General features: G+C 35.9%; 1 non-coding gene and 1 pseudogene across 1 annotated transcript; one reads left to right on the top strand and one right to left on the bottom strand.

The window, feature by feature from the left end:
• Positions 1-31,236: 31,236 nt before the first annotated feature.
• LOC132668184 (U6 spliceosomal RNA) lies at positions 31,237-31,343 on the bottom strand. The gene has a single exon (XR_009605530.1). It is a non-coding gene; the product is annotated as a U6 spliceosomal RNA (small nuclear RNA).
• Positions 31,344-33,783: 2,440 nt separating this feature from the next.
• On the top strand, positions 33,784-63,314 carry LOC132667988 (ras-related C3 botulinum toxin substrate 1-like; annotated as a pseudogene).
• The last annotated feature ends 8,775 nt before the right edge of the window (positions 63,315-72,089 follow it).

Here is a 72,089-nt window from a genome sequence, read left to right as displayed (position 1 = left end):
TCTTAATCAGTGAAGGTACAAGCTCATTCAGTGTGTTTGTTATAACCAGTAAGTTAGTTACATAACCATTGTAGGAAAAGATATCAGGGGTAATTAAAAGTTAAGCTATTGATAAAATATTTTTAGATTCTCATTATCTATTTTAAAAGTTATCATTGGAGAGAGGGAAGATGGTGGCGTAGGAGGACGCTGGGCTCACCGCACGTCCTGCTGATCACTTAGATTCCACCTACACCTGCCTAAATAACCCAGAAAACTGCCAGAGGATTAGCAGAACGGAGTCTCCGGAGCCAAGTGCAGACAAGAGGCCCACGGAAGAGGGTAGGAAGGGCGGCGAGGCGGTGCGCGCTCCACGGACTGGCATGAGGGAGCCGGGGCGGAGGGGCGGCCCGCTGGCCAAGCAGAGCTCCCGAGTCTGGCTGGCAAAAGCGGAGGGGCCTGACGGACTGTGTTCTGACAGCAAGCGCGACTTAGCGTCTGGGAGGTCATAAGTTAACAGCTCTGCTCAGAAAGCGGGAAAGCTGGAGGACAAAGGGAGGGAGAGCTGCTGAGCCCCCGGACAACAGAGCTCAGTTTGGTGGGGAACAAAGGCGCTCGCCAGAGCCATCTCCCCCGCCCATCCCCCAGCCAAAATCCCAAAGAGAACCGGTTCCTGCCAGGGAACATGCTCGCTCCTCGCAAACACCCAACTCTGTGCTTCTGCAGAGCCAAAGCTCCGGCAGCAGATCTGACTCCCTCCTGCTGCCACAGGGCCCCTCCTGAAGTGGATCACCTAAGGAGAAGCGAGCTAGGCCTGCCCCTCCAGCCCCCGTTCACCTTGCCTACCCACCCCAGCTAATACACCAGATCCCCAGCACCACAAGCCTGGCAGTGTGCAAGTAGCCCAGACAGGCCACACCTCCCCACAGTGAATCCCGCCCCTAGGAGAGGGGAAGAGAAGGCACACACCAGTCTGACTGTGGCCCCAGCGGTGGGCTGGGGACAGACATCAGGTCGGACTGCGGCCCCGCCCACCAACTCCAGTTATACACCACAGCACAGGGGAAGTGCCCTGCAGGTCCTCACCACTCCAGGGACTATCCAAAATGACCAAACGGAAGAATTCCCCTCAGAAGAATCTCCAGGAAATAACAACAGCTAATGAACTGATCAAAAAGGATTTAAATAATATAACAGAAAGTGAATTTAGAATAATAGTCATAAAATTAATCGCTGGGCTTGAAAACAGTATAGAGGACAGCAGAGAATCTCTTGCTACAGAGATCAAGGGACTAAGGAACAGTCACGAGGAGCTGAAAAACGCTTTAAACGAAATGCAAAACAAAATGGAAACGACGACGGCTCGGATTGAAGAGGCAGAGGAGAGAATAGGTGAACTAGAAGATAAAGTTATGGAAAAAGAGGAAGCTGAGAGAAAGAGAGATAAAAAAATCCAGGAGTATGAGGGGAAAATTAAAGAACTAAGTGATACACTAAAAAGAAATAATATACGCATAATTGGTATCCCAGAGGAGGAAGAGAGAGGGAAAGGTGCTGAAGGGGTACTTGAACAAATTATAGCTGAGAACTTCCCTGAACTGGGGAAGGAAAAAGGCATTGAAATCCAAGAGGCACAGAGAACTCCCTTCAGACGTAACTGGAATCGATCTTCTGCACGACATATCATAGTGAAACTGGCAAAATACAAGGATAAAGAGAAAAATCTGAAAGCAGCAAGGGATAAACGTGCCCTCACATATAAAGGGAGACCTATAAGACTGGTGACTGATCTCTCTTTTGAAACTTGGCAGGCCAGAAAGGATTGGCACGATATCTTCAGTGTGCTAAACAGAAAAAATATGCAGCCGAGAATCCTTTATCCAGCAAGTCTGTCATTTAGAATAGAAGGAGAGATAAAGGTCTTCCCAAACAAACAAAAACTGAAGGAATTTGTCACCACTAAGCCAGCCCTACAAGAGATCCTAAGGGGGATCCTGTGAGACAAAGTACCAGAGACATCGCTACAAGCATAAAACATACAGACATTACAATGACTCTAAACCCGTATCTTTCTATAATAACACTGAATGTAAATGGATTAAATGCGCCAACCAAAAGACATAGGGTATCAGAATGGATAAAAAAACAAGACCCATCTATTTGCTGTCTACAAGAGACTCATTTTAGATCTGAGGACAACTTTAGATTGAGAGTGAGGGGATGGAGAACTATTTATCATGCTACTGGAAGCCAAAAGAAAGCTGGAGTAGCCATACTTATATCAGACAAACTAGACTTTAAATTAAAGGCTGTAACAAGAGATGAAGAAGGGCATTATATAATAATTACAGGGTCTATCCATCAGGAAGAGCTAACAATTATAAATGTCTATGCGCCGAATACCGGAGCCCCCAAATATATAAAACAATTACTCATAAACATAAGCAACCTTGTTGATAAGAATGTGGTAATTGCAGGGGACTTTAACACCCCACTTACAGAAATGGATAGATCATCTAGACACATGGTCAATAAAGAAACAAGGGCCCTGAATGATACATTGGATCAGATGGACTTGACAGATCTATTTAGAACTCTGCATCCCAAAGCAACAGAATATACTTTCTTCTCGAGTGCACATGGAACATTCTCCAAGATAGATCACATACTGGGTCACAAAACAGCCCTTCATAAGTATACAAATTGAAATTATACCATGCATACTTTCAGACCACAATGCTATGAAGCTTGAAATCAACCACAGGAAAAAGTCTGGAAAACCTCCAAAAGCATGGAGGTTAAAGAAAACCCTACTAACGAGTGAGTGGGTCAACCAGGCAATTAGAGAAGAAATTAAAACATATATGGAAACAAACGAAAATGAACATACAACAATCCAAACGCTTTGGGACACAGCGAAGGCAGTCCTGAGAGGAAAATACATCACCATCCAGGCCTATCTCAAGAAACAAGAAAAATCCCAAATACAAAATCTAACAGCACACCTAAAGGAAATAGAAACAGAACAGCAAAGGCAGCCTAAACCCAGCAGAAGAAGAGAAATAATAAAGATCAGAGCAGAAATAAACAATATAGAATCTAAAAAAACTGTAGAGCAGATCAACGAAACCAAGAGTTGGTTTTTTGAAAAAATAAACAAAATTGACAAACCTCTAGCCAGGCTTCTCAAAAAGAAAAGGGAGATGACCCAAATAGATAAAATCATGAATGAAAATGGAATTATGACAACCAATCCCTCAGAAATACAAACAATTATCAGGGAATACTATGAAAAATTATATGCCAACAAATTGGACAACCTGGAAGAAATGGACAAATTCCTAAGCACCCACACACTTCCAAAACTCAAACAGGAAGAAATAGAAAATTTGAACAGACCCATAACCAGTGAAGAAATTGAATCGGTTATCAAAAATCTCCCAACAAATAAGAGTCCAGGACCAGATGGCTTCCCAGGGGAGTTCTACCAGACATTTAAAGCAGAGATAATACCTATCTTTCTCAAGCTATTCCAAGAAATAGAAAGGGAAGGAAAACTTCCAGACTCATTCTATGAAGCCAGTATTACTTTGATTCCTAAACCAGACAGAGACCCAGTAAAAAAAGAGAACTACAGGCCAAGATCCCTGATGAATATGGATGCAAAAATTCTCAATAAGATACTAGCAAATCGAATTCAACAGCATATAAAAAGAATTATTCACCATGATCAAGTGGGATTCATTCCTGGGATGCAGGGCTGGTTCAACATTCACAAATCGATCAATGTGATACATCACATTAACAAAAAAAAAAGAGAAGAACCATATGATCCTGTCAATCGATGCAGAAAAGGCCTTTGACAAAATCCAGCACCCTTTCTTAATAAAAACCCTTGAGAAAGTCGGGATAGAAGGAACATACTTAAAGATCATAAAAGCCATTTATGAAAAGCCCACAGCTAACATCATCCTCAATGGGGAAAAACTGAGAGCTTTTTCCCTGAGATCAGGAACACGACAGGGATGCCCACTCTCACCGCTGTTCTTTAACATAGTGCTGGAAGTTCTAGTATCAACAATCAGACAACAAAAGGAAATCAAAGGCATCAAAATTGGCAAAGATGAAGTCAAGCTTTCGCTTTTTGCAGATGACATGATATTATTCATGGAAAATCCGATAGACTCCACCAAAAGTCTGCTAGAACTGATACATGAATTCAGCAAAGTTGCAGGATACAAAATCAATGTACAGAAATCAGTTGCATTCTTATACACTAACAATGAAGCAACAGAAAGACAAATGAAGAAACTGATCCCATTCACAATTGCACCAAGAAGCATAAAATACCTAGGAATAAATCTAACCAAAGATGTAAAAGATCTGTATGCTGAAAACTATAGAAAGCTTATGAAGGTAATTGAAGAAGATTTAAAGAAATGGAAAGACATTCCCTGCTCATGGATTGGAAGAATAAATATTGTGAAAATGTCAATACTACCCAAAGCTATCTACACATTCAATGCAATTCCAATCAAAATTGCACCAGCATTCTTCTCGAAACTAGAACAAGCAATCCTAAAATTCATATGGAACCACAAAAGGCCCCGAATAGCCAAAGTAATTTTGAAGAAGAAGACCAAAGCAGGAGGCATCACAATCCCAGACTTTAGCCTCTACTACAAAGCTGTCATCATCAAGACAGCATGGTATTGGCACAAAAACAGACACATAGACCAATGGAATAGAATAGAAACCCCAGAACTAGACCCACAAATGTATGGCCAACTCATCTTTGACAAAGCAGGAAAGAACATCCAATGGAAAAAAGACAGTCTTTTTAACAAATGGTGCTGGGAGAACTGGACAGCAACATGCAGAAGGTTGAAACTAGACCACTTTCTCACACCATTCACAAAAATAAACTCAAAATGGATAAAGGACCTGAATGTGAGACAGGAAACCATCAAAACCTTAGAGGAGAAAGCAGGAAAAGACCTCTCTGACCTCAGCCGTAGCAATCTCTTACTCGACACATCCCCAAAGACAAGGGAATTAAAAGCAAAAGTGAATTACTGGGACCTTATGAAGATAAAAAGCTTCTGCACAGCAAAGGAAACAACCAACAAAACTAAAAGGCAACCAACGGAATGGGAAAAGATATTTGCAAATGACATATCAGACAAAGGGCTAGTATCCAAAATCTATAAAGAGCTCACCAAACTCCACACCCGAAAAACAAATAACCCAGTGAAGAAATGGGCAGAAAACATGAATAGACACTTCTCTAAAGAAGACATCCGGATGGCCAACAGGCACATGAAAAGATGTTCAATGTCACTCCTTATCAGGGAAATACAAATCAAAACCACACTCAGATATCACCTCACGCCAGTCAGAGTGGCCAAAATGAACAAATCAGGAGACTATAGATGCTGGACAGGATGTGGAGAAACGGGAACCCTTTTGCACTGTTGGTGGGAATGCAAATTGGTGCAGCCGCTCTGGAAAGCAGTGTGGAGGTTCCTCAGAAAATTAAAAATAGACCTACCCTATGACCCAGCAATAGCACTGCTAGGAATTTATCCAAGGGATACAGGAGTACTGATGCATAGGGGCACTTGTACCCCAATGTTTATAGCGGCACTCTCAACAATAGCTAAATTATAGAAAGAGCCTAAATGTCCATCAACTGATGAATGGATAAAGAAATTGTGGTTTATATACACAATGGAATACTACATGGCAATGAGAAAAAATGAAATATGGCCTTTTGTAGCAACGTGGATGGAACTGGAGAGTGTGATGCTAAGTGAAATAAGCCATACAGAGAAAGACAGATACCATATGGTTTCACTCTTATGTGGATCCTGAGAAACTTAACAGAAACCCATGGGGGAGGGGAAGGAAAAAAAAAAAAAGAGGTTAGAGTGGGAGAGAGCCAAAGCATAAGAGACTGTTAAAAATTGAGAACAAACTGAGGGTTGATGTGGGGTGGGAGGGAGGGGAGGGTGGGTGATGGGTATTGAGGAGGGCACCTTTTGGGATGAGCACTGGGTGTTGTATGGAAACCAATTTGACAGTAAATTTCATATATTAAAATAAAAAAAAAAGTTATCATTGAACTCATAAAGAGAACAGATTGGTGGTTGCCAGAGGTGGAGGTGGGGGAGGGGGTGAAATGGGTGCAGGTGGTCAAAAGGTACAAATTTCCAGTTACAAAATAAACAAGTTCTGGAACTGTAATGTATAGTGTGGTGACTATAGTTAATAGTACTGTATCGTATATTTCTAAGTTGCTAAGAGAGATCTTAAAAGTTCTCATCAGAAGGAAAAAAAATGTAATGATGTGTGTTGATGGATGTTAAGTAGACTAATAGTGGTGATTTTTTGCAATATATACACAAATGCCAATTCGTTATATTGTACACCTGAAACCAATATAGTGTTGTATGTCTAATACATCTCAATTCTGAAAAAAAAAGTTATTAAAGTCTGGGATGCATATCAACTATGGGTGGGTATTAAGTGGTCAAGACTAAAAACATTAGTAAGATATGGAGACAATGAAGCAGATGTATCATTATAGTAGTCACTATTTTTATTTTTAGCATTCATCATTTTAAAACACTTTTTTCTATAATAATGTTTTAAACATATAATTAAAACATAATAATGTTTTAAACATATAATTATGTGTTAAACCAAATGATCATATAAACCAAATGATCCATTAATTTTCTTGATTATTATAAATAAAAATAAAACACATAAGGTATTTTTTATAACTGAGGTATAATTGACATAGAATATCCTATTAGTATCAGATGTACATTATGGTGATTTGATAGTTTTATGCATTATAAAATGATCTCCACAATAAGTCTAGCTATCATCTGTCACCATGCAAAGTTATTCCAATATTATTGACTGTATTTTCTATGCAGTACGTTATATACCCACGACTTATTTATTTTATAACTGGAAGTTTGTACCTCTTAATCACCTTTACCTATTGCGTCTGATTCCAAACTTTTCCCCCACCTGGTAAACAACAATTTGTTTTTTTGTATGTATGAGTCTGTTTCTGCTTTGTCTCGTATGTACATTTGTTTTGTTTTTAAAATTTCAAATATGAGCGAAATCATATGGTATTTATCTTTCTTTTTCTGACTTATTTCATTTAGCATAATACTCTCTATGTCCATCCATGTCACAAATGGCAAAATTTCATTCTTTTCATGGCTGATTAATATTGTAAAAATACATTCCACATCTTCTTTATCCATTCAACTATCGATGGACGCTTAGGTTGTGTCTATTATCTTGACTATTGCAAATAATGCTGCAATGAATATAGGGGTGCATATATCTCTTTGAATTGGTATTTTCATTTCCTTTGGATAAATATTCAGAAGTGGAATTGTTGGAACATATGGTACTAGGAAACTCCATATTATTTTCTATAGTGGCTACACCAATTTTTTACATTTTTACCTACAGTGTACAAGGACTTCCTTTTCTCACATCCTCACCAATGCTTATTATTTTTGTCATTTTGAAAATGGCCAAACAAAAAGATGTGGGGTGGTCTCTCATGGTCACATTGATATGCATCTCCCTGATTATTAGTGATGCTGAACATCTTTTCATGTGCTTGTTGGCATGGGTATGCTTTCTTTTGGAAAATGGTATGCAAGTCCTCTGTCCATTTTTTAATCAGGTTTTTTGTTTTTTAATAGTCAGGTGTGTAAATTCTTTATATATTTTGGATACTAACTCCTTATCAGATGCATGATTTGCAAATACATCCTCTCATTCAGTAGTTTGCTTTTCCATTTTGTTGATAGTTTCCTTTTTTGTGCAAATTGTGTAACTTGATGCAGTCCCATTTGTTTATTTTAGCTTTTGTTGCCCTTGGAAACACAAAGCTGGAACATAATAAAACACAAAGAAGGTGAGAAAGGCGGAGCCTAAATATATGCCAGGAACCACTAGATGTTTTATTCATATTATGGCATATAATCTCAAAATATGATTTATTATTATTCTATAACATTTTCCACAAGTATATTCAACCATAAATTAATTAAGTGTTCACACCTCTGGGAAAATTGCTAAGAGTTATGATATGAAATCAAATCACAAATATATACATACATATTGTACCACTTAAGGTCTCTATTGTGAGCTTATAAAATATTTCCAGCTGGTAGGTAATGGTAGTGTGCTGTTATCAAACACTAATATATTAAACAATGACACCTTTAGTACATGTTCCAGTGGCACAATAAGCCACTCTTATATAATAAACCCCTCCAGTTTTATTGTAAAGCCGGGAGCTGTTTCACTCTTGTGAAACACACGAAGTAGAACATTTATTGCTATTATGCCAAATAAATGAAGTGAAACAACAAAGAGGCCTTTAAATGAACTGTGTTTTATGGCTAAAGCACACAGAAGATTAAATGAAAAACCAACTTGGAATTCATTCAGTCATTTTACTTACTCGTTTGTCTGTGTGAGAGCACAGTCCATTCTGAACAGGAAGAGAACCCCTAAATTCTAGTGCTCTCTTTATTATGGCAAAATTATGAAAGAGTGTAAACCAAGAGCGAAGAAAATAGGCATAGTATATAATCTGAATTATATAATTTAAATACAGAGATGGACAGGAATAAAAATTGGTTATCTGCCAGGTTCATACGGATACAATATAGACAAAGAGGTTTAGATTTCACTGGGAAAAATGCTAATATTTCAGTATAGAGCACAACCACAAATAACATATTTTTAAATACCCTATTTAAATCCCAAATTCTTGGGGCACTTGTGTGACTTAGTCCATTGGACGTCTGACTTTGGCTAGGATCATGATCTCACGGTTTATGGGTTCTAGCCCTGTGTCGGGCTCTGTGCTGACAGCTCAGAGCCTGAAGCCTGCTTCACATTCTGTGTCTCCCACTCTCTCTGCCCCTCCCCTGCTTGTGTTCTCTCTCTGTCTCTCTCTCTCTCAAAAATAAACATTAAAAATTTTTTTTCAAAATTAAAAAAAAAACCAAATTCTTAAAACTTTAGTTTCCAAACGTTTAAAAATATAATTTCTTTGGGGGAGGGGGTAAACTGTGATTTTTTTTAATATCTTGATAAATATCTTCCTATTTCCTTAATTCATGTCCCATATTTTTTGCACTATTCTTATTAGCATAAAAGGTGCATGTTCCCATAAAATAAAGTTGCTAATATGGGAATATTAATTTGTGTGGATCTGTGTCAATGTTGACGCTAAAGAAAGCAGTATATACTGTCATAAGCAGTTGGAAAAAAATCAATTGTCAGACATATTTAAAATCTGTATGATGTGAGGATGGGGTTCAATGCTGTTATTGAGCTCTCTTTAAAATATAACAACCATAAACCAGTTTTCTGGGACCATAGCATTATCTATACATGAGGCCAGCAGCAGTGCTCATTAATATCTCTGCTGATTATTCTCTAATCCTTTTCTTTCACAATAACAAAATTAGAGCAGAAATTTGCGGGCCACGAGGCAGCAAAAAACATCCATCCTTCTCAGTGCTGGCTGGGGTTTGTTGTATCTGCAAGTATGTTTAACCCCTCCCTTTCCTGAGCCACTAGCCTTCATAAATGCACAAGAATTTGAAAAAGAAAGAAAGAAAGAAAGAAAGAAAGAAAGAAAGAAAGAAAAAGAGGAAGAAAGAGAAGAAGAGGAGGAAGAGGAAGAGGGGAGGTAGAAAGAGAGAGCAAAGGAGAAAAAGGAGGAAGAGGTAGAGGAGGAATGGGGCAGAGGGAGAAAGTAAGGGAGGAAGTGAGTGAGGGAAGGAAAGGGAGAAAGGAAAAGAATGAATGTATCTAATCCCATTGCTAATTGTATATTTTTCTTTTCTCATTGCTAATAGTCTTGGGGGAAATGTGGTTTATTTTAAATATCTCCATTCTTCTTTCAATTCCTTTCTTTTCCCACTGTATAATTGTCCAGGATATCTATCAACCTCCCTCCCATGGAATTTGTCATTACTTTGGCTTTGGGTACAATATATTTTCCTAGTTCTTTGCCATATTTATAGTAGATGGTTCCATCTCACTCAGTCTTTCATATTCTGATCTAAGGTTGATCAAAATAGTCAATCAACTTTATTCTCACCAGTGTTTGTATACCCCATATGAATAGTAAACAGGTTTTAAATTTTATTTTGATGTTTATTTATTTTGGGGAGAGAGACAGACAGAGTGAAAGAGGGGGAGAGGCAGAGAGAGGGAAACACAGAATCCGAAGCAGGCTCCAGCCTCTGAGCTGTCGGCACAGACCCTGACACCGGGCTTGAACTCACGAACTGCAAGGTCATGAACCTGAGCCAAAGTCGGACGCCTAACCAACTGAGCCAGCCAGGCACCCCAAAACAGGTTTAAATCTTTCCCTTTTGTTCTCTCTCTCTTTTCCATATTTTTTTTCTCCTAAAATAAAGAAGAGCATATATCCTGAAAAGAGTAATCTAGTACTGGCCTCATTGCTGGAATTTTTCAGTAGTAATTTAGGTAAAACAGTGTGAGGATTATGTACTTGTCCTATAGGAGCTAGAATTCAATCAGGGTTGTAGAGATGTACCTTATCCACTAAGTGACTGCAAACATGCCAGTTGAATAATTAAAAAAAATAACTTGGCATTTTGCCCACCAAAAATCCACCTTACTATGGATTCTGGGTTCTCATTACTTCCATGAGAGCTCTATATGAGCCCAAATCTAGCAAAAGGATATATATTATTTGGAATATAGACACTACTGTTTTCTGGGGACTCCCAGGGAAGGAATAAAAAGGGAAAAATAAAGGGAATTGACTTTTCCTTTATCTAGATTGCTTGAAAATAGGCTATTTTAGAGGTCTCCATTCTAAAATGGTATGGGTGGGGTATTTTCAGCTGAGCCTGATGTTTACAGCATACCATAAAGTGTTTGGAAAAAAAAAAAAAAGATACAGCGTGAATGTGTGTGCTGTACATGAGCCGAGGGAGAGAGCAAAAGGGAAAGAGCCATGGAGAGAATAAAAACCATATGCTACAAAATTAAAGCAATGTCTGAATCAGGGAAGGGGTTTTTTGGAACTTCTTGTACTATTCTTGCAACTGTTCCATGAATTTGGAAATAAAATGACAACAAAAATTTATCAACACATAAAAGTTTTAAAATATGGAAGGAAAAAGAAAAGCCACGATGACTTTGGAAAAATGAAGAGGACCGGATCATTTAAGGCTTTGTGTCCCTCCCCCACCCCCCACACCTCCCACACCTCCACCCCCACCACCCCCCCACACCTCCACCCCCCCACCACCCCCCCACACCTCCACCCCCCCCACCCCCCCCCACCCCCCGCATGGGCTGGGCTTAGATTTTGCTCCAGCTTTATGAAAGTCATTAACTGATCTGTAGTGAAACCTAATTTGATGGAGGAGTTTCAGATCATTGAGCTCCAACTTGGATGCAATTTGGGGGGGGGAGGGATGGGGTTTGGCTATTTGGTTTTCTATTGTTTTCATTTTTCCCTAATAATTGCTATCAGCTGTGTAACATGCACTTTTTTCCCAATGAAAGCAAGTATACTTGTTGACATCTAACTAGTTTATAGGTTTTCAATTGCTTTTAGTTTTTACGGCTGTGCACTTAGCAAAGTTTCTTTCTGCCTGCAGGACAGGCTCCAAAAGAGTTGAGTAAGGATTGGAGAAGTCTCACATTTTCCATCCTTCCCCTCTTTGTTTGATTTTCTGCTCTAGTAGCTGAGAGAAAGGATCTGAGAAGGAAGGCAGTGCCTTGTTGGCAGCTTTTGGAGGATACTTGTATTTGTTTTTTAGAATCGGTGTTTCTAAATGATAGCAACAATATATCCATGGGAGTGAACAAGCTGACCCCTTCAGGCTACATCTCCTTGCTTAGTTTAGGTTTTAGTGCATGGCTAAGAATTTGATTTTAGTTCTCATTTAAGTTGTCTCTGTTAAGCCAGCTGGATATTTTCATCATTAGTTATATTTAAATATATTTATCAATTTTAACTGAAAAGTACTGGTTTAGAAAGCAGCATAATTAAAATAGGCATTTGCAGGGCCCCTGAATGTCTCAGTCAGATAAGCATTCTTCTTGATTTTGGCTCCGGTCATGACACCACGGTTTGTGAGTTCAGACCCATGTTGGGCTCTGCACTGGCAGTGTAGAGCCTATTTGAGATTCTCTCTCTCTCTCTCTCTCTCTCTCTCTCTCTCTCTCTCTCTCTCTGCCCCTCTTCCACCTGTGCTCTTTCTGTCTCTTTTTCTCGAAATAAATAAACATTTAAAAAATAAATTAAGTAAAATAGGCATTTGTTCACATAGATCTTTTTTTAAAGTTCAAAAACATTTATTATATATAAAAATAAGACCATGTCTAACATATCATATACACAATTATGGATACAACTGATAGGAAAACATTTAAATAGTAAGAAAAATAACAAAATTGTACTGAATTTATATTATGAGAGAACATATGTAGATGGTTGATTTTTTTTTCTTGCTAATTTTTTCGTAGAATCCTTTGTTTCAAACAAAATGTCACACGGAATGCAATATAAAATAGATGAAATCTACTATGTTCTGGTACTATGTTATTGGTGGTTAGCCTGAAGCCCCACCTCTTCAACCCTTCCCAATATCCATCACCTGCACACATGCCTCAAATCACTTCAAAGCTCTGCAGAATAATCTGCAATACTTGTCTAAATAATACTGTGTTTTCCATAGTTCTCATTTTTCTTTCGTAGAAAACATGTCTAAAAATTAGTGTAATCATTGATTAATGTGATATTATACTTAAAATAACAATTTTATAAAAACAAAATTGCCATTGATATTATATTTAAGAAAAGCATGATATAAAATGTTTGCAATAGGACTTCAATTTTCTAAAAGAATAGAAATATAAAATATATTGAAGTAGATAAAAATATTAGCACTTTTGTTTCTGTGTTGTGCGATTTTGGAGTGCGTTTTACTGTATTTTGAAATGTGTATGTTTTTTCAATTATTTCGTAATATGTCACATAACCAAAACAATATCAGGAAAATAATGTAAACTTAGATCACTCTCAAAATCACTGTGAAACTTGTGTTTAAATTTTATTTAAATTCTTTAACCCACGGGGACCTGGGTGGCTCAGTCGGTTGAGCAACCATCTACGGCTCAAGTCATGATCTCACGGTTTGTGAGTTCAAGCTCCACATCAGGCTCACTGCTATCAGCACAGCACAGAGCCTGCCTCAGATCTTCTGTCCCCATCTCTCTCTGCCCCTTCCCAGCTTGCACTCTCTCTCAAAAATAAATAAACCTAAAAAAATATATAAATAATAAAAGCTTAAGTTAAAAAAAAGAAGACTCTTTAACCCAAACTTTATTCTAATAAAATTGGTTTTGGAATTATAAAATATTATAGTTGAAGGACACAATGTAGATCTTCCACTTAAGGCTGTATAAAATCAGTGCTTTTGAAAACATTGCCATGTCCTTATATAATAAAACACTTCAGGAAATACCACATAGTATCCTTTGACTTTAGATATTTATAATCACATTAGAATTTTAAAGGCTAAAAAATTAGAGATTTTTAACTGTGCTTCATCAATTTTCCAAATTTGTTTTCATTTAACACTCGTACTTTTTGGTAGACAAGATGTGGTATTAGTAATATTGCTATAAACTGTTCATTTTATAGGTGAGAAAACTTAAATAAAAGAATGAGGTTCCCTTTTACCACTGTGGCCTGGGTTAAAAAGAAAAATACATATTTTAGCTTTTTAGCTACATTTTTTTACACTTTTACACTTTTTAGTTACAATTGTGTACCATGAAGGAAAATTGATAGATAACTAGACATCTTTTTTTACTAAAAAAAAGAAAAAAAAATGAGGCTCCCTGCCAGAGATTACATAATATGGGTGGAATAGGAATTAGAACAGAGGCTTTTAAATTAGGATTTATATTCTGTAGATACAGTCTAATGCTTAGTACTCAGCGCCAGCAGTTCTAAAAAATCTAGGGGCACCTGGGTGGCACAGTCAGTTAAGCCTACAACTCTTGATTTTGGCTTCGGTCATGATCTTACAGTTTGTAAGCCCCTCATGGGGCTCTGTGCTGACAGTGCAAAGCCTGCTTGGGATTCTCTCCCTCTCTCTCTGCCTCTCCCCAGCTTGTGTGAGCTCTCTCTGTCTCTCAAATTAGTACATAAACATTTAAAAAGAATCCAGATCCTGAATATTTAGGACTTAATTGAAGGGACACCAAAAAGTTTATTGTATTTAGACAAACAGTTCAATTTTATTTAAAAATTTTATTATATTTGCCATAGGCATCAGGAATTATCACAAGTTCATATACTGTCATCCTATTTTGAGTATTAATCCTAAAGAAATGGCTTTCATGCTACATAAATAAGCAAGAGTTGGTAATCGGGAAAGAGAGAAAGAAAAAAAAGTGAATATAAAAATCAATTTAAAAATAATTATAAAGAAAGCTTATAATGTACCTGCATATGTGCTTAATTCAAATATATTTTTCTTTACCTTATTCACAATATTTCTTTATTCAAATATTTTTAACTCAAATTCCAGAAGGACATTCAAGAGACTGAGATGGTCCCTTTATATTTTTTCTTCTTTTTTAGCAGTGTTTGATTACATAGATACCATGATGTCCTAAGGATTTTGTTCCTGACATCTACCATTTTATGGGAAGAAGATCCCCACATGCTTATGAAGGATTTCATAGCTTATATTTCCCTGTAAAATCATCACTTATATTCACTTTTGTTTAATGTAAATAATGCTATCTTAATGATGTCTTTATCTTCAAAAGAAATGGTTTTGAAAAAATAATTCCTATAAGGAAGAAAATATATGAAAAGAAAAAATGTTGGATGAATAATTTAGATAAAATTTGTCTGTTAAGATTTAAATTGAATATAAATTGACAGAGCCATTGTTAGAGCAATCTTCAGTTTGTGTTATGGTTCAGTTGTATTAGTTAGATAAAGTCACTATGACAAATGTATATTGGCTTAAACGTAATGCATACTGATTTTTTACTGATATTGCCATCCAGTTTTGGTGTTATTGATCAGTGGGTGGCTCTATTCCACATGTTGACTCAAGGATACAGATTTCTTTCTCCATGCAGTTTTTTTTATTTCTCAGTGCCCTATTATCAGCATGCAGCTGTGGGGAAAAGACAACTGTCCCCTAAAAGTCTTAGACTGAAAGAGCACATATGATTTCTACTCATATTACAGTACTAAGAACTACTCACAAGGGCAGTACTAGCCATGGGAAATGGAGGCTTATTCATATAGTCCTTGGCTGGACGGACACTTTTTCGCTACAATTGTAACCATGAAGGGAAGATTGCAAATTGGTAGACAACTAGACACACTTACCACTAAAAATATATACCAAGTTATGCATGATAATTGCAAACAACCCTTAATAAACATTTGCTTTTTACTAATTATGGTTATTTATGTTCTAAAAAGCTTAATTGACACCATGAACCATTTTTTTTTAATTTCAGATTTTCAGATATTAATAACAACATCTACCTAAAATGCATGTATATGTGCATCATAGCATATCTGGACTAAAGTAGAAGTTATTGATTGTTCCTTTAAATGGTGCCTAAATGGACTTATATGTGACCTTCCTAGCCTCATTTTTCTTTACTATGGACAGTCACCCTTCTCTGAACAGGCCATTACTCTCTCACAAATGTACAGGATGATAAAATGAATTCATTTTCTTTGCCTGATAAACTCCACGTTACCCTTAAGTAGACCACTCAACTATTACCTACTCTATAAAACATTCAATGGCATTAGACAGAATGGATGCATTTCCACACTACGCTCCTACAGCACAAAGCATTAAGTAACTAGTGGCAAAACCTAAAAGAAATTAACCTCCTAAAACAACTCTTTCTAAGGAATACTGCTTAATAGCACTCACTGGGGCAGATTACATTTTTCAAAAGTGGCCACAGGAATATTGCGATCTTACATAATCTTACAGAAATGGGGCAGAATCTGTGCAGAATTCTGTGCTTCAAGGACTATATAGAAATGATGTTGTATTACTTCCTAGTTTAGGTCATAAGATGGTATGGCTTCTCTCTCTCTCTCTCTCTCTCTCTCTCTTTCCCAAACTCTCTTTCTCTCTTGAAGAACATTTGTCCCTGGAGATCAGCCACCATTCTGAGAGAAAACCCTAAGTAGTCCTCCCAAAGAGAACATATGAAAAGAGAAACTGGAGGGGGTGCCTGGGTGGTTCACATGGTTAAGTGCCTGACTCTTGATTTCGGCTCAGGTCACGATCTCACAGTTCATGGATTGAGCCCTGCTTTGGGCCGTGGGCTGACAGTAAAGAGCCTGCTTGGGATTCTCTGTCCCTATGTCTTTGCCCCTCCCTGGCCTCTGCGCACATGGGTTCTCTCTCTCAAAACAAATAAATAAGTTAAAAAAAAAAAAAAAAGAAGAAGAAAGAAGAAACTGGGGACTTCTAGCCAATAGCACTAACACTTAGACATGTGAGTGACATTGACTTCAGATGGTTCCAGCCTCCAGGCTTCAAGTCTCCTATCTGTGCCCCAAGATTTTGTGGAATAAAGACAAGCAACCTTGCTATACCTTGTCTGAATTCCTTGCCTTCAAAAATCTGAGCATAATAAAAAGTTGTTTTAGGGGCGCCTGGGTGGCTCAGTTGGTTGAGTGTCCGATTTCGGCTCAGGTCATGATCTTACCGCTTGTGAGTTTGAGCCCCGCATCGGCGTGGAGCGCTATGCTGACAGCTCAGAGCCTGGAGCCTACTTCGGATTCTGTGTCCCACGCTCTCTCTGCCCCTCCCTCGCTCATGCTCTCTCTCTCTCTCTCCCTCTCTCTCTCAACAACAAATAAAACATTATTTTTTTAAGTTGTTTTATGACACTAGGTTTTGGAATAATTTGTTAAATAGCCAGAATTACTGATATACCCATTTTAGACACAAAACCAGATAGATTGACACACTTTGGATACTTATTAAATATCAAGAAGAGGGGCGCCTGGGTGGCGCAGTCGGTTAAGCGTCCGACTTCAGCCAGGTCACGATCTCGCGGTCCGTGAGTTCGAGCCCCACGTCAGGCTCTGGGCTGATGGCTCGGAGCCTGGAGCCTGTTTCCGATTCTGTGTCTCCCTCTCTCTCTGCCCCTCCCCCGTTCATGCTCTGTCTCTCTCTGTCCCAAAAATAAATAAAAAACGTTGAAAAAAAAATTAAAAAAAAAATAAATATCAAGAAGAATTAGAGATATTATGGGATCAGTAAAGAGCTTAGCTAAGAACGACTAACACATACAATGGACTTAAGCCATAAACACATTACAATATTGATAATATAAGCATAAAATATCTAAAATCAACAAATTTAAAATCTTTGTGTTCTAATAATAATTTATCTTCTCAATAAGGAATTAGCAAAAAAATCCCTAATGTGGTTCATCAAATGAATATGTCTTTATTCTGATCACATTCAGGTATTTTCTAAGTTTTGTTCCTTCTCTATATGTCCATTCTTTGATTTTTTGACCACGAGTCAATTTATATTGGGATATCCCTCTCATGTATAAGACCCATATCCTCAGTCTTCATTAATAAACGTCACAAAGTTCACTAAAAGTACCGTTTCAATCAATTAATTGCAAGCAAACTGACTGACTGCCTCTAACAGTTTCTGTGAAATAGCTGGCCACTTACTACCAGTTAGTCTTCGAGTGGTTCTCCTTTGTATCTTTGTGACCTGGCAGCTTTCAGATCTTAGTTCTAAGCCCAGGGTCAGGATACCATGTTCTGCCTATGCTGTGCTGATGGTCAGGATTAACTCTCATTCTGTTCAGCAATGAAAAGTACCTTCCTGTGTTAGAGGCTAATGATTGACTTTCCCGACTGGACAGCACAAAGATGCTGACCCTGTCTGTAAGGCATTGTTAAATACCTGTCCTGGCTGAGGAAGCTTTGGAAGCCATCTCTTTCACTCACTCACCTTCCCTGCAGTAGGGATCATCAAACCCAATTATTTTTTATTTTGTTGTTATCCACTTGGCTAGAATCTCAGCTTCATAAGAGCAGAAAGCCTTTCCCATTATCATGTCCACAATGCTAAGAACAATGTCTCTTATACAGGAGATACTCACTAAATATTTTTAAAGGAATCTTTCATCTGGAAATCATAAAGTTAAAATTAGTATCTGGTAATAGCACTGTTCTTTTAATTCTCCCCAATTATTCAGTCTGTAGTTGTTTTTAATCTTTTCAGACATCCAGTTTTTAACTCCTCTCTTTTCTCTCAAACTGTAAACCCTGCCATATGTTCTTTTTTTTTTTTTTTTAATAGGCTGTTCTCCACATGGGCCGCTTCAACCAAGCCCTGTATCCACCCACAACTACAATATGTAAAACAGAGAAATGTGTCATTGAATACATAAAGCATTGTTAGCTCCCAAATGCCCAGTTTCCAACCTTCATGACCTTTTAGAGTTACCAGACAATTGTTCTGTTTTCCCAATAAGTCCAATCTGCCATTTTCTAGGCTATTTCAAGCCTTCTGCACCTACTCAATTCCCCCCTACATAACACCATTTCTATTCACTCCGGATAGATGAGCCCTAAATGACTGACAAGATAGAATCCATCAGGCTCTTCAGCATTTATCTGTGCTCTTGTGGAAACTTGCTGCTATCCTTCCATCCATCTGTCCGACCATCCTTTTTTCATCCCTAACAGATGAAAATGTGTCTCCCATCACATTTGCTCCAGATCAAACCTACCATCTTACACCAGCCTCTTCTTCACTACAGACATCTCACAAATTAATCCAAATGTTTTACTGTTCAACCTTTCACTTTTTGTTGGCTCTTCACTTCAACATTTACATACAAACTTTCTTGCAAATTTTGCGAAAAAACAGATTCTTTCTTCCTTCTGTACCTCCCTGTAAGTGCCAGCCTTTCTCTCTATCTGCTTTCAGAAATCAGCTTCTTGACTTGAGGTTTCTAATGAACCCCTCAAACACTTCACTCTCCTTCTTCCCTTCATTCCAATATGACCACCTCTTTGTTGAGATAGTCACCTACTTATGGTGAATGTGGTTGGCATTAATTGGTATTTTTATATTTTATCACTGGACCACATGGTAAGTTTTGATAGTTTTAATTTTGCCTTGATGTTTTCACTTCCATTGATTCCAGTTATACCACTCTGTTTTTCCTGTTACCTCTCCAACCACTTCTTAATTTTCTTAATAAGTTTGATTTTTTCTTACTGCACCTTCAATGCTTGCTGTTTCTTTGTGTCTTATACTATTTTCCTCTCTCCATGCTAGATGTTTCTCTGGGTGATATTGTCTGTATCCTGTTTTAATTATTATATCTGAATGCTGTGAAATTCTAAATACAAATGTTCATCCCAGATCTATATAATGGATTCCAGACCTCTATATCCAACTACCTAATGGACATCTACAGTGGGGTTTTCCACAATTCTTACAATTCATCTCAGTTCTTACAAGTTCTAATTATTACGAATTCTAAGATGACCTCATAATTTATATATCTCCTAAATTCTGTTTATGCCTCCATGCCTTAAATAGTTAAAGCATTTAAAAGATCTTTCTGTGGTTATGATATTTCTAAACCAGACTTAAATACAGGAAATTTTGGTAAAATTGTGCAAAATGCATTCTCTACATATGTTGCCAGGAATCAAGGCACAGACTCCCATCTGTCCTAAGGAGCCACTGACCTTGAACCAATGTGCAATCAGTGAGAACCTTTAATTCCTACTCTCAACTCCCAAAAAGAATCACCACTAATTTATTCACTATATCCCTGGGATCTTCAGCATATTTCCAATGCTATTTTACAAAATGCAAAATGTTTCCTAAAAGCATCTTTTTGTTCAGTCCTACCATATATTCCAGGGGAAATAATCTTGATGAGGAAGAATTCGGAAAGGAGAAAATAGAGGGAGATCAAGCAAAATGTAATTGATCATTTTAATTAATTGTTTTGTCATATTTACCCAAACTTAATATTTTAACAAAAATCTTTTTTAAGTTTATTTGTTTATTTTGAGAGAGAGAGAGAGAGAGAGAGAGAAAGTGCACACGTGAGAGCAAGCAGAGGAGAGGAAGAGAGAGAGAGGAGAGAGAGAACTCCAAGCAGACTCTGAGCTGTCAGCACAAAGCTGGATGTGGGGCTCAAACTCACGAACTGTGAGATCATGACCTGAGCTGAAATCAAGAGTTGGATGCTTAACTGACTGAGCCACCCAGGCACCCCAACAGAAATATTTTAAGTTAACATGGAAGCCTATAATAATTTTATTGTTTCTTTAAAAGGATCTTCTAATCACTGATGTGTGAGAAATATAAATACACTTTCTATTTCTTTCACATGAAAGATTTCCGGAAAGGACTGTAAATCACCAAAGACACACTCTAGACCTCACTGATCTCCCATTCCAGGGCACATGAGCCAAACTGCAGCTGTAGATTTGCTTTTCCAAGGCCACAATCTATTACCCAAACCACATACAGACAGGTATTTTGGAATTCGATTTTTTTTTTCAGATTTTACAAAGATAACATGGTTCATACACTAAAAATTATTACTAAACAACTCTGACAATATCTGAGACCGCACTCTATAAACATAAGCATTCATAGGACTTCAAATGAGATAAGTAAAGACTTAAACAACTACCTGTAAATTCAGGTCATGTTTTCTAACTAAATAGAATTATATCATACTGGAACACAGTGCATGTTATATTTTGGGGAACTTTTAGATTTTGAGCTTGAAGAAAAAAACATGTGGATCTATAATGAAAATGAAGATCAGGAACTTCAACATATAATTGGAAATGTAAGTATATAGTCTCTGTACTGCATAAAATGTGTTAAATCAAACTAGAAATAATTACCTCGTCAGAATTTACTTTTAAAGTCACAAGAAAATGGGACAAAGAAAAAGAATTTACTTTTAAAGTCACAAGAAAAATGGGAGGAAAGAAAGCTAGAGTACATTCATATAAGATCAAAGTTGTTAGTTCTTGAGTATAATCCTGGTTTAGATAAAGTATTCAGCTGTTTAGTGTTTCACATGCCTAATTCCTAAAATGGAAAGCTATCCTTATTATCTTTTACCTCTAGGAAAAACCACCTAAGCTCAAAGTATGTATAATTGAAGGTGAAGATCATGGATGAAGGGCAGCAATTTTTACCAGCTCTCTGGGCATCTCTTAGTCAAGCTGACACACAAAATTAAACATCACATTTTGAAAATCAGAAAAATAAGATCTATTTTGCTTTAAAATATTTAAAATATTAAAAGAATTTAGGGGCAGTTGGTTAAGTGTCCTGGCTCTTGGTTTGGGCTCAGGTCACAATCTCATGGTCTGTGAGTTCGAGTCTGCTGTCAGCACAGGGCCTGCTTGGGATTCTATCTCTTCTTCTCTCTCTGCCCTTTCTGCACTCTCTCTCACTCTGAAAATAAATAAATAAACTCTAAAATAAATAAGTAAATAAAACTTAAAATATTAAAAAATTTGATAAATTAAATTTGAATCAAATTAATCTGAAATTGTAAATTCATTCAGGTGATTGTCTTGGACAGATCAAACACAAGAAAATACATGGTTAATATCAAGAGAAAAGTGCATTGTGACAAGAGGACCTATAGATGCTAAAATGTTAGTAAGGCAGTATTAACATATTTATGTAAATAATTTTGACAACCTGGAACAAGGACAGCTCTAGGCCAAATGTACCCACTGCCTATTTTTGTACAGCTTACTGGCTAATGTGAAGTGATTGAAAAATAATAATATTTTGACCTATGAAAATTACATGAAATTTAAATTTTGGTTCCCATAAGTACAATTTCATAGTACACAGCCACATATGTTCATTTATATATTGTTGATGGCTGTTTTTATGCTATAATGGCAGAGTTGAGTAGATGCTGAACAAACATTATACTGTGGTTTCTTATTGTGCTCTTACACAAAACACAGATTTGTGAAACAGTTGTCTCTTTACAGTGTTTCAAGTTGGACTCCAATTAAGTGAAATGTAATCTTCCAGAAAAGAATTTAATGCTTCTCATTAGTCAATTTGTGTTAAAAAGTGTAGTAGAACTGTATTACAAAATAATAATCTATTGTTAATATACTTCGAATTTTTCTCTTGTTATTGAAGTATTTAATTACCTCGATGTTGAATCTTGTCCTACACAGCCTAAAATATTTACTGTCTGACCCCTAAGAGAAAAAAATGCTGACTTCTGGCAAAGATGAAAAAATTACTTGAAATACACATATTAACAAACAAATGTGATAAATAGAAAATTGGAATAGACTTCTATCTCTCAAATAAAATGAATTTATAATTTTAAAATTTTTCACAAAGAAAATTTTAAGCAAAGATGGCTTCACTGTTAAAAATGTCGTGAAACAGGGGCACCTGGGTGGCTCAGTAGGCTGAGAGTCCGACTTTGGCTCAGGTCATGATCTCACAGCTCCTGAGTTGGAGCCCCAGTCGGGCTCTGTGATGATAGCTCGGAGCCTGGAGGCTGCTGCGTATTCTGCGTCTCCCTCTCTCTCTGCCCCTAACCCACTCGCATTCTGTCTCCGTCTCTCTCAAAAACAAAAATGAAACATTAAAAAAAAAAATCCGTGAAATATTTAAGGGAAAATAAATGTATTTAAGAAAAAATATATTTAAGGGACTCCTGGGTGACTCAGTCGTGAAGCATCTGACTTCGGCTCAGGTCATGATCTCACTGTTCTGTTGGTGAGTTTGAGCCCTGCTTAGCACTCTGTGCTGTTATCTCAGAGACTGGAGCCTGCTTGGGATTCTTGGTCTCCCTCTCTCTCTGCCCCTGCCCCACTCATGTTCTGTTTCTATTTCTCTCAAAAATAAATAAACATTAAAGAAATAATTTAAAAAGAAAAATATCTTTGGGGCACCTGGGTGGCTCAGTCCGTTAAGCATCCCACTTCGGCTCAGGTCATGATCTCATGGTTCGTGGGTTCGAGCCCTGTGTTGGGCTCTGTGCTGACAGCTCAGAGCCTGGAGCCTGCTTCATATTCTGTGTCTCCCTTTCTCTGCCCCTCCCTTGCTCATGCTCTGTCTTTCTCTCTCTCAAAAATAAATAAACATCAAAAAAATTTGAAAAAGAAAAATATCTTTAAGAAAAAAAATACATGTTTGTGTGAAATTATCGACACAAACCCTCTCATAGACTAGAGAAAAATGGATCACTTCCCAGCTCATATTATAAGGCAATAACTCTCTGACCAGACAAAAAATTACAAGGAAATAAAACTAAAGAATAATAACCCTTCATAAATCTCAACCAAAAAAATCAAAATTAGCAAATGAAATCCAGCCATATATAAATGGATAAGATATCATATCCAAGTAGGGTTTATTTAAGGAAAGCAAGTTTGGGTTAACTGAAAAAAAATTAATGTAATTTACCATATTAAAAAATAAAAGAGAAAAACTTGATGGCATTTTCGTTAAATGAAAAATTTTTGATTAATTTAATACTCATTCATGATAAAATCTCAACAAACCATAAAGGGGCTTTTTGAGTCTCATTAAAGATGATCATATATGAAACCTATCATCACACTGAGCGGTGAAAGGCTGAATGGTTTCTCCTTAAGATTGAGAACAAGCTAGAAAAGCCTACTCACACTTCTTTATGTTCTAAGTTGTTCCATACACTTATATGATTCTTCTTATGTCAATACAACACTGTCTTGATTGCTGTATTTTTCTATATAGCACACCTGCAAATCAAGTATGAATCCTCAAATTTGTTATTTTGTTAAAAGTATTTTGGGGGTCATTCTAGGATACTTTGTCTTTCTATATAAATTTTAGAGAAAGATGGTCAATTGCTTAAAAAAAGAAGGGAATTTTTTAATGGGAATTTTTACTGGTATTTTGTTAAATCTGTAGATGCATTTGGGGAGAATTAGCATCTTAACATTACTGAGTTCTGATTCATGAATATAGGATCTCTTTCCTTGTATTTATCTAGGCTTTGAAAGCATATAATTCAGAAATGTATAGTGTTCAGTGTACAAATCTTGCACATATTTTGTTAAATTTAATGCTAAATATTTCATGTTTGGGTATTGCTCATAGTATGTTTGTTTACATTTCATGCGCCAAATTTTTCTTTGCTGGTATTTAGAAATAATGACCTTTGTGTAATAGCCTTCTATTTTGCATTCTGGCTAAATGCACTCATTATTTCTAGTGGTATTTTTTGTAGGTTAGTTAAGATTTTCTCAATGTGAAATTTTTATTCTGTTCCAATTCTTACTTCTTTCATTTCTTTTGGTGCCTTATTGTATTGTCTGGGATGATTATACGGCACACAACAATATTACATTCTATCTATATTTCTGTCTTCTTCAGTATTCCATGTAGCATACAAAATATTTTCTCATGTTTGTGGACTGCTGATCTCTACTCTGATCCCACATATTTCCTTATTGTTTACTATTTTTACTTCTTAATTGATTCTATTTTTTCATTTATTTTATTTTTATATTTGAGAGAGAGGGAGAGAATATGAGTGGGGGAATGTGATGGAAAGAGGGAAGGGGGAGAGAGAGAGAGAAAGAGAGAGAGAGAAAGAGAGAGAGAGAGAGAGAGAGAGAGAGAGAGAGAGAGAGAGAATTATAAGCAGGCTCCATGCTCAGTGTGGACCCTGATGCAAGTCTGGATCCCACGATCTTGGGATCATGACCTGAGCCAAAACCAAGAGTTGGATGCTCAATTCACTGAGTCACCCAGGCATCCCTTTACTTCTTATTTTAAAGACAATGTTTAAAATTAAGGGAGATTTGAACTGTCAAATTTTATTGTGGTACTTACTATAAACCCTCTACACTCAGGCCTCATCTCCTACCACTTTCCTCCTTGTTCTACTTCCACAGTGAATTTGTTGGTGGTCTAAACATGCCATGTACTCTCCCAGTCCTGTCTTCACCTTTGCTGTTCTTTCTGCATGGAGCACTCTTACCCTAAATAGCCATACAGCACATTCCCTTGCTTCTTTCTGGTCATGTTTCCTGCTCATGTTTCCTTATCAGTGAAATCTACCCTGACTACTCTATATAAACATAGCAATCACTTTCCAGAGGCTCACTTAGACCCCTGACATTCCTGGTTTTTCTCAATGCCATTTATTAACATTTAGTATATTGTTACATTTATTTTCTCTCCATGTTAGATTTGAGCATCATAATAGGGACAATATATATTTTGTTCATTGTGGCATCCTCATCAAGTATAATAGTGTCTGACAAATTATGGATACTCAATAAATATTTTGTGGAGGAATGAACAAATGAATAATGTATCTATCATTTCAATGAGAACTCAAAATACATTTTGTGTATTTCTTCAATATATTAACAGGTGCTAGTTATGGTCAATGCAATGGCAAGATAATTTTAGGATTTATAGAACCATTTTTGAAAATACAATATTTTGAACATTAAACATGTACAGAAAGTGTATAAAGAAAATGAGGCATAGAACACTTATTTTAAAAAGTGGAACTGATAGCATGTATTTCATGAGTTGGTAGAGGAAAAGATAAAAGAAATAAGTTATTTCTCAAGTCCTTTATGAAACTCAAAGCCATTGCTTTCTATGGGTCAGGTTTTGACATATAAGAAAGCGTATTCCATATTTTCCAATACTACAGGAAATTTTTTATACCTTATCTAGGCCAGAAGAAAGGAAAAACTCACTTAATTCTTTCAGTGAGTAACTGAATATGATACACCCCACTTTCATTTTTACAACTCAGTTTAATTTAGATACCATAAAAGGACCAGATACTTTAAGCTATCGAAGTGATTACATGGTCATCGCAGTGGTGGAGTAATTACAGAGAAATACAAATAGGTTTAAAGGAGATAGCATTGCTGCATGGGGATGGATCTACTCAGCAGAAGACGGTACATTTCTGGTCAGATTTGCACTTTTTAACTTTTTAAACTTTTTTTAATGTTTATTTTTGAGAAGGGGGGTGACAGAGCACGAGAGGGGGAGGGACAGTGAGAGAAGGAGACACAGAATCCCACGCAAGCTCCAGGCTCTGAGCTGTCAGCACAAAGCCCTATACCGAGCTTAAAGCCACAAGCCTTGAGATCATGACCTGAGCCAAAGTCAGATGCTTAATGACTGAGCTACCCAGGCACCCCTTTGGAGGTCCCCCAAGGTTTTTACAAGATCACACAGTTGCTGCATGCTGTGTGGCAAATTCCCTCCAAGCTCCAGGATGAGTTCTGGCTGTATCATTTCTCGTTTATCATTATTTTAGAACTGACATAGAACTGACATGTAGATTTTTAAGTCTATGTAATACTTTTTAACTAAAATGTTAACAATAGTAGGAACTTATCAACAAGGACACATATTTTTCCCTGGGCATGGGAAGAGAGGGTGGTCCAAGAAAATCTACTTCCAAGTAAAACATGTAAACCTATAAGGAAAAAGACACTGCAATGATGTACCAATAGTAAGGTCTATGCATATATGTTTGCCCAGGTAAATATTAAAATAAGACATGTTAAATAGATAAAAGTAGAAAACAAGATTTTATTTCATTTTGATTTATATTGCAAAAAGAATGAACCATATTAAAAGAAAAAGAAGCAAAATAAAAGCAGGCATGAAATTTCTTACCACTGTTATTACACTGTTTCTGGTTAGGAAAAAAAATACATGTATACATGTATACACACATGCACACACACACACATATATTCACCAACACACAGAAGGTAAGAAAATATAACAGAAGGTAAATTATTCTTTCCAAAAACTGAGGTATTAATTTACCAACATGGAGAATTTACTTATCATTTTCAAATATAATTATAGCTTTTTTCTAGAGTTAGCCCTACATGCTCTTGCTCAGTGTTGCCTAAACTAACATTATTCATCACTTTTCTGGGTAATAATATTTCTACTATAACTATGGACCTAGAGTACTTTTTACAGGCTTTTGTCTCATTTTTGATACTGTTCATTGAGAAGTTCTAGTCAATTCTATGTTAGAACTGAGTAAAAATTAACTAAAATTGAAAATAAAAGTAAAATTTCAGAGTGACAACTGTCTGGTTTTCAAGATATAAATATTTTCAGGGATCTTCAGGAAACATATTTTTCTTAAAAACACCTGTATGAGATTATCTAGTATAAAAAATATTAATACAGGTTTATGTAAAGAAATGTATTTTGTCTTTATAAAGGAACCAAAGGTCTTTGAAATAATTATTATATTCTTAAACCCCAATAGTATATTTTTATGATTAACAATTTTTATGAACTATTTAAAATCAGGGAGATTAGAAAAATAGAAATAAATCTCAATGAACAAGTTGGTAAACAAAGAAGCAGAAATATAAAGGTCAACATTAGCATTTCTGGATAGATATATTAAGATCTTTTATTCTTTTACTCAATTTGTTTAAATATTTTCATGCTAAAAAGTCAGAGTGATTCGTATTAAAATTTTGTAGCAGAGTTTGTCTTCCACAAGCATGGGCTAAAAAATCACCTAAACCATAGAGAGCAACCAGAGTTGACAATGAAATTAGATTTTGTAAATGAACTATGACATGTTCATCTTTGATAATCTAGATTTAAATTTCAAGGAGCAAACTCATCTGCCCAATACGGTAGGCATATTAATGGCCTCTCAGATATGTCCACAATCAAATCCCTGGAACCTGTGAATGTTACCTTACACAGCAAAGGAAGAATAAGTTAGCAGATAGAATTAAGGGTGTTAATCAACTGCTTAACACAAGGAGATTATCCTGGTGGGTCCAATGTAATTAAGGGTCTTCAATGTGAAAAAGGGAGGCAGAACTTTCAGTGCTTGAGTGATGCTAAATGAGAAAGATTCCACCAGATATTATTGACTTTAATGCTGGAAAGAGATCAGAATTCAAAGGTAGGTGAGCAGCCTCTAAAACCTGGAGAATACAAGGAATTGGATTCTTTCCTAGATTTGCTACAAAGAAATGCAGTCTTCCTGACACCTGGATGTTAGCCCCATTAGACAGACCCATATAAGACTTCTAATCTACAGAACCATAAGATAATAAGGATACTATAGGGGTACCTACATGGCTCAGCTGGTTAAAGTCTGACTTTGGCCCAGGTCATGATCTCACAGTTCGTGAGTTCAAGCCCCACACCAGGCTCTCTGCTGTCAACATGGATCCGCTTCAATTCTCTGTCCCCCTCTCTCTCTGCCCCTGACCCTCTTGTGCTCTCTCTCTCTCTCTCAAAAATCAATAAACATATACAATTAATTTCAAAAAAAGGATAAAATATTTTTGTTACTGAGTTTATGATAACTTGTTACAGTGGAAATAAGAAACTAATGCATTTATCAAAAACAGATATTAAAGAAAAGAAAATATTTACAGGACACCTGCATTCATCAGTCAGTTAAGCATCTGACCTTGGGTTTTGCCTCAGGTCATGATCTCGTCACCATGAGGTTGAGCCCCACATCAGGCTCCAAGGAGATAGCTGGGGGCCTGCTTGGGATTGTCTCTCTCCCTCTCTCTCTGTTCTTCCCTTGCATGCTCTCTCTCTCTCAAAATAAATTTTAAAAAAATGTTTGCTATGAGCTAAATTTATATTCTAATTTTATTTTTGTATAAAATAATATATAAAATATAAGACTTAAATAAAATATAAGACTATTATGTATTTTTTAAAACTTTTTTTTAATGTTTATTTATTTTCAAGAAAGAGAGAGGAGAGAGAAAGCATGAGCAGGGGAGGGGAAGAAAGAGAGGGAGACACAGAATCCGAAGCAGGCTCCAGGCTCTGAGCTGTCAGCACAGAGCCTGATGTGGGGCTTGAACCCAGGAACCATGAGATCATGACATGAGCCACAGTTAGAAGTTTAACCAACTGAGCCACCCAGGCACCCCCCAAATATTTTTTTATATTCAGTCATGTTTTAAGACTCTCACCTCCTTTATCAGAACTTTCCTGAAAAACTCAAGATAAACCTAGTGTTTCACATTTTCTAGGTTTACATGAAATTAAAAAGAAAATTTATAAGTGTAATACATAACATTTGCATAATCAGTCACATAAGTCTTAAGTGAATATTCAATGAATCCTTAAATTTTGAATCATTTAGAGCATTAGCTGTTTTTTAGAACCTCAACTACATTTATAATATCATCAGAAATCTCAGAAGCCTTTTACATTCTTTTTCCAGAAGATATTCTTGCCAAAGATAACTACTATGAATTTTAGTACCTTAGATTTGTTCTGATAGTTTTTGAACCTTATTTACATAAATAGAATCATATAGTATGTACTTTTTTTTTAACCTGGGATCTTTTACTCAATATTATAAGTATTAATCCTTCATATTGCTTCATGTAGTTCATTTTTTTTTTGATTGTTGTATGTTATTTTGATATATGAATATACCACGATGCTGATGGAATTAAAGTTGCTAATCAATTAACTTTAACATAGAAAGATTATCCCGAATTATCCGGTGAGCCCAGGGTAATCACAGATCTTTAAATGTGGAAACAAACACATGCACATACACATGATCTATTGAGATCATTAATGAATCAAATCTTTAGATCATTTTGGGGAGAGTTGACATCTTCACAATATCGAGCTTTCTAATATGTGCCTTCTAATCTATGGAACTCTATAACCATACCTCCAATAATTTAGGCTTTTAATTTTTCTCATACATCTTTTATATGTTTGTGTGTGTGTGTGTGTGTGTGTGTGTGTGTGTGTGTGTGTGTGTGCTTACTGTTCAAAAGAAAACACAAAGACAAAAAAAAATTCATAGTCAGAGAAGACATGTTCCCTTAGATTTGTAGATATTTTTATTTGGATTTACATTATTCTGTCAAATACCATTCCCTGAGGTAAAAAGAAAACTATAAATAAACTGCAATTCAATATATATGTGTATATATATATATATATATATATATATATATATATACATATACATATATATATGTATATATCTCAAGTGGCAAATTTACTCTTTTGTGATATCCTTCTTTAAATGTAAAGGGAAAACATTTTTATAGTGTAAATTAAATTTTCCCTCCTAGACTATCTCAAACATCTGCAATGTAAACTTTAGCTTCTATGCTTGAAATAGTTGCTTGACAAATAACATCAAGTTGTAAAATGTATTTTTATTTTATTAAATTATATGATGAAAAGGTAAACAGCATAAGTTTTTTGCTTTTTACTTCCTGTTTTTGTCTTTCTAGATCAGTATATGTATATATATACTTTTATATGAACACTATGGTGACGATATTAATAGTCATTTCTGAACTGATCTTTCATTCTTAACAACATATTGTTTTCTTGGAGTTAATAATTCTTTTACTTCCGTTTACTTATTTTTTTTATCAATTACTATTTTTTCCTTGATTTGCTGCATCAGCTTTTCAAATGCATAGAAATATCTTACTTTTTTACAAATGTCTAATCTTATCAGATAATCTGTCCTTGCAAGGCCCACAGGTCTCCTGTTCTAATCTGCAACAGGAAGTAGATTTACAAGCCTGGGGCTAGGTTGTGGTCTGGGATTCCTCTCTACTATTCTCCCTTGTTGATTGCTTATTTCTTTTTGAAAGAAATGTCCTATTTTCTCTTAGTTTCCTGCTTAATTTTCTGAATCAGAATCCTGCAGTTGATTCATAAGGAAGACTACATAGGATACTAGGATACAAAATTGACAGTCTTTTCACATCTTAAAAATATTTTTATTCATCTCTTGCTGTTAATTATTTGGACTAATATGTCAGTTTATGAAATACATTTCTTTTAGTCACTACATATTAAATACACTAAATGTATTTATTTTGCTTTTTGTTCCCCATTTTGGTCCCCTTGGGTCTTTTTGTGTTTTTTTTTTTCTTGCTTATTTTCCATGTGTTTTTTTTTTTTTTTTTTTTTTTTTTTTTGCTCTGTTATCTTTGAGCCCTTCTGCTACTTTTATTTCTAAATTTTAGTTACCATATTTTATTTTATTTATTTTTTATTTTTTATTTTTTGTTTTTGTTTTTGTTTTTATATGGAATGCTTCACGAATTTGCGTGTCATCCTTGCACAGGGGCCATGCTAATCTTCTCTGTAGCGTTCCAGTTTTAGTATATGTGCTGCTGAAGCGAGCACTAGTTACCATATTTTAAATCTTTCAAGGTGTTTCTTGTCCTCAAAACTTTAAAGATGGCTTTATTTTCTTGTTTTATGGAAACAATACATCTTATCTGTCTAAATACGGTCGGGATATTGTTTTGCTCTGCTTCCTGCACCAGCTTTCTTCCTTCTACATGTGTGGTTTGTCTCTTTATTTTAGTTTGTTCTTTATTTCTAAAGATCTATTTAAATGTTTGGTCTTTTTCGGCTCTCTTTGTTTAAGATAAGGCACTGAAAAGGTGACGGCGGTGTCTATGTGAAAGAGTACATGAAGGACATGTCTGTGACTTTACATGGGATCCAGTCTTCTCGTTTGGAGATTGTCATATCTCAGATATGATGTCATGGCCTTTTTCCTGGGGCAGTTGTTTTTCAAGATTTGGGGATGGGGACCATGAACTACCTATGTATGCCTACTTTTGTTAAGAACGTAAAATATATTTGGACAATGATGCCAAAGTTTAATAGCTAAATTTGTATTATGTCATTAACTATAGCTTCAAACCTCATGTCCCATGCCTCTGAGTTTGGTGTCCTATGATGTCTGGAGTCCTTTGGTTCAATTTCCTCTGTGAGAAAAACTCACATTTTTTTATGGAGGACACAGAAGTTTAGGTATCTTGTTACTTGGTGTGTGATACTCTATTTTCTTTAAGTTTGAAATATCTTAGGGATTCTATAAAGGATCTGATTTCTATGTTAGTTTCTCCTGTTTCCTGCTTAGATTGCAAATTCTTTGGGTCTCAAAAGTCAATATACATTCTTTTTTTCTAGTTTTTATCTTTCAATAACATTTTAAATATTTTATTCACTTTTTTCCTATCTCTAGTTCACTTTTACTCCTCTAATGCCAATTTATTAAGGCTTGGGAAAGAAGAACATATAAAATATGTAATATGTTTTTCTTGAGATTGCTCTCTTTCTAGTCACCTTAAAAAGAGATCTCAGCCATTACTCTGGCTTTAAAATTGTCAAATATGCAATTAACTCCAAAAACAGTCACTTTATTTATGACATCACCACTATCTCACAGCCTTCAATGTCTGTGGTATACCTGACATCTCACTGAATGGTGTATTGCCACTGCAAATGCCACTACCAGCTTTAACACAATTTATTAATTCTCCAGCTTCCCACTCCTGTTCATGTTTTTCCAGTTTGGGTTAATAATATCACCTTTGTCTTCGTTAACTACATAAAACATTATGTGGGAAATTTTGTTTTTACTCTTACCCCATAGTCATTGTGTTTTGTCAGCCTTCACTTCTGTTCTTATTGTTGCTATTTCGAAGATCTCTCATTTTATACCTCCTTGACTACTTAACCTTAGATTTAATGTCCTTGTTTATAAAATATAGAGAAGTGAGAAACAAAAGTAGTAAATATTCATTTACTGGTATACATTAGTATATGTTTTTTTACCCACAATCAAATTTAATGTTCACAATGTTCTTATAATGTAATTGTTCTTATTTTTAAACATTTTCAATGAAATATTACAAGGATATGATAAACTGAATTAAATGTATTAGTTTTAAGTATATACAGCTCAGTGAATATTTACTTATACACATACCCAGGGAAGTTCCCTTGTGCCCCTTCTTAGTCAGTCCTGACCCCCAAGCATCAAACATAACCATCATTCTGACTTCAAACACTATTTAATAGTTTTATCTGTACTTAAACTTTGTATAAAAATCATAATACATGTACTATTTTGCGTAGAGCCTCTTCCACTGGAACATAATGTAAATTTTTCCATGTTTGTGTACTTTTTAGTAGTTTTATTTTTAAATTTCCTTGTTATAATTTATCTGTTCTGCTGTTGGATTGACATTTGAGTTGTTTTGATTTTTAAAATATAATGAGTAATATTACTATAAATACTTTGTACATGTGTTTTGTGAGACATACGTAATATTTTAAGAATTTATCGAGAATGAGATTACTAACTTAAATGTATAGTTGTGATTATTGCTGCTGTCTTTAGATTGTGTCTGGAACCATCTAAAGCCTCAACTGCACTAGGTATTAAGAATGACTCAATCATAACAGACAGTTAATACTGTTTGTCAGTTGGGACTTATTTCAAACAAATCATTTACATATTACATTTGCTTCTATATGTTGTTTGAGATTCTCACAAAATGGACTATGGGATCTATGAGGGAATGCCCAAAATGAGCATTCCAGGATATCCAGCAGATTGTTGCAAAGGCTTCTGATGGCCAAGACTTGGAAGCCTCAAAACATCATATCTGCCTACTCAACTGTTCCAACCAGTTGCAAAGGCCAGGCCAATTCAAGAACAATGAAGATAAGGTTTGAATGCTAGGATTAGGAGACCATCTTTGGAGACCAGCTACCAAATGTAAAACGTTTTGTAAACACCCAGTTTTCCAAAAGAGTTACGCTAATGTATAGACACTCCAAGCCCTCCACACCGTCATTAATACTTGAAACTTACAGTACTTTTAATAGTAGCCATCTTGGTGAGTGTGTATAGGCATATAATTGAGATTTTAATTTGCATTTTCCTAATCAGTGTGTTACTGAGCAACTCTAAATCTGACCACTTGAATGTTCTCTGATGTAAAGTGTTTATTTAAATTGTGCCCATTTTTTATTATGATGTTTTATTTATTTTTTATTTGTAGAGATCTTTATCTATTTGAAGTACATATTCTATGTCAAATATACCTATCACTCATACCCTCTTATATGTATTTGTCTTTGCCATCTTGGTAATGTCGTCTATTTATGAAAAAGTTACTAATCACAATAAAATTCAAAATACTTTTTCTTTTATATTTAGTGTTTTATATTCTATTTAAGAAATTTCATCTACACCAAGATCATAACAATATTTTAGAAAGTTTAATTCTAGAAACATTATATTTTATGTTTTTTATTAAGGTCTATAATCCACTCAAATTATTTTTTCTATTTGAGTTGTAATAAAAGTTCATTACATTCCATACAAATATTTAACTGTTCCATGACTACTGAAAGAAATATTCTTTCCTCTCCAAATTTCAGTGGCACTTTTGTCATAAATCCGGTGACTATATATGTTCGGTTCTATTTCTAAAGTTTCAATTACCTTTTTGTGGTCTGTCTATATGCTTTGCCTATGTTTTGTTATATTTTTTCCTAGGTACCTATGTTGGTGGTTTTTAAACCTCTAAGGAAAGTATATATGATAAAGTCTAAGTAATTTGCACCAAATTAATAGCTGGCAAGTGATAGAACAAGGAATTACACCCATCCCTGTTTGCCTAAACAGTTTTGTGTTATTGATACCTCCTAATACAAATTTCTGTGATAATAATATCACTTTCACATAGAATTAGAGTGTAAATTAAACACAATAACAAAAGTGAACCCTCTTTACTAGCTGGAAAGCACTAAAACACCAAATAAATTATTAAAAGATAGATGTATTTTTTACTGGCTCAGAAGGCATCAGTTGTGAGTCCTGTCTATATTAGCTATATGGCATTGAGTAAGGTACTTACATTTTCTGTGACAGAGAATATCTGCCCTCAAACTATGCTTCTTAAATCCTTGCATAAAGTTAGACCATACATTTTTCTAATATCCTTTGTAGGTACTTATGACTATGTGGTTAAATTTAGGTCAATGAAATATGGGCAGCAGCGATCTACAGCTCTTCCAGTTCTGTCCAGTAAAAAATTTCCATGCATTTTCATTCACCATCTACCTTGCCTAATGTGCTGGTTGGATATTAATACACAGGACAAATTCAGAAATCACAAGCTGAAAAAGCCTGAGCTTTCATCAGCCTGCATTCCAGGATGTCTATGTAAACCAGAAAACTTTCCCACATACTTGATTCTGTAAGCTTCTATCAGAAACACCATGAACAAGAAACAAATGTCTATCAAATCAACTCTTTCAGATTTCAAAGCTTACCTGTTTTATAGCATACACTATATAATATTTTGCATTTGATCTGTGTAGTATTTTGCATTTAGTTTGGTACCCATATAAAATCTTTTTTAATATTTAAACAATGTAAAATTTACCCTAAATGTAAAATTTAGCAGTGGCAAAATAAAAAGAATAAAAAAGGAGGGAAACAAGCTGTTTTAATAAACAAGTAGTTGCTTATAGTAAATTTTAGATAAAATGCATGTTGAAAAATACTCCCTCATCTCTGTCTATTGCATTTTATTACACACTATAAATCCTAAAATTAATTAGAACTGCACAAATGATAAAAATAAAATTCCCAAACTACAAACATTTGTTTCAATGCCAACCAAGATACACTAATATGAAATTTTATAATACACTTTCAAGTTGAAAATAGCTTCTCTGGTATTGGAGTTTTATATTGGGGCTCTTTTCTGGGATAAAAACTATATATTGTTTATAGTAGCATTCATGTGTAAAATGTAGTTCAGAAAATATTCTATAAACTTAATCAAGCATACAATTTTGCATTTTAAAATTACTGGTTCCATTTTTTTTTTTTTTTTTTTTTTTTTTTTTTTTTACTTTGTGGAATGGTTAAACGGCTAAGTGTTCAAAAAGACTCAGGAAAGGGAAGATGGCGGCGTAGGAGGACGCGGGGCTCACAGCGCGTCCTGCCGATCACTTAGATTCCACCTACACCTGCCTAAAGAACCCAGAAAACCGCCAGAGGATTAGCAGAAGGGAGTCTCCGGAGTCAAGCGCAGACGAGAGGCCCACGGAAGAGGGTAGGAAGGGCGGCGAGGCGGTGCGCGCTCCACGGACTGGCGGGAGGGAGCCGGGGCGGAGGGGCGGCTCGCCGGCCAAGCGGAGCCCCCGAGTCTGGCTGGCAAAAGCGGAGGGGCCGGACGGACTGTGTTCCGACAGCAAGCGCGACTTAGCGTCTGGGAGGTCATAAGTTAACAGCTCTGCTCGGAAAGCGGGAAGGCTGGAGGACAAAGGGAGGGAGAGCTGCTGAGCCCCCGGACGGCAGAGCTCAGCTTGGCGGGGAACAAAGGCGCCAGCGCCATCTCCCCCGCCCATCCCCCAGCCAAAATCCCAAAGGGAACCAGTTCCTGCCAGGGAACTTGCTCGCTCCGCGCAAACACCCAACTCTGTGCTTCTGCGGAGCCAAACCTCCGGCAGCGGATCTGACTCCCTCCCGCTGCCACAGGGCTCCTCCTGAAGTGGATCACCTAAGGAGAAGCGAGCTAAGCCTGCCCCTCCAGCCCCCGTGCACCTTGCCTACCCACCCCAGCTAATACGCCAGATCCCCAGCAACACAAGCCTGGCAGTGTGCAAGTAGCCCAGACGGGACACGCCACCCCACAGTGAATCCCGCCCCTAGGAGAGGGGAAGAGAAGGCACACACCAGTCTGACTGTGGCCCCAGCAGTGGGCTGGGGGCAGACATCGGGTTGGACTGCGGCCCCGCCCACTAATTCCAGTTATACACCACAGCACAGGGGAAGTGCCCTGCAGGTCCTCACCACGCCAGGGACTCTCCAAAATGACCAAACGGAAGAATTCCCCTCAGAAGAATCTCCAGGAAATAACAACAGCTAATGAACTGATCAAAAAGTATTTAAATAATATAACAGAAAGTGAATTTAGAATAATAGTCATAAAATTAATCGCTGGGCTTGAAAACAGTATACAGGACAGCAGAGAATCTCTTGCCACAAAGATCGAGGGACTAAGGAACAGTCACGAGGAGTTGAAAAACGCTTTAAACGAATTGCAAAACAAAATGGAATCCACGATGGCTCGGCTTGAAGAGGCAGAGGAGAGAATAGGTGAACTAGAAGATAAAGTTATGGAGAAAGAGGAAGCTGAAAGAAAGAGAGATAAAAAAATCCAGGAGTATGAGGGGAAAATTAGAGAACTAAGTGATACACTAAAAAAAAATAATATACGCATAATTGGTATCCCAGAGGAGGAAGAGAGAGGGAAGGGTGCTGAAGGGGTACTTGAACAAATTATAGCTGAGAACTTCCCTGAACTGGGGAAGGAAAAAGGCATTGAAATCCAAGAGGCACAGAGAACTCCCTTCAGACGTAACTTGAATCGATCTTCTGCACGACATATCATAGTGAAACTGGCAAAATACAAGGATAAAGAGAAAATTCTGAAAGCAGCAAGGGATAAACGTGCCCTCACATATAAAGGGAGACCTATAAGACTCGTGACTGATCTCTCCTTTGAAACTTGGCAGGCCAGAAAGGCTTGGCACGATATCTACAGTATGCTAAACAGAAAAAATATGCAGCCGAGAATCCTTTATCCAGCAAGTCTGTCATTTAGAATAGAAGGAGAGATAAAGGTCTTCCCAAACAAACAAAAACTGAAGGAATTTGTCACCACGAAACCAGCCCTACAAGAGATCCTAAGGGGGATCCTGTGAGACAAAGTACCAGAGACATCACTACAAGCATAAAACATACAGACATCACAATGACTCTAAACCCATATCTTTCTATAATAACACTGAATGTAAATGGATTAAATGCGCCAACTAAAAGACATAGGGTATCAGAATGGATAAAAAAACAAGACCCATCTATTTGCTGTCTACAAGAGACTCATTTTAGATCTGAGGACACCTTTAGATTGAGAGTGAGGGGATGGAGAACTATCTATCATGCTCCTGGAAGCCAAAAGAAAGCTGGAGTAGCCATACTTATATCAGACAAACTAGACTTTAAATTAAAGGCTGTAACAAGAGATGAAGAAGGGCATTATATAATAATCACAGGGTCTATCCACCAGGAAGAGCTAACTATTATAAATGTCTATGCGCCAAATACCCGAGCCCCCAGATATATAAAACAATTACTCATAAACATAAGCAACCTTATTGATAAGAATGTGGTCATTGCAGGGGACTTTAACACCCCACTTACAGAAATGGATAGATCATCTAGACACACAGTCAATAAAGAAACAAGGGCCCTGAATGATACATTGGATCAGATGGACTTGACAGATATATTTAGAACTCTGCATCCCAAAGCAACAGAATATACTTTCTTCTCAAGTGCACATGGAACATTCTCCAAGATAGATCATATACTGGGTCACAAAACAGCCCTTCATAAGTTTACAAGAATTGAAATTATACCATGCATACTTTCGGACCACAATGCTATGAAGCTTGAAATCAACCACAGGAAAAAGTCTGGAAAACCTCCAAAAGCATGGAGGTTAAAGAACACCCTACTAACGAATGAGTGGGTCAACCAGGCAATTAGAGAAGAAATTAAAACATATATGGAAACAAACGAAAATGAAAATACAACAATCCAAATGCTCTGGGATGCAGCGAAGGCAGTCCTGAGAGGAAAATACATTGCAATCCAGGCCTATCTCAAGAAACAAGAAAAATCCCAAATACAAAATCTAACAGCACACCTAAAGGAAATAGAAGCAGAACAGCAAAGGCAGCCTAAACCCAGCAGAAGAAGAGAAATAATAAAGATCAGAGCAGAAATAAACAATATAGAATCTAAAAAAACTGTAGAGCAGATCAACGAAACCAAGAGTTGGTTTTTTGAAAAAATAAACAAAATTGACAAACCTCTAGCCAGGCTTCTCAAAAAGAAAAGGGAGATGACCCAAATAGATAAAATCATGAATGAAAATGGAATGATTACAACCAATCCCTCAGAGATACAAACAATTATCAGGGAATACTATGAAAAATTATATGCCAGCAAATTGGACAACCTGGAAGAAATGGACAAATTTCTAAACACCCACACTCTTCCAAAACTCAATCAGGAGGAAATAGAAAGCTTGAACAGACCCATAACCAGCGAAGAAATTGAATCGGTTATCAAAAATCTCCCAACAAATAAGAGTCCAGGACCAGATGGCTTCCCAGGGGAGTTCTACCAGACATTTAAAGCAGAGATAATACCTATCCTTCTCAAGCTATTCCAAGAAATAGAAAGGGAAGGAAAACTTCCAGACTCATTCTATGAAGCCAGTATTACTTTGATTCCTAAACCAGACAGAGACCCAGTAAAAAAAGAGAACTACAGGCCAATATCCCTGATGAATATGGATGCAAAAATTCTTAATAAGATACTAGCAAATCGAATTCAACAGCATATAAAAAGAATTATTCACCATGATCAAGTGGGATTCATTCCTGGGATGCAGGGCTGGTTCAACATTCGCAAATCGATCAACGTGATACATCACATTAACAAAAAAAAAGAGAAGAACCATATGATCCTGTCAATCGATGCAGAAAAGGCCTTTGACAAAATCCAGCACCCTTTCTTAATAAAAACCCTTGAGAAAGTCGGGATAGAAGGAACATACTTAAAGATCATAAAGGCCATTTATGAAAAGCCCACAGCTAACATCATCCTCAACGGGGAAAAACTGAGAGCTTTTTCCCTGAGATCAGGAACACGACAGGGATGCCCACTGTCACCACTGCTGTTTAATATAGTGCTGGAAGTTCTAGCATCAGCAATCAGACAACAAAAGGAAATCAAAGGCATCAAAATTGGCAAAGATGAAGTCAAGCTTTCACTTTTTGCAGATGACATGATATTATACATGGAAAATCCGATAGACTCCACCAAAAGTCTGCTAGAATTGATACATGAATTCAGCAAAGTTGCAGGATACAAAATCAATGTGCAGAAATCAGTTGCATTCTTATACACTAACAATGAAGCAACAGAAAGACAAATGAAGAAACTGATCCCATTCACAATTGCACCAAGAAGCATAAAATACCTAGGAATAAATCTAACCAAAGATGTAAAAGATCTGTATGCTGAAAACTATAGAAAGCTTATGCAGGTAATTGAAGAAGATATAAAGAGATGGAAAGACATTCCCTGCTCATGGATTGGAAGAATAAATATTCTCAAAATGTCAATACTACCCAAAGCTATCTACACATTCAATGCAATCCCAATCAAAATTGCACCAGCATTCTTCTCAAAACTAGAACAAGCAATCCTAAAATTCATATGGAACCACAAAAGGCCCCGAATAGCCAAAGTAATTTTGAAGAAGAAGACCAAAGCAGGAGGCATCACAATCCCAGACTTTAGCCTCTACTACAAAGCTGTCATCATCAAGACAGCATGGTATTGGCATAAAAACAGACACATAGACCAATGGAATAGAATAGAAACCCCAGAACTAGACCCACAAACATATGGCCAACTCATCTTTGACAAAGCAGGAAAGAATATCCAATGGAAAAAAGACAGTCTCTTTAACAAATGGTGCTGGGAGAACTGGACAGCAACATGCAGAAGGTTGAAACTAGACCACTTTCTCACACCATTCACAAAAATAAACTCAAAATGGATAAAGGACCTGAATGTGAGACAGGAAACCATCAAAACCTTAGAGGAGAAAGCAGGAAAAGACCTCTCTGACCTCAGCCGTAGCAATCTCTTACTCGGCACATCCCCAAAGGCAAGGGAATTAAAAGCAAAAGTGAATTACTGGGACCTTATGAAGATAAAAAGCTTCTGCACAGCAAAGGAAACAACCAACAAAACTAAAAGGCAACCAACGGAATGGGAAAAGATATTTGCAAATGACACATCGGACAAAGGGCTAGTATCCAAAATCTATAAAGAGCTCATCAAACTCCACACCCGAAAAACAAATAACCCAGTGAAGAAATGGGCAGAAAACATGAATAGACACTTCTCTAAAGAAGACATCCGGATGGCCAACAGGCACATGAAAAGATGTTCAACGTCGCTCCTTATCAGGGAAATACAAATCAAAACCACACTCAGATACCACCTCACGCCAGTCAGAGTGGCCAAAATGAAGAAATCAGGAGACTATAGATGCTGGAGAGGATGTGGAGAAACAGGAACCCTCTTGCACTGTTGGTGGGAATGCAAATTGGTGCAGCCGCTCTGGAAAGCAGTGTGGAGGTTCCTCAGAAAATTAAAAATAGACCTACCCTATGACCCAGCAATAGCACTGCTAGGAATTTATCCAAGGGATACAGGAGTACTGATGCATAGGGGCACCTGTACCCCAATGTTTATAGCGGCACTCTCAACAATAGCCAAATTATGGAAAGAGCCTAAATGTCCATCAACTGATGAATGGATAAAGAAATTGTGGTTTATATACACAATGGAATACTACGTGGCAATGAGAAAAAATGAAATATGGCCTTTTGTAGCAACATGGATGGAACTGGAGAGTGTGATGCTAAGTGAAATAAGCCATACAGAGAAAGACAGATACCATATGGTTTCACTCTTATGTGGATCCTGAGAAACATAACAGAAACCCATGGGGGAGGGGAAGGAAAAAAAAAAAAAAAAAAAAAGAGGTTAGAGTGGGAGAGAGCCAAAGCATCAGAGACTGTTAAAAACTGAGAACAAACTGAGGGTTGATGGGGGGTGGGAGGGAGGGCAGGGTGGGAGGGAGGGCAGGGTGGGTGATGGGTATTGAGGAGGGCACTTTTTGGGATGAGCACTGGGTGTTGTATGGAAACCAATTTGACAGTAAATTTCATATATTAAAAAATAAAAAAAAATAAAAAAAAAAAATAATAAAATAAAAAAATAAAAAAAAAAAAAAAAAAAAACAAAAACAAAAAGACTCAGGAAAGTAGCATATTAATTCTTGATTTATTTAAATCATTTTTCCTCTTTCTCTCCATCAGTATCAGAGTCATAAAAAATAAAAAGAAACACATAAGAAGTAGTTCTGTAGCTGTTACATCTCTCTCGTCAGGAGTACAACTGACTGTGGTGCCAGCATCCCAGCAGTCGCCTGGGGCTCTGTCAAAGATTTATCTGTTCAAGGATAAACCGTCTTTAATACATTGCTCTATTCATAATCTCTTAGATTTCTGTGATATTACATTATATTACAACTCCTACTTCAAAGATCTCAGAGAGCCTCACAGATGTCATATATTTCAATCTCAAACTCCCTCCAAGGTCAAATCTGCAAAAAATTATTTCTCCTTTTTTGTGACAGGATTTCTCTAAACATGCAGCAACCATAATGAAGTGTTCAGCACAAACAACTTTCTGCCTGTAATCACAATTATGCGGTGGAATATGCAAAAGTAAAAATAATCATAACTGAATTTTTAGTTGTAATAATTTTTCTGACTTAAATTATTTCATCATGATAATTAAAACAACTGATGAGAAAACTTTACAAAACCTTCATTATTCAGTTATATGCATACTTTAAAATTTATTCTTACAAAAATAGTGTTGCTATTTTTTTTTTTCAAAATGAGGCAGTATGTTCTCATGGAAAATGAATTTGATTTGTTTTGAATTAAAATCACCTTTCTATTTTGATTCTTTTTATTTTTTAACGTTTATTTATTATGTTGAGAGAGAGAGACACACACAGAGTCCAAAGCAGGCTTCAGGCTCTGAGCCGTCAGCACAGACCCCGACATGGGGTTCGAACCCACGAACTGTGAGATAATGACCGGAGCTGAAGTTGGACGCTTAACGGACTAAGCCACCCAGGTACCTCTCTATTTTGATTCTGACACTAATTAGCTATCTAATGTTACTATGAAATCATCAATTAAATATTGAAAGTTTTGTGCACTCTATTACTGAACCTAACCAAACCCAACTGATAAAATGGGAAATAGGAAAAAATATTTATGTATACATGTGTATATTTTTTATCTTAAAATTGCAGAAAACTAAGATCAGTATATAATAGCTACCACTTGATGAGCATCAACTAAGCATCAGAATGAATCAAATAAACTCTATTTACCAGTAAAGATAAAAGTAATATTTTGTAGGTCAGGATATTGAGAATCAAGTGGGCTAAGTAACTTTTAAACTCATCTAGTAAGTGGATGAGCTTAAAGGTGAATCAAAGTTACTAACCTTTAAATTTTGTGTGATACTGTAGTGACGTGCTATTTGGTGAATATCTCATATAATTTAGGAGAGAAAGCCAGAAATATTTATAAAATCGCCTTCAAACTAATGACATATATGTTGAAATGCCCACTATTCTCTACCAGCAGCAGTAGTCTTGGGCTTGAACAAATGTGCACACTCCTGGGACACAGTAGACCAGGTTTATTTAGTTTTAATGAAACATAGAGGACAGCCAATATGAGCACACACAACAGAATGGCAGATGTGTCCTGACTTTCAGGGCAGCTTCTGATTGTCTTCATTACTTGGCACTGAGACACACCTGATCAAGAGACACAGCCAAGTGGATAAGGAACTCCTCAGTTTAGGGAATTGTCATCTCCGGCATCCCTTTAGGTCTTATCTGGGCACACAGCCTTCTAATAATGATATGACTAGCTCCTACTCTCTGGTTTAGCAACATTCCATCAGTTACTGGTTACTTGTCAATTCTACATCGTAAATTATCAATCTGAGCAGCCAGATGACTACATGGCAACCTCAACAGGATTGTCATTTATTTTGTGTCTGATACATTCCTATATATTGCATGAGTAAGGAGTACAAGATGGATTATAAGGGAAAGTCAAATTCTCAGGCATTCTTGAGGTTAGAGGAAGACTACAGGACACTTGTTTAACCATTCATTTCAGATCCTATCAAGCTTATGCACCTGACTTAAGTGGAACTATATAAAGCCAATTCCTTTCTGCCAAAGGCTCCCATACATGCTGCTTCTAATTCTCTGTTGAGGTGTTAGTTTTCTCTTCACACAAAGTCTTTGCACATATATGTCTAATCTGCTCTTTTCGGGTTGGAAAATGTTCTAAGGGCAAAGATCGTGTGCAAAGGAAAAAAAAAAAAAACATTTAGAGACAAGGAAACTATGTTCTAGTCATACTATCCCCTGACATGAGGACATCAAGGAAATATGTTTAATTCCCTGATTCTTAATCTGTATATTAGGTGGGATTGACTAGATGGTATCAAATCCCATTTACAAATCATGGGGCACCTGGAAGGCTCAGTTGGTTAAGCGTCCGACTTCGGCTCAGGTCATGGTCTCACAGTTCATGAGTTCCAGCCCCACAGCTGGCTCTCATTGCAGAGCCTGCTTCAGATCCTCTGTCTTCTTCTCTCTCTCTCCTCCCCCCTCAAAAATCAATAAATAAACATTTTAAAAAACTATTTACAAATCAAATATTCTTTATTTCTGTGAGTCTAGCAAAACACTTAAGTTGGGTAGGAGATTTGGGATGCTTTCTATATAGCAATATGCATTTTTGTTGCTGATGGCAGAAAGAGAAACTTAGGGACCAAGAAAGGCAGCTTGCTTATATTTTAATTTTCTATTGTGTTTATTCTCAGATGATTGCACATCGCTGCCCATTGCCATGTAACTTGCAGGGCTTTCCTATGGAAGGAGCGTACTTCCTGTTCTTGTCAGGCTTGGTCATGAGAATTTGTTTGGCGTAAGAATTTGAGTAGAAGTGACATATGACAGTTTTGAGGAGAACCTTTAACACTCATTACATGTTTCAGTAGCTTACTTGAACTTTTCCATCTATTCCAAAGCCAGCATGCCTCAATAGTGTTGATCCCATTGAAAACACCTAGCACTAAAGCTCAGCAAACTTGCAGTCTAAATGTAATGAGAGAAAATATATCTTTGTTTGAAAGCCACTGATAATAAAGTCATCAATTCCAGATGATTCAATAAACAATCTCAAAAACCAGACTTCTACATAGCAATATCTCAATACCTTCCATCTCAAAAGTGACTCATGTATGTATCTCAGTTTGCAGACATTTGTAAACCTATGTAATTTAACTTCCCCAGAATATTTGTGTGCATGTATCTGAACATAATAAAGCAATTCATCCTGACACAAGAACATAAAGTAAAATATTATTTGATATTTTAATGCATCAGATGAAAGTAAGATGCATCAGCTGACTGTAATTAAATTTATACTACTTATCTATTTGCATTTGGTGATTATCAAAATACCACATACTAAATTGTTAAAATTGGATGGTTTAAATAAACAAACTCATTTGGCAATCTCTTTACTTCACAAACTCCCTAATAACATCCCCCAAAATTGTAATTAGCATTGTTAGTGCCAATGGTTCATCAGAATTGATTAGTAATAGATTGTAATAAAGGAATAAATGATATGTTGAGTGTTTAATCAATTTCAGAAATCTTTCTATGACTTTAAACCTTACTCAGATACAATATAGAAAGTAACATTGAGTAAATATTAGCTTACTTTACTTTCAAAATCATTAAATCATTTATTTAATGATTTTGAAATCATTTAAAATTCATTTTCAGATATTTTTTTCCGGATTGGTTAGAAAAATATACACTCAAGATACTATATGCAATAAGTGTTAAAAATATAGATATAACCATTTTATTTATTCACCTTATATAAAAAGAATAATAAAAGAAACATTGAAATATTGCTAATTAGGCTGGTTTTAGGATTCCCTCCACAGTGTAGGGCAAGGTAGCCTAGCACCCCCACACTTTGCTGCCTCCAGCCTTAGACTGTCCTGCAAGCTGAGCCCTGGGCCCACCGCTTCTTGCCTCAGCTCCCAGCCTCTAAGTGGTGGCAGGAGACAAAGCTGTAGATAAAACTTGCCTACTGTTCAGTTAATTACACAACCAGCGTATTTCCTAGAGAATATATCCTCGCTGTCTTTTACAACTACTCAGCTAGTGTATGGTAGATGGAACACCGGTGAAATCTGAGTTTATGGGATACAGGTGGACAAGTAGATTATGACCGATTATGTCCCCGATCCTGTCTGCAAAAAGATGAATTCTTAATTTGTTTTTGTGAGTCCTGCATCATTTGAAAATGTTCAAGCAAAGTGGTACCCTGAACTGCGACACCACTGACCCAACACCCCCATCATCCTGGTGGGGACTAAACCTGATCTCAGGGACAACAAAGACATGATTGAGAAACTAAAGGAGAAGAAGCTGATTCCCATCACCTACCTGTAGGAAGTGACCATGGCTAGGGAGATGATGTTGTAAAATACCTGGAGTGCTCAGTTTTCACACCTGTGAGGCCTCAAGATAGGGTTTGGTGAAGCTATTCTGGCAGTTCTTTGCCCCTCTCCTGTCAAGAAAGAGGAAGAGAAAATGCCTACTGTTAGAAATGTCTGGCCCTTCTCCTGCTCTGTCCTCCTTGGAACCTTTTTACACTTTGCTCAAAGACAGTGGAGCTTTCCCACCCAATGCCAAGTTTTTGTTGTAGTTTAGTTTTTCTATAAAATCATTTTGAACCAATCAGTAATTTTTAGGTTTTCTTTAAAGTGTAAGACTTTACACTTTCACATTACATTAAAATTTAGCCCTAAAATGGCAAACTTCCTTAAAGCCTTATTTTTCAAAAGCTCTTATTCTTGCTCAGATTGAGAGCTGACAAAACACCTTGTGAAATAAATTGCATTGTTGTGCTGAGAACACTAAGCACTAAACCATTAAAGACCTCTTTGTCTTTAATATTTTTATTTATTTTTGAGACAGAGAGAGACAGAGCATGAGCACTGGAGGGGCAGAGAGAGAGGGAGACACAGAATCCAAAGCAAGCTCCAGGCTCTGGGCTGTCAGCACAGAACCTGATGCAGGACTCGATCACATGGACTGTGAGATCGTGACCTGAGCTGAAGTCGGACTTTTAACCAACTGAGCCACCCAGGAGCCCCATGACCTCTTTGTCTTTAAGAAGAGACTGCAGAATCTAAAGCTTGGAAATGCAGACACTTCCTAACTAGTTTCTGATAAGAAAGTTTAGAGCCTCCTTCACGAAATGTTACCATTTAATGCACCCATAATTTATCAGACTGTGTCCACTCCCTAACACTTACTGTAGGTCATAATGGAATGAGTGTAATGACTCAACTCTTTAGATCAATCTTTTTGATTTTGCAGTGAGATTTAAAACAAACAAACGAACAAAAACTTTAGTGTATTTGTTTTTGCTGATATTTTGAACAGACCTCACTCCTGCGTCCCTCTGATGAAGTATCTGCTCTAGCCACGCGCACGGGGTGGAGTGGGCTTGGCACCTGATGTGATCAAAGAATAAAGACAATATTTTGACAAAATCTGGAGATTATTTACACTATAATTCATCAAAATGTGTAATAATTAAAATGTGTAAATGTTTCGCCAGTAAAATTTTAAAAGGTTAATCTCTGTCAAATGCAGTAAATGAAAAAAGGTAGGTATTATCATTAAGTGTTTTAAGCTTTCGGTTTTTCAGTAAAGTTGCTAATCAGCTAATCTTAAAATGGAGGTTATCTGGAATTATTTTTGTGGACCCATTGTAATCACAGGGTCCTTAAAAGTAGAAGCAGGAATCCGAAGGGAAAATCAGAAATGGCAGCATGAAGACTGGCACAACATGGCAAAGTTTGATGATGAAAGGAGGGGCCATGTGTCAAGGAAAATGGAACCACTAGGACAAACAAACAAGAGACAAAGAAATGGATACTAGAGTCTCACTCCAGAAAGGAGTGCACCATAACAATGCCTTAATGTTAGCCTGTGAGATCTATATCAGACTTCTGATCTACAGAACTGTAAGATTTGTGGTGTTTTAAGTCACTAAATTTGGTATAACTTATCACAGTGGATATAGAACGTTAATACATCTATCCAATACATCTCATTGCAGTCTTGAGCAGTATGAAATTTTATTATATTCAAATTATATTGAGAATAAAAATAGAAAAAGAAGAAGAAAATGGAAAAAACTAAGAAACAAAATTGAGATTATTTACATCCTATCTGTAAAAGGGGTCTCCCTCTTCACATTGTGTCATAGACTCTAAGTCTATGACATAGACTCTAAGTCTACAGTTCGGCAGTCCATAGTCCAGTTCACCAGTTTACCTAACTTGGCCCTATTCTCCTATGAAAGCAGCTTTCTGCAATGGTACTAAATTGGGGGTGCTTTCACCCGGAATATCTAATCTTGTTATTCCTATGTATTGGGCACTTTTGTGCCATTTCTATTTCAGGCCTTTGCCTCTCTCTCTCTTTTGGGGGGCTCTGTACCCCTTTCCTATTTTGAGGTACCTTTGCACCTCCCTATCCCTGGCACTTTTGTGCCTCCCTATTCTCAGAGTGTCTTTACAACCCCCTATTCTTGGAGTGCCAATCTGTTTTACCCAAACTCGGGTGTGAGCATTTTATGACTGTAATTTCTTTATGCCTTGTTAACCCATTGGTGTAAGCCCAGAGGATTGCTAAACTTATCCACCACAAGATTGTTATAACTAGATATAGTCACCTACATTTTGCAAATTACAATAAATGTAACTGGTATAATTTAAACAACCTTCTAAATTCCAATTCATTCAGTAAACTGCTAGCAAACTACTTTTTTAAAACCCTTTTTATTTTATTATTTCCTTCTTTCTCAGAAATATTTGCTAGCATTACATTAGCTAAGGAATAAAATACCTATGCTTTAATATGGTACTTTATACATCTAACATCTGGAGTTAGCTTTTTAATATCTCTTCTAGTATTCTGACAAGAGAATTTTCTGTTCTGGTTGATCTGGTATACACTTATCAAGGTGTTATTTTTTTGTTTTGTTTTGTTTTGTTTTTTAAACTTTCATATTAGGTTACTTTTTCTAACTTTGTACCTCTATACAAATCTACTACTGTTTATGGAAAATTTTTGAATTTCTGATGGCCATTCATTGACTTATTCAACAAACACATATCCATATAGTAGTATAGATATATGATAGTGTGTATCTATAAATAGTATGTCTATAGTATAGCTCTATATCTGCATATATAGTACAAATACATAGATAGCAGTAACATAAAGAATCATTTGTTGTGAGGAAAAGACAGAGATCAGGAGACTGGTTTTGAGGCTAACCTTTTTCCAAAGAAAGGAAAATGCATAAAGATTCATACTTATTTACTACTGCATTTTTAAGTAGTGATGAATGTACCTAATGTGTTTAGATATCTGCAACATATGTATTATTATATCAAAATACCTATGATTTCTATTGGTGACAAAGCATTAGGTTGTAATCATATTACTGTAAGTTGTAATCATCATAATGGAAAGAGTGCTAAATTTTTGTTAGAGATTGGTGAAAATGAAAACATAATATTTCCCATCCATGTTCAGGGATCCTTCGAGTTAGATCTACAGATCTCAGTTTAAGGACCCTGTGGTCCAGGCCTAGATCCAATGATCCAGGATTAACTTTCCATAAATGCCTTTCCTTAAAGTGCAAGTCATAATTTTGTGATTCGTCAATTCGAGCGCTGTGTCCAGCTCCTTGCTAACAGAGTGGAGCTTGCTTAGGATTCTCTTTTTTCCTTCTCTCTCTGCCCCTCCCCTTCTTGTGCTGTCCCTGTATCTCAAAGTAAATAAACTTAAAAAAAAAAAGACTATGAAGAACAACAGTCATTAAGTATAGATTTATAAGTGATCTAGATAATGCAATCATTCTAGCAGACTTTAGAATAAGTATGGTTAATATGATCAAGGAAATAAAGGACAATATAAAAAATTTTACCAAAGGACTTGAAACTATAAAAGAAGAACCAAATGTATATTTTAGAACTTAGCTACAATAACTGAAATTAAAATCACCAAAGCTCACAGCATCACTTTATTGAAAAGACACTTCTCTCTTCCTATTTTGAGTTTCCAGAGTAATCAAAATCATTGAGCAACTGTCTCTTTTAGCTCTTACTGCTTCTTGTCACTTTTCCCCCAAGATTTCTTTATCTGCTCAGTCTCTAGAGTCTGCACCTCCTAAAACTCCTTCTATTATATGACTTCAGCTGTTACACCACCCAAGATTTCCAAATTAGTGTTCTATGTCATCCTTCACAATTTCTGATCAATTGCCCTTGAATGGGTATAGTATTCACAACAAATTTGACAAGTATTTACTTATCAACACTTTTCTTGACCTTTTAAAAAATTGTTTTTCCAAAAAAGAAACAAGCTCCTTGAATATTGGTGTTCCTTTGAAACCTAAAGTATTCAATGCTGTGATTTTCATATGGCAGACATACAAAATATATTGACAAATACAACTTTTACGAGAATCCTTATTTAGTTTAGTGACACATTATTACAGTTTCAGAACAAATGCAAGCATTCTTAGTATTTATGAAAGTATCAGGCTTTCAAAATTAATCTTTAATAATCTTTTTCATTATGATGACATCATTTAAATTGTTAATGTTTTAGAAATGACTTACTTGGGAAACTAAAATGTCAATTTTAAAGATCCTCTAGGCAAAGCAGATTTTTTTAAATTTATGGTCCTTCATTTTGAAGCTAAATAGATTATTTTTTCTCATGTTATTACATTTCACCATTTTAATTATTGAATGTGTTCAGAGATGAAAATGACTATGAAAAGAAATGCTTGCCTTTTTTTTTTCTTAACAGGCATCACTTACTGATTAGTTTGCTCTAACAGGTACTTTGGGAATGAAACACAGTTATTCTGTGCTTACAGTCTATTTGTCTTCTGAATTACCAGACATAGTCACTAGGCATCCACTTATGCAGCAGAGGAACTAATATTCCTGATGAGGGCAATACATAAGGCAATCTATACTCCTAGTATGGAATGTGTATAAACAAAATGCAAAAACTAATCAAGCTAACTAGAGTATGCAATGATGAAATGAGATGAGGTATATGAGTTCACTTTTTAACTGGGAAAGCAAGGCACAAATGTAAGCTACTAGAAGTATAATTATTCTCATAACTTCTGCTTAATGGTTTGTTGAATTTAAAAACACCTCCAAATTTCATATTAAATGTTATATATTGATAACAATTGTAAAAATATTTCACATGAGTGAAAGCTCAAAGGAAAATGGCAGGCCAGAATGTTTAGCACCTCAAAGACAAAGAATCGTAAAAGGGTAGGGGAAAAATGTGAGAGAAAAAAGAAGGGGGGAAGGGATAAAACAATTCTCACACAGGATAGTATGGCTGAAGTTGAAAAGCAAAGTAGCACAAAAATATTTTATGTAATTATTATTATTATTATTATTATTATATAAAGCCATCAGAGTTGAGCTCTGATGAGCTTAATATGAATAGTTATATTTCGTACAAGTCCCAGTGTACCTCAGCACTCTAATCAACCACATCACATTTCTCTACTGAAAGATGAACAGCATTTTCAGAGCTGTTTAAATGCTGGAAAAGAGTATATACAGTTATACACTGGGAATACCTTATTCAAAATCATGAATTCGAAAGAAATCCTTGGATTATATCTTGAGATCTATGTTTGAGATTACATTATGAGGTAAAATAGGGTCAACTGGCCTGTTTTGAAGAAACAGACCCAAATATATGTGCTTTACTCTTCTTTTCTCCATGTACATTTCCCTGCTTAACTTCCATCAGATTGTGGATTTTTATGTAGGCAGCTGCTCATCAGCAGCTTTTTAAACCACAGGATGATAGGAAGCATATCAGTTTAAAAACATGTCAACACAACTTTAATTTCCTCCACGCTTTATTTACCCTTCCATTCATATTGCTTCATAATATTAAAAATCCCAAAAACCTTGTTTTATAATATGACCCAACTCAAAAGTACACAATGGGAAAATGCATTCTCTGGTTTTAATATCAAGACGTCTCATGTTAGCCCCAATGGTTGTTCGTTGCTTTATAATAGAGATTATGACAATAACAATTTTACTTTTATTTTCTTGGTCTTCAAAGGTTGAATATGAAACATTAATATTTGGGAAAGTCTGTTTTCTTCCTTCACCAAGAAATTCTAAGATTTGTCCATCCAAATGATTTTTGGCCTTTAGTGTAGTGAATATATTTCAACCACTTTAAAAATATTTATTTGGGAGTGGTCTAAGGTAAATACATCCAGTTAAAATGGCTTAACTATTGTATATTACCATTGTCTTCAAACTTGTTCTTTTTATATGCTTTAATTTTGAAGGATTGCTTTTCCCTGCATTTATTGGGGCTTTAGCTTTTTTTACATTAGTGACCTGTGTAAGTGCTAAAGGGAGGCACAGAGACATAATGCCTTTAGGAAAAGAGTCATACATTTGGAGTGAAATGTGTTTGCCTCTTAACTGTGTAACGTTTAGCTTATGAAATATACTTAAATTCTAAAAAATCAATTTCCTTAGTTAAGACATAGCACAGTTTACAGAAAAAATGTAATCATATGCCTTCTTTATAAATCACTAGCTTAATAAGCACATAAGTTTTACACATGAAAGCATTTTTAATTATAAAAGCCTTAAAGTACATAAAATAATACTTTAATAGACTAGGCTGTAGGAAGTATATTTATACATCCAAAGTTTGTGCATTCAAAATAAAAGTGGAGGGGCGCCTGGATGGCGCAGTCGGTTAAGCATCCGACTTCAGCCAGGTCACGATCTCGCGGTCCGTGAGTTCGAGCCCCGCGTCAGGCTCTGGGCTGATGGCTCGGAGCCTGGAGCCTGTTTCCGATTCTGTGTCTCCCTCTCTCTCTGCCCCTCCCCCGTTCATGCTCTGTCTCTCTCTGTCCCAAAAATAAATAAAAAACGTTGAAAAAAAAAATTTTTTTTTCAAAATAAAAGTGGATAATATTGGGCATTAAATGTGAAATGATAAAATAGTTAAGAGTATATAAATTAGTTCATATTGAATTCACTAATTGACAAATAAGCATATTAACTAATTTCCACTGTTTTAGGAATACTAACCACCTTGCCAAGAGCTTTATTTTTAATTTGTAGTTAAAATAATGCAAGTTTGAAAAATTTCATTTGAAATGTGAAGCAAGATACAATTAACAGGGGAAATGCATGTGCAAATTAATGGTTGTTTTCATGAGGGGTTTAATCTTCATGTTCATTGAACAGTAGGTGTTACTATAATGAAATCTTGATCCTAGGTGTATAAAATAAAGAATACATACTGTTTAAACTAAAATATTTTGATTTACTTTTATACTGACTCTCTTCCATGTTATATTTCTGACTTTTGTATGAGAAAGTCAAAAACTCATTTCAGGCTTAAAAGAAATTCAGGTGGCATTAAATAAAATTTCAATACTTTTTAACATGTCTTGTAGGTAGATTTTATTTAAAAGGAAACAAATATTTAGAGAATTAAAGAAATATATTGAGTTTACACACAGATACTGCATCAAAATTAATTCCATAGAGTCACTGAATATTGAAAATACATAGAAAGAAACAATAAAATGAGGTATGTGTAAACATCCCAGGTTAACCTATAGTAGATGCTATTTTTAATAATGTCTCTAAATAAATTTCTCTGCCTGTACCACTTGCTTTCAATCTACAAAATTAAAGACAATTGCATGATTAATTTAAAGGAAAGTAGCATAGTCTGTCAAAATACATTAGAAGATAAAAGCATCTAAAATTGTGGAACAAACTTACTTCTTTCTTAACAACAAAAACAAAAAACATTAATCAGCAATATCAATATTTTAAATGGTAGTTTTTAAATATTTGCTTTTGCTAAAACAGTATGAAGATATACATGTGTTGTTTCTTCAGTAGGAATACTTCCAATAAATTAATTTAGTCTGATTTCCTTATCAACATTTGTAAGGTAATTAATAACCCTTGTTAATAAGGTAAAAGTATAGAAGCTAACACATATTGGTAAATTCATTATTTAAACATAATGGATGACATTTAAAATTATATGGTACAATAAATCACCTGGATATTCTTTTCACTATAAACTAACTTTAAGTAAACAGTTTGAAACACATTTTGATGAGTATTTTATCACATTGCCATCAAAGGAAAAGCTTCTTGGTGTCAAAACCGCTGTTTCATGTCTATGTAGGTTATTTGTGTCTGAGCAAACTCATTTATGAGTTTCGGGCAACTTTGTAGGTGAAAAACTGTTTTATGCCATGAAATTATGACTGATTTCAATATTATTTTTGTTCTGTTTTGGGCATATATACAAACTATCTGCTTTAGTTTTTTAAAATTAAACCAGCTTTTAGGTATATTATTAAAATATTTAGATTTAGATCAGAACTTTATTTTAAACTTTGAATATTCACTTTATTATATAAAATGTTTTATATTATGTTTGCCTGCCCAAGGCCACCTGTACCGAACTGAATAGATGTGAATAAGATGCACAAATTGTATTATTGATCAGAGAAGAATGGAATGTGATGGACCTTCATGATGGGAATTATCAGAAGAACCCACTCTGTGACAGGGCAGGATATTTTTATCAGTCTTCACTGTGGTCTGTAAACTTACAGGCGAGCATATGAAAAAGCATATGCTTTCTCCTTGGAGGAAGCAGGGCACATAGACAGTTTGTAAAAACCTCACAGTTGGTTTCAATATTTCTACACAATGAGCCATTGACCTAGAACACTAGTTTTCAAAATACTAGTTTTAACACTACTTAGTAGTAAAATCAGATCCATTTGGAGGACATGGTAAAACAGAGAGTTGTGGCCCAACCCCAAGATTCTGCTTTGGTAATTCTGTGGTGGAGTCTCAGAATTCACAATTCTAGTAAGTTCCCAGGTTTTGTTGATGTGGCTGGTCCAGGGCCCATGCTTTTGAGAGCCACTGCCTGAGAAGGTACTGTCTTTCTAAGGCACAGCCATCCTTGTGACACAGAGTCAGGGGTGGGGGATGTTTTTGTTTTTTGTTTTTGTTTTTTCCATTGATGATTCTACTCTCAATGATGTTTTTGTTTTTTGTTTTTGTTTTTCGTTTTTTTTCCATTGATGATTCTACTCTCAATGATGATTCTACTCTCTGGATCTTCAACTGATATTAGATACCTAGGTCTGACTTTTTCTATACCAGAAAGATAAAGGGCTGACAATTTTTATATTTTTCTACTATATCTATCATATAGTAGACATGAGGATACTAAAGTGGGTTAGCTGGGGTCTTCTAACCTAGTATAACCTAGAGTAACCTAGTGGAGTTGTAAAGAGATAATACATGATAAAAATGTTAAGTCCGTGGTAAGAAATGTTCAAGGAATATAGAACGTAGAGGAAAGGCAACTAATGCAACAGGGGAAATTGAGTCAAAAAAGGCGTTGTGAAGTTGCATCTTAAAAGATGAATGGCAGTTGCCCAGTGAAATATTTTTAGCAATGGAATACTCTGTGATGTAACCTAGCCCACTTTTTCTGATATGTGTGAAACAAGTAGGATGAAAAGAAATTTTCTTTAGAATCTCCCCACAAAATGATTGACTCTGGGCTATGCCTTGTTCTTTGCTTCCTCTTTATTATCTTGCCCCAGTTGGAATATGTTTTTTGTTTGTTTTTGTTTGCTGTGTTTGTTTTTTTAAGTTGAATTGGAGTTGTATTTGTATTCCCAAACAAATTCTAACTTCATTAAAAAAAAGTATAAGATTTCTTGACTCACACTTGGAAAAATTACATCTTTAAAAGTTCCAAATAAATTTGTAGGTGTTATTTTTCAATCATAGAAAGAAATAAAAATATAAACACAAACAGGTTCACTCATATCTCCTACCCAAGGAATAATGGATCACAGGAAGGATACAGACATGAATCTGGTTTCTTGTTGCCCTGTGCTTGTGCACTATAGGAGTTAATATGACAGCAAGACTGGCTCTGTCTTTTGTAGAGAAAAATCTTAGCCATTCTACAAGAGTACTTATTGACACTTCTGTCTCTTCCACCACATTCTCCTTAGGAATTTCATGGGATTTTTTGTGTAGGAGAAAATAAAACATAAATGTTTGCTAACTAGAGATAATTCTAGCAAGATATTTACTGGAGTCATGCTGGTTTTAGCCAAATCAATTTGAGTTTAAAGCAATTGTTCTTATATATTTCATTACACATAGAAGCAAAGATTACAGAAAAAAAAAAAGCATTCCAAGCAGAGGAACTATCATGTGTAATAGTGCTATACACTATTATCTATATTATCTATATTATAGTGCTATACACTATATTATCTATACACTATAGAAGCAAGGCTATAGTGAAATAGAACAAATCATACTGAGGCCTATGTATCATCAATTGAGACATTGATGAATTCCTCCTATTTGTGTTCATGGTGTGTGTGTGTGTGTGTGTGATAATTCCATATAATGCAGCACTACATAGTTATTAGAGATACTAAATTTGAATAAGAAAAGTAAATCCTGTGTTAAGATAAATGAACACTTAGGTTGTAAAATTGTATATATTATCTTCACTACATTTCCACTCATTTGTTCATAAAATATTAATTAAGAACGCTATCATGTGTCAGGCACTGTTTCATAACACTGAGGATACAGTGTCAAATAACACAATTTCTTTCCCTTACCTAGATTATATTCTGTATCAAAGAGATGGCAACTAATTTGGAAAAGAAGAGGAAACAGATAGCAAAAAGCGTCATGAAGAGAAATAATATAAAGCCAAATGATCGCAAGTGTAGGTGTTTGGATAGGAAGATCAGGAAAGGGGTAACTCAGGAAGTGAATGTATTATTTATCTATTACTGAGTAACAAATAACCTAAAATGTAGTGCCTTAAAACAATAAGCATTTATTTTCTTAGTTTCTATTGTTTAGAATTTGGGCATTGTTTAGTTGGTTGCTTCTGGCTCAGAGTTTCTTCACAGATTATAGGGCACATTTCAGCTAGGACCCTGGCCTCATCTGAAGGCCAACAGCAGAACATCACTCCAGGATTACTTACATGCTTGTCAGCAAAGCACAATGTGTCATTATGTGGGATTGTACACATGGCTGTCTCACAATATGGCAGGTGGCTTCCTGTAGGGCAAGAGTTCCAATAGAGAGTGTGTGCTTAAGTTGAAAGCCACAGTCTTTGTAACCTAATTTCTTTTTTATAACCTAATTTCAAAAGTGACGTCCCATATAATTTTTGCCATATGCCTATTCATTCTAAGCAAATCAGTATGTCCAGATGGACTCAAAGGAGTAGAATTATACAGTGGCATGAATATCAGGACGTAAATATCACTGAGGGTCACTTCAGAGCCTGCCTAACACAGTAGCGTATAAACTGAGGTCTTATTGCCAAAACAGAAATGAGCCATGACAAAACCAGGGACAAAAATTCTTGAAGTAAGGCAATGACATCATGCATTTTGTAATATCATTTTAACACAATTGTATTTATAGACCCAGAAAACATACACACACAAATATTTTTACCTGTGGCCCTGCCACCCTGGGGTGGCCCGCCTCAAGGTCTAATATGTCTTATTATTCCATTCACCTTCCTCCCTGGCAGTCCCCCCTGACATAGCCTCTTTCTGTTCAAGTCACCACAACTTCCCAGGTTACCTTTTAAGTCAATCTGAGCTGTACTACTCTCCTTGCAGTCCATTTGGCATCTTTGCCTTTCTAAACTCTGAAAATGCCGGCTGCACTCCAAAACCACATTTTGCACTCTTCTCTGTTAGCACTGTGTGTGGTCCTACAAGTGTTTGCAGCTGAGTGATATCTGGTGCATCAGCTGTCTCTATGAATCATTCTCTTAAAATATCCCTTATTTGGAACACAGGGAGAGAAGAGGAAGTACCACAGTGTTGCCTATGGAGAGGGACATCAACGTTTCTTAAAGAACCAAATTATTTTAATTTTTTTGTATTTATATACATAGATGAATGGTGAATGATAGATCAGGAGAGCAAAATCAGTTTTCCTAATTCAGAGCATATCCTATAGATGTATATTACATCTCTATTTGGAAGGCGGAGGTACTAAAACACTAAGACAAAAATATTCCCACGGAACCTCCTGTTACAGTATCATAAATAAAACCTTGATGAGAAACTTTGGTATAGGTGAATGATAGATGGATGGCCAGATATATAGAAGGATACATAGATACACAGATAGATAGATTAGATGATCTAGAGATTTATTTTCCATATTTAAGGTTATTTAAAGAGAATTGCCTGTGTAAAGAATTACTGGATAATACATATGAAACATTTTAATTCTCTTCATAAAAATATTTTTTAGAAGAAGCACTGGAAGATTATCTCATGAATAACACAACTAAAAAATAAAAACAGAGAATAGGAGAGAAATAATGAAATCCAGGGTGGTGTAGTGTCAATATTCCTAAGACGATAAAAAAGTTCAATAGGGCATGAGATAGGAAAGTATAATTCAGCTTAAGATACCATTTTTAAAGATCATAAAATTGGAATATAATATGTAAGAGCAACCCTCATACATTTCAAGGATGAACTTCCTTCAGCATTGAGTGAGAGAGCCAATACTTGGATCATAAATTTCTCTTCAAATGTCCTCTTGGAACATTCTCTTCAGCATTACAGTTTGTCCTATTTCTTCTCATTATGATGCAGTCACTGTTCATGTTGTTGCTGGTCACTGCTTAGAATGATAAACTTTGCCCTTCAGAGGATTTAACTCCTCTCCACAAGTGTCTGAGTGAGTTGGGTGAAAGGCAGCTTTCCTTTTCTGTCCTTTTTCAGACATTCTCAATCTTCTGTTTACTTTTCCAAATAATTTTATTTTTCCTCAGTCAAGATTCCATATGCACATCAGTCATTTTTTTTCTTTACATTCCATGTTTTTGTCCACAGAAGTATTACTAAGACATAAACAAAAAATAATAGATTTCCTAAAACCTTATTTCATCTCACCGGTGTAGGCAACAATGTTGAATTTATCGTTGTATACTAAGTGTTCCTGCAAATTTAAAAACCATAACAAAGCAATTTCTCATAACTGGGAAAGTAAGCATGATTTATGATCATACATTTAAATATGAAATCCTTATATCTGAATGAAAACAATTTTGAAAGATTCAAAAAATTTTCTGAGAAGACTAACAAGTTTACATGAAGTTGTACATAATGAGAAGAAACATGTTCTCTAAAAGAAAAAAAAATGTTTAAGTATGATCAGTAAGAACAACTAATGTTTCAGGAAAAAGAAAGCCTTTAAGTTTTTTTCTCTACACATTTAAAAAAAAGAAAGAAGAAACTGGGATCTGGATATTGCACATTAATAAAATGAACATGTAGAATACTCCTGATATAAAGCTTTGGTTATTTAGCTAAAAAAAAATTGTGAAACTTCTAAACATTTCATAAAGCTTTTAATTATATAATGTTAAAAGTATAAAGTACAAAAGACATATGATTCTGTATTGCCTATAAGAAACTAAATTGGTTGAAATTTCTAAAAAAGGAAATTAACATGGGAATACCATCTGGCTGGGAAATGTACTTCCTGTTATATGAATTCTAGAAAAATTAGAAAAGCTGACACTAAAATATGCGTAATGCAATATTGTTTTGAACACTATCATTATAAATGATAGTTAACATTTTTTTGCCCGTTTTTTGTTTTTTGTTTTTGTTTTTGTTTTTTGCATAGCAGGAACCAGGGTAAGTGTTTTATATGTAAGTCTTGGGAATTAGAAGATCTTAGATTCAAACGTCAGGTGTGCCACTCATTATATGATCTGAGGCAATAACTTAGTCCTCGTGAAATTCATCTGTAATGTGTGATAATAATAGCAAATAGCAAGAAGTGTGGTATATAAGTTAAATGACACAACACACATGGAAATCGCTGGTAAAAAATTTTTCTCTTTAATTGGCATTTCTAATCTGCAGGAATATGATGAAGCCTGGTTAATTTTTAAAACTCAATAGTTTCAATATTTATACTTATTTTACAATTTGCTGCTACACTAAATGTTAAAACTAAAACAAGTTTCAAAAAAAATTGCTAAAGGTTACTCAAAGGGAAATTATATAAGCAAGGATATTAGTTTATAACTATGCTACATGTATTAAGTCAACACTGAATGCCTGTCTAAAGAGAAAAAAAATATAGCCCAATCTCAAAAAATGTCTCCTATGATTAGGAGTGTTCAAGACAGTGACAAAACACTTCAAAAAAAAAACCAAAAAACAGCAAAGGGATGCTGTCTGCAATTATGAGTCTTTTGTTCTTTTTTCTTCTCTCTCAGAAGATTAGGCACTGGGAAGATGAAACTCCATAATACAGGAAAATGTAATTGAGACAGCAGGTTTAGAAAAAAATATATAGAAATAAGAAAAAATGATTTAGGCTGAATATAACTCTCTCTCTTGAGTAAGGTAGTTCAAGAACAGAGAGTTCCTGTGTGGAAACTCTCAACAGAGAGAATAAAGGGAGAAACCCTCTTTTAATTCATACAAACGAGAAAAATACAAGGAAGCAATTTTAATGGCAGTAGCAGATATTATTTATTTCAGTTATTGGTATAAAAATCATCCCAAAATGAATGCATAAAACAACCACCATTTTATTGTTAGGGCAGGAATTCTGCTAGGGCATACCTGGGAAGACTTCTCCTTGTCTCATACCTGGGATCTCAGTTAGAGAGACTCAAATAGCTGTGGGTGACTTGTACAACAGAAGGCAAGAGTTATCTTCATACTCCGTTTACATTTCTGTCATTTAGGCTGAGATGATTTACAGATCGCAGTCAACTAGGAATGGTGACCTACCTGTGGTTCCTCCATGTGACTTAAGCTTCCTCACAGCATGGTGACCACTGAGAGGTTGGACTTTTTACATAGTAGCTGAGGGCTACCGTGAGTGGGTATTCATGCAAGCACGGCAAAGACTAAAGGTTCAGGTAAGGGGACAGAAAAGTCACCCCTTCTTGGAAGGAGACTAAAAGATATAGTCATGTTTTTAAAACATCATATCGCTATGTGCCACATTCCCTCAGACTACCTCTGATTTCAGATTTATGTGCAAAAGTCATAGTCCCTGTGTTGTGGCTTCCCAACGGTATCCTCAGGTTTGGTGATTTGCTAGAAGAACTCACCGAACTCAGAAACACTATAATATTCATGGTCATGGCTTATTACAGTGAAAGGATACAGGTTCAAATAAGCAAATGCAAAATATGCATGTGGCAGAGTTCAGGAGGAAGCAGGCATGAGCATCCAATTGTCTGCTCTCAGTGGAGTTGAACAGACAGCCCTTAATTTCTCCAGAAATTAAGTGTGATAACACTTATGGAGTACCGCCAATTAGGGAAACTCATCTGAGCTTTGGTGTCCAAGGTTTTATTGGGGGTCAATTACATAGGCATAGAAAACCTGAATGACTGACCTTAACCAGTGTCCAGCCTCAGCCTGCCCAAATGTCAAACGGATACATTGTGTCCTAGGGCCCCAGAAGAAAAAACAAACAAACAAAAACAAAAACAGAAATTCACCATAAATTGCATTGTTAGCATAAACTATCTGCATGGTTCAAGGGCTCAGTACAATACTAGTCAGGCACGATGTTCGAAGGGCTTATCGGTTTTCTCTCAACTGCTGGTAAAGATTCTTTAAATCATTTCTTTAAAATGAGCCATGTTCAAACAGCCCAGACTGTTGAACAGCCCATTACCGCACAGTAGCTGTATCCTTTTGTGTTTGTGTGTTACTGCTTTTGAGTTTGTAATATGGATTTTTAAATTATCACAGTCTACTCTAGGGTAATATTATACTTTTTTACATGTATATCAGCAAAATACAAAAACATAAAACATTCTATTCAAAACGAAGCGATTGACAAAATCTACCTGACAATATTAAATATGGGTAAAGATGAAATAGACGGGTGAGAATATAACATAAGAGTGTAGGGACACTTGGGTGGCTCAGTCAGTTAAGTGTCTGACTCTTGATTCAGGTTCAGGTCATGGGATTGAGCCCCACACTGGGCTCCACACTGAGCATGGGGGCTGCTTAAGACTCACTCATTCTCTCTCCCTAAGCCTCTCTCCACTGCTCATGTTCTCTCTTGCTCTCCAAAATAAAATTTAAAAAAATAGTGTAAACTGGTACAACTGCCATGGGCAATAATTTGTTATTATTTTATAAGGAAACATAAGCATAATTTATGACTGGGTATTCCCCTATTATAGATATATCGCAGATGAACATATACAGATACATACGCTATATGCTTATGATAGCGTTGTTCATAGCCTCAAAGTTCTCTTTCAAAAATATAACGGATAGGGGTTTCTGTGAGTTACATACACATTTGAATGTGCAGGAACAGGGAATAATGTACCAATGAGTCCTTATTTAGGAATCTAACCTAGTGCCTACAGTTTGGAATCTATTGCCCATTCTCTAGGAAAAGGGACTCCAGGCACTAGTAACTGATTATGGGATCTGGGGCATGTAAATTAAAGGGGAGCCTGGGATATTTCTTACTTGAGAGCAAGTAACAGAGCAGAGTAGGGAGGACATATACAAAGGACACAGGATCAAGTTGGAAGGAGTTCATTCATGCAAAATATGGGACAATTTGAACATTGAGAAGAGTAATGTTTTCAACAAACTGTCACATAGGAATACATGTAAAAGACACAGTGAGTCCATATTGATATACAGAAAGGGAAAAAGGACAGAAAAAAAAACTTCCCTGATAGCATTTGTAGTGATTATTATATCATCTCCTTACTCTGAAAATTGTTATTTAAAAGAAACAAGTCAAACTCTAATTCTCATCCTCAGTTGATGAGAACAGTTCTTCTAATGGAAGAATGCCAACTAAGTAAGATAGAAAGAGTAACAGAATTTTTTTTTTTAAAAAAGCAAACATTTGTAGCCCCTGGTAAGTAATTGATTCAGGTGATGATCATCAATAAATGTTGAAAACATTAGATATTCACATAGTGCTAAAATAAAACCTTATACAGTTTTTGCTATTCACAAATTGGAATAGACAGCAGTGTAGCATTATTAATACAGGTTCTGCCGGCCTGATGTGTTTCGTGATGGCAGGACACCTGTGAAGAGTCCACACCAGATGAAGTTTCACCTGAACCTAATCAGTTCTTCAAATCTACCTTCCAGTTTTTCGGAAATTCAAGGGATGGAGAAATCAGTTTAGTCCAAGTGCACAATCAGACAAATCCAGACTACGTAACATTCTACAAGACAACAACCCTTGTTTCTTCAAAATGAAATGCCATGAGGAAAATGTAACCGGGTGGTCTCTTTCTTGATTAAAGAAAGCTAAAAAGATATACAGTATACAATGTGTGTAGGTTGAAAAAAGCTTTTAAAAACAGATTTCTGGGGTGTCTGGGTGACTCAGTCAGTTAACCATCCAACGATTTCGGCTCAGGTCATGAACTCACTGTTTATGGAATCTAGCCCTACATTGGGCTCTGTGCTGACCGTGCGGAACCTGCTTGAGATTCTCTCTCCCATTTTCTCTGCCTTTCCCTCACTACCACTCTCTCTCTAAGAAATAAATAACTAAAATAACTAACCAACCAAATAAATAAATAAATAAATAAATAAAAATAAAAGTTTAAAATACAGTTTGTAATTATGAAGAAATTTAAATATATTTATTTTAAAACATTGAAAATAAAATGTGCCTGCCTCTAGCTTCTCTCAGTCTCCATACATTCTTCACATTGCTGTCAGAATTAACTTACCAAAACACAGGTCTGATTAAGCTATTTATTCCTCAAGGCTTAATTTAAATAGCACCTCTTCTGAGAAGTACTACCTAACTCCTCAGAAATAATCCATTGCTTTGTTGTTAGTTAGTTTGTTTTTGTTTTGTTTTAATATCCCCCAACTACACAGTTGATACTCTTAGTCTAGTTTTATCCTCAATTTAAAAATTTTTCTTTTCCAACTCTAATTAATGTCTTTTGGTATACAAATGAATGCCTGAGATTTTGTCTGCTAAAACTCAAAACTTAATTTTATAATATCCAAGGTTATGAAGTTATAAATAGTAAAAATTATGACATTAATATTAATATGTAGGTGTTCAGTGTTTTGAACAAACATTTCATACTTTATATATTAAAAATAATAAGCACATTTTAATAAGCACATCTAAAATATTTATTCTTAGACACTTCAGCATTTTATTTTTAAGCATGAAATCAAATAAAAATACAACTTAATTAAAAATCATTGGGGCACCTGGTGGCTCAGTTGGCTAAGCATCTCTGACTCTTGATTGCTGCTCAGGTAATGATCTCATGGTTTGTGAGATCAAGCCCAAATCGGGCTCTGCTCTGACAGCATGAAACCTGTTTGGGATTCTCTCTCTCTTTACTCCTCCCCCACTCACACTCTCTCTGTTTCTCTCAAAATAAATAAACTTAAAAAAAATCATCATAAGGGGCACCTGGGTGGCTCAGTTGGGTAAACATCCAACTTTGACTCAGGTCATGATTTCATGGTTCATGAGTTCGAGCGTCACACAGTGCTCTGTGCTGACAGCTGGGAGCCTGGAACCTGCTTTGGATTCTGTGTCTCCCTTTCTCTCTGCCCTTCCCCCACTATCTCTCTCTTTCTCTCAAAAATAAATAAACATTAAACAATCATTATAATTAGCCATTGTGTAAAATGTGAAACATAAATTTCATAATTTATATTTAAAAATAATCATTGCCTAGAAGTCACATATATTACTTTAAAATCAGAAATATCTACATCAAAGTTACTATTAAACAACATGATACAGCCTAGTACATACATTTTGACAAAAACTATGAAAATTGATACTAAGGGTCACCTGGGTGTCTCAGTCGGTTAAATGCCTGACTCTTGATTTTGGCTTTGGTCATGATCTTAAAGTTTGTGAAGTTGAGCCCTGGGATTCTCTCTCTCTCCCTCTCCCATGTACATTTACTCTTTCTCTCTCAAAATAAATAAATAAATTTTTTAAAAAAGTAAATTTATATTTAGAGAAGTTTAACCTTTAAAAAAATATTTTTTAATGTTGATTTATTTTTGAGAGACAGAGAGACAGAATATGAGCTGGAGAGGGGCAGAGAGAGAGGGAGACACAGAATCCCAAGAAGGCTTCAGGCTCTGGACTGTCAGCACAGAGCGCAATGTGGGGCTCAAACTCATGAACCACGAGATCATGATCTGAGCCGAATTGGATGTTTAACTGACTGAAACACCCAGGCACCTCTAAGCTTTTTTATTTCAAAATGCCTTTGTAATAATACAGAAATTTTATGCTAAAATCATAAAGATTTTAAAAGACCTTTTTGGCATTGTTTTCTTCCTAAGCTGTTTTTAAAATAATGTATAATAGATGTGAGATAAAATCCCTCAATAATAGAAGAAATTTTGGACATCTAAGCTACTGTAATATTATTTCTATATCTGGATCATTGATTCCATTTCTGTTGGTTTCTTAGGTTGTTACTATTAGTGACATTTTAATACCATCCTTTGTTGAGAGAAAATTCAGGTAATGAGAGTTTTGCATTTAATTAGCTCTCATGGATTTTATAGTCTGGATGACAAATCAATTCCCTTAATACACAAAACTAAATGAAAAACAAACACTACCTCATTTAGGCTATTGATTTCCCCCATGTTTGTGCTGTCTCACTTTTATTTATTTATTTTTTATATTTTTCTTGTCATGCTTGAATTGAAGCCTGAGCTTCTTGCCACAGTTGCTACCATTTGAGTTGTCCTAAAAGTGATATAAAGTATGCTCCTCTTGCTGACCTTCCTGGCCTTAGCTTAGCATTAGATAACTTATTCCCTCTCTTATACCAATGGCAGTACTACTCTCTTCATGAAAAGCTACTACATCCATATGTATTAGATAAGGCATAAAGCATTGGCTGCTATGTAATGCTTTTCTAGCACATAGAGCTTGCTTACTGCTTATATCTCAGCTCAGGGGACAAACAAAAGGCTTGAGAAGTCTTCCATTTGTTCTGAGGTCTTAGTTTATTCTGCCAAGTAGAACTACAAACAGCCTTCTATTTATATATAGTTTTTGATGATGAGTCTACAAAGGAAGTAATTTAAATGGCTTCCTTCTTGATATATTTCTCCTTACTCAAAAGAAATACACTTAAAAATAAATGGTGTAATTAAACGAAACACTAAAATACACTCACAGACTCTAGCCTCTGCTTGAATCCTCTGTCAGGATTCAAGGGTGGTGCCACAAAAATAAATATTATTTTCTAAATAGATACTGAAACGAGAAGGCAGTTGTCTTTTTTCTTTTGTCAAATTGTGTTATCCACCACTGAGAAATAGCACAGCGATTCTAAAACAATCCCCTTGTTGTCAACCGCAATAATGACAGTAAAATGTGACAACCTTTTCTATAATCCCATACATTTACCAACATATCCTGTGATATTCATGCACATTTAATTGTATATTTATATTTGAGAGACATCTTGTGTCAAGTATGACTTAACTGACAGACCACTCTTATATTTCGGGATGCCATTTTCTAGAGGCAATATATCATAGTGGTTAAGAACGTGGATATTGTTGTGGCCATTTCTTCTGGAAAATACGATTTGTGATAATATAGAATATTCCCTTCATCTCAGTACGTTTTAATAGTCTTAAATTATGTTGTTTCCTAAAAGGAAGTTTTAAATTCTTACCTAGTTATTAATACATTTTAAATGTACAAGACATAAGTGATTCTTAACATATATGTAAATATTTTTGACTATAACAAGTAATTTTGTTGACAAGCAATTGGTTTGAAAATGAGAGAAGCTTATGAAAATTCAATGTTATTCATGAGCACAATGACTCTTAAAATTGTGATAATAAAATACAGAAGTCACTTTGGCTAACTTCTTTAGCATAATTTTTTAAGCTTTGTGATTTTTCTTATAACCAGACAATAAAGGAGTCTTTCTCGAAATCTTTAATCACCCATGCTGAAATTAATCACTTCAAACTAAAGATTAGCCATGAGCTGGGTAAATGGTTTCAGAAGATAATAATATTATGAAACCACATAGTACTGACAAGAGATACCTAACATAGTAGAGAAATTAACGTGGTCTGTTCTCAGTGAACTAATAGAGATTCAGATAATTTGAGTAATAAACACATACCTGGAAACTTTATAAGATGGTAAAGGCAGCTGTGGTGTAGAAAATTTGACTCCCGTGTCAAAATGTTACACAGTAACATTTTGAAATTGATAATTAAACAACCAAATTTTCCTAGATGACACAGGCACATTTTTCTACATGAAGAAAGTTTATCTAACTGTGTATTTTCAGTGGAAATCATAAAAAAAATAATATGCTCAAATCGTTTAGAATGATGTTTTATTTCAAATGGCTTAATGATTTCCCACTCTAAGCTAAAAACACAAAGTTCCGGGTGAACAGGCTGGCACTCTGTGGAAAAGTTACAACTTTATCTTATATAATATGGAAAAAAACACAACAGCAACAAAAAAGGAGATGCTTGCCTTTTATGATAGTTGAAACCCACGAGTGAGAAGAAGCTGATTATAGATACCGAAGTTTAGAGCTGGGTAGTTTGAGAAGTTGAGCAGACGCCAGAGGTTTAAAAAATAAATTAAAAAGGCTGGAGAGATGAGAAAATTTAATAGCCGTTTTGAGAGCCTTTAAAGCTCAGAATCAGCAGCAAAGGTATACTAATAAGTTACTTAATACCTTTATTCCAACTCTTACTAAGCATACGCAAAAACGATGGTTAGAAAAAGAGAATGGACTGAGATTTATCATAGGTAATAGGAAAGATTTAAAAAACACAAAAATAAGCAATAAAAGAGATTAAATGGAAGTGAGATCTGTGGTTAATAATATAGTCCTTCCGTTTCAAATTGGGTTTGTATTTCTTTTACTACTTAATTCTAACATCTTCCATCAGTTGCTTAAAAAAGAGAATTAAACAAGTGGGGAGACATTAGCTAAAGAAAGACTGGCATTTTTATGTCTTAACAAGCACAATTAAATAAGCTAAATCGTGTTTAATTAAGTTAGGTATCTTGAGTTTCCACTTCTACCCGTGTTGGGCACAGATCATTCTACTCATCCCAATTACTCACATCTGATATGACTGTTCAACTGATAGCAAATTACAGAACTAAACACAGAAATGAAAAGAATTTGTTACTTGCACCAATAGCAAATGTAAGGTGTTTGGGAAACCTTCCGTATCCTATTTCTACATGTATAGTTGGTTCTGTTATTTATCATAGAATTTACCACACAATAAATAGATAAATAAATATTTGTTATTTTCATGTCACAGATTGTTTTTAAATACAGCATAGCTGGAGCTGGGAAAGAAAGGAGAGATAAAGCTACAGTTTCATGAACTAGGTTAAAAAAATCCGTAATCTCCTACATCACCATAGGCATGTGACAAAGCACAGAGTATGCCCTTATGCAGTGCTGAATGCAATTACAAATTTATATGGGTATATATTAAATGTCCCCTATATACCATCAAACTATGGTTCTGGTAAGAGTTGCCTTAATAGTCCATCCCTAAAGCTCTTGGCTATTTAAAGACCTTGGGTCTTTCCCTTCCTTGCACTGTGGCTTGTTAGAAATGAGGATAAGGATGAGGTAGAAAATGGATCAAAGTAACCCCAGATGCTTCTAGCAGTTCTGCAGAACTTCTCACACACTGGTGGTGTGCCTTGCTTGAATTCCCCCACAAAGTCCTTGGCCTAGTAAAGAATCAGAGTGGCCCACTCCTGACCCTTTAAACCTGTAATTCAATAGTATTGTCACCTTCCCAGGCTCCAGCCGTAGACAATTGAAAAAGCAAACAAACAGGGGCACCTGGGTGGCTCAGTCAGTTAAGTGTCCAACTCTTGATTTCTGCTCAGGTCACGACCTCACATGGGTTCAAGCCCCGTATCAGGTTCCATGCTGACAGTATGGAGCCTGTTTGGGATTCTCTCTCTCTCCTTCTCTCTCTCACTCTGCTCCCCCACCCCCAACCACTCATGCATGTTCCCTCTCTCAATCTCTCTCTCAAAATAAATAAATAAACTTTAAAAAAAAAAGAAAAAAGAAACAAATAAAAAGTACCCTATCCTTGTGACATCCAGTAATTTTAGATGAGTACCTCTGCAGGTAGCTCAAAAAATTAGCAATTTCTTTCTTTTTTTTCCTCCTTATTTTACTACCACACTCCTATTTCTTAATACCTATAAATTAGTAGACCTCCATTATTTGTCTATAACTATGCATGTGAGGAATATGTTATATTCCCTATCTTTATCTATGAATCACCATTTAATAATTTAATGACAAATGTATGAGCTTCTACATGTGTTGAGTGGGCTGGTGAGAGTATAGACATATATGTGTAGAAGGAAAACAACTTTTATAAGGTTGTATCCATATCTCCAGGAGATGTACAATAGTTGAAAAATTCACCTCACCATGACCACTACCACCACCACTATGATTTCGATAAAAGTCCTTGGTTTCGAGACCAATAAAAGGCAATGGCAGAAGCATGAAGTTCTCCTTTGAACTTCAAGGAGAGTTCGTGTGTAACCTTAAACTGTATTACTACTGCATAGGGCTCATTTCCTACATGACATACAAATCACCCTCCATCGTGTTTCCCATTGTCCTTCACTGAAATTTACTTCTACTGCCCCTCTCCAGTCTGTCTGTTTGTTTGTAAAACCAACTGTTAAATGAGAACATTTGACTAGATGCCCACTTAAATGTTTCAAGTACCCTGACAGTTGAGAAGGCTTTGTCTGCTCAGGACAGATGGAAGCTCTGTGCAGGGTGAGATGGGATGTTACCTGATCCACATATTGGCACTTCAAGGTCTACACTTCTGCCAAACAAGCTAATAAACATTATCATAAATGCACCAGACTCTTCAAAACTTTCCCCCTCTGCTTTACCCAGAAAGAAAGAAAGAAAGACAGGGAAAGAAAGAAAAGGGAGGAAGGAAGGAAGGAAGGAAGGAAGAAAGGAAGGAAGGAAGGAAGGAAGGAAAAGAAAGAAAACAAAATCAGGTCCTGATTAAAATATAAAAACAAGTTCTTATCTGGATGAAATCTATTTGAAATTGCTGCGCATAGACTAGTAAATTGAAAAGCATCTGTTCACACTAGATGGTCAGCTCCTTAGGGACCAGGAACAAGGTTGTATCCAATTTTATGCATTCAAAATTTAGCTATTTGATAGTTTATGTCAAATATTTAAAGAGTATCGTATTAGGCACTTTCCTAGGAGTCAAACCCTTCCATCAGGATGGTACAGTTTGCTTGCTCAAAGAAAGACAATAAAGCCAATCAATTTACTACCTTTTCCATAACTACTCTGCTGGAGGTATAGACAGTGCTTTATGGGGGCACAAGCTTCAATTCCATGTTGGGATGTCCAGGTCAAGGTTTCCTGGAGGAAGCCACACTTGAGATGAGATATGAAGGATAACAGAACACAGGTAAATAATGTATGTAGGAGTCAGACATGAAGTGCATTTGAGGAAAATGTAACAACACCATACACGCTGGTATGTTTGGGGAAGTGAAGGTAGAAAACAGGTTGAACTTGAGAAGGAACACAGAAGGAAGGATTTTGTTCTTTATTCTGAAACATATGGGACCACAGAAGGATTTTATTACAGGGAGTTGTATGATCATCTTTGGATTTTATAAATATCCCTTTTGCACCAGTGAAATTTATAGGAGTGGAACAAGGCTGAAAGTAGAGGTACACTTTATATTTTACTAAATGTAGCATACTTATATTGTTCAGATATTGCATCCTATACAATTTTAAATTGGCTGAGATTATCTATTTTCTTACCAAGGAATTATGATTAATAGTTTTATATGGGTTTGGTACTTGGTACTTCCAGCTCTAACATGGTCTCGTCCTGTAATATGTGCAATGAAGAGCCCTTGCATTTACACTTAATACAATCTGAAAGACAGCCCTTCTGTCTTACCCCTAACTTGTTACTCAACGTATACACACCTCTCTCAAGAGCAGCGGGCAGGGCTTTCACTAACAAAAACAAAAGTACTCAGACTTGAGCAGGTAGCAAGGACTTACCTTCCTCTGAAGGTGGTGAGAGAAGCATCATTGCCAGTTGGCAGTGATGTGGGGAACAAAGGCAAAAGGAACATAAGTTTCCTTCCAACTTACAGCCCATTGGTAAGTCCTTGAGATAGGCAGACTCACATTCCTCTAGGAACCCAGCTGCCTAGATGTTGACACTTTGCTAAGGGCAAAAGACAATCTTAGCCTGACCCCTTAGGATCCTGTGAGTCTACTTTAAACGTACAAAAATTCCTTTGGACGATTCCTTTATCTCTAGTACCCCAAATGTATGTTAGCAATCATTTTCCAAGTATATGGCCCACTAATGTACATCTGAAAGGTTTCATGATGGAGGGTTTACTAGCAATAAATAGCCTTTTTCTAACAATAGCTAATCCCCTCAGGGTTCTGGAAACCTTGTTTCCAGAATTCCTTGGAGGCTTGTGCTGTTCCTAACCCTCTTCCCACTTGAAAGTATATAATCAGTCACCTGTCACAATCCCAGTGCAACTCTTTCTGCCCATGGGTCATGTCCCCATGCTTTAATAAAACCGCCTTTTAGCACCAAAGACATCTCAAGAATTCTTTCTTGGGCCTCGGCTCCGAACTCCAACATTTCCACATCAGCGGGGCAGTAAGTTGTACAAGAGTGGCCAGTGACTTAAATTGCATGAAGTTCATGATTCATTTGGTCTGGTTTTGATGGAGTCACCAGGGAATGTGGAGAGTTTTCTTAGGAGTACACAAAATATGTGCAGGAAATACAGACTTGGGTTCCCTATCTGCACTATCAGATAGCTCCACATATGGGAAAAACCACTACACGGAATTCCTATATTTAATTGTGTAAGTAGGATACATTTGATAGAGTATGATTTTTTCAACACTTGAATTTGGCAAACTCCTTAAGAGA

The sequence above is a fragment of the Panthera onca genome, chromosome B2 (assembly GCF_046562875.1).
Source record: "Panthera onca isolate mPanOnc1 chromosome B2, mPanOnc1 haplotype 2, whole genome shotgun sequence".
Lineage (NCBI taxonomy): Eukaryota > Metazoa > Chordata > Mammalia > Carnivora > Felidae > Panthera > Panthera onca.
This window is presented reverse-complemented; position numbering and strand designations above follow the sequence as displayed.